Source organism: Argopecten irradians, chromosome 6, assembly GCF_041381155.1.
Source record: "Argopecten irradians isolate NY chromosome 6, Ai_NY, whole genome shotgun sequence".
In the NCBI taxonomy this organism is placed as follows: domain Eukaryota; kingdom Metazoa; phylum Mollusca; class Bivalvia; order Pectinida; family Pectinidae; genus Argopecten; species Argopecten irradians.
In genome coordinates, this window is record NC_091139.1 from 41881345 (window position 1) to 41951764 (window position 70420).

The window sequence follows — 70420 nt, forward strand, 5'->3', positions numbered from 1 at the left end:
ATTTAAGATAGTATCATTTTACCATGACTACCTTCACTAGTTGACATGTTCGATAGCATCAGTTTGTTTCTGGTGTGGCCAATTATTACACCCTTTTACGCTCCACTTTAAATCTACATCAAACGCTCACATCTCTCTGACCCAGGTGCAGATAATGATGATAGTTACGTCATAGCGCATCACGAGCAAACAAGGTCTAATTAAGACCAGTCTTCAAACTAACACGTAATTCCTCTGATTGCAATCAACTGTGTTACCTTGATCGAAACCATGGCAATGCAGGTGATTATTCAAATAGCGAAAACAATTTAAATAAATAGCGTGTGGCAGTGTTATCGATAAGTTGATGATCCTGTTAGAGTCATCAGTGTTTATTGGCGTTACCAAGGAAGGGTTGGTAAAAGCTCGATCCATTTTCAGACACTGTACTCATTTATACTCGTTATCAGGCGGAGCAATCTCTGTATGACGTAACATCCATTTATCTCCTTATAGGTTTCGATTCTATGATATGTAAAAATAAGACTTTGCCAAAATTTCAAGAAAATTTACATCACTTGGGAAACAATATATACAACAACGTTTGTAAGTTTACAAATTATAAAATGCATGCGATGTGAGACTATCTAATAAATCATTTCAAACTATTTTCAATCATATATTGCTTTGAGTAGACATTCGTGAAGAAGTATTTCATTACAATATTTCCTTTAATGTCGCCAACAATTGCTTTATTTCAGCTATTGTTACATCTTTTATACACCTACACTTTAGAATGTCAGAGTTGTCACCGTCGCAGTCTGATATACTTTTCATTGCTTTCATCTCGTCATATGTCTGTAAACTTGATACATATATTTCACTTTGCATTTCATAATACAGGGAATGAATTGATATTAAGGGAGTCAACTGATAAATTTCCTTATTTCTCGAGACATCAGAATTAATTATTCATAAATAAAGTAATTGAAAATTTAATGGCGACAATTTTGAATTATACACACAAGGTATACTATTAATAAGAAATGAATGTTTCAATTGCAATATTCAATTAAAATTTGTTTGATGTTTCGTAAAATTCAATCGAAGTCATATAAAACCTCATTGTTATAACGCTTTAGTTTGGCAGGTAATATGTTATTACCCTGTGTGATTATGTAGCTTTACCGGAGACAGAAACACATAAACATCTTTTGTTTCAGCTTGATGTCACTGAACAGATTTTCTCAACATTCTTAGCGAAGACATCAAAACAATGATTAGAATGTTACCCTTTTATTTTTAATGTCACTGCCGAGTCCTCGAAGAACAACAGAACTGGTGACAGTGAAAAAGACATCAAACTACATTTAATAATGGGACATAAAAACATACGAGTTATAAGTTCAGGAACACATATATTTAAATGAGACTTATAAAAAAATAAGTCAGAACCAGAAAACAATGTCGGTGTTTTTCCTACTCATTAGATTTAGGTTTTGGTGATTTGTAACACTAGGGTGTGAAAGAAGCAAATCGATGAAGACTATGAGAAAGCTTTATGGTTGACATTATTCTTATAGAAGAAAAAAATCAATACTGATTTTGAAGACACTTTTGATGGTATTTTTAAAACAAAAAACGCGAAGGCAATTTATCCATTGGTATGTTCATTGATTTCAAAAGTGTTGGTATTGCGTAGCTTTGAAATACAAAGGCAGATCCCGAAATCTAACATGTATTTTACCGCTAACAACTACTGTTGTCTTTGAGTTATCATATTTGAATGCTTTTTAATCATACACATGTTAGTGTAACGTTTATAAGGCACATGTGTGTGTCAGCCAATAACTGCTTCAAACAATCGTCCAAATTATACAATATTGATATCTTTGTCATACATCCTCTATTCATGTTGAATTGTTTAAAGAAGTTTAAGAAGGATTTTCTTTAAAAAAGTAAGCCATGGTTATTTAAGGTTTATACCTGTATGCAATGCGTTGCGTATGACATTTGCCTGAGTATTTTGAGTGTATTCGTTTTATGTCTCCTTGTAATGGTGAAAATACTTGTCCATTTGATAAAGTTATATTTCCAGTCATCCCATTCTTGATAAAGGTAACTAGAAAACATCCAAAACAAAAGTTAATATTTAACAGAAATATATATAAAGCATTAGAAAACGAGATTATTTGCTACCATAACTTCTCTATTCCCTTAGCGTCTGTCCGGCTGTACATCTAAAAGTCATTGTGAATAAAAGTATCTCTACGATCTCAATGATCAATGTAGTTTTATGTTAACTCACATGAAACAAGCTGATCTGTGTTTCATTGGATTTTATTAATTGATAGAAATGATCTGTGCTACTCGTGTCGCTTGTGTCCTGGAAAAACGATATGAGTAAACATGAACTTCCGGTGATCAAGGTCATAAAATGGAGAGGTTACTGTTTATCAATGAATCGTCAGAATGTCATAAAATAATTAAACCCCGACAGACCTATTCCCACCGGCGTATCCGTATTAGTGTTGTCAAAGTCGCTTATTAAATGGACTTTAGCGTAATGAGAATCAAACCCCTTTTACCTGATTCCTTAATTATTCATCATTTTAAATGACGTTTTAATACTGGTTGCTTACCTTTACATTTGATATCAACTGATCAGCTTGGGCGTTAGTAAAAGTAACCTATATTTATTATTGCTAATTATATTTTGAGTTTGAATTTTAATTATGTTAAAATTTGTAAATGTTTTTTTTATTGGATATCATGAACACGGCATTGTGTATTGTCTGTTATTGAACCTATATGGAATACATAATATTCCATATAAGGTTTAAATTATATTATCAGTCGCTGTGTTATTTTGCATGACCCTTTCCTTCATGTGAAAGTATATTGCATTCATATATCGTTCTGTATTTCCTCTGTGCACATGCAAATATAATGTCGTTTACCATTATTTTGCTCACTCAATGCACCAAAAAAGCATATTTTTATTCCGAAAACATAAACTGCATGGAGGTTTAGATATAGAATTACTCGATAACAACTTGTAAGTCATTGATATTTTCATATGATTACAATTGGGATGTTTTTGATGATGATATTTGTCTGTCTACCTACATGTACTCCTACGAGCTGGGATGTTATATAGTTTTACGTGATAATGTTTATAAAGCGAGATATTCATGGTGATGAAGTAGTTTGGGTATGACGTCGTTATCCACAAACTATCAAATAAATCATCGACCGAAGCAGGCAAAGCCAAAATAGACACTATGATAGATTACCTGAACACAAACCCGGAAAACACTGGCTTGTCATATATCTTTATATTGTTTACTATTCGGAGAATTGTATAGTAGTTAATCGGTTTCCTGTGTTGGAAAATCTTCTTCATTGTAAACACCAAACAGAAAAAATATTGCTTGTCTTAAGTAGAGTACAATCTGATAAAAAATATGCTTAATTATTTGCATATCTACAAGTAAAAGAAATTAACTGAAAAAATAATACGATATGCTCTCCCATTATACGATGATCAGTTTGGTTAAAAGGTAGTTTACTTCGGATATGTGTAACAATGGTTATTTTGTTGATTAAGTCTGTAAGATAAAAAAAATCGTGAAAGAAGCAAAATACATGATGTGACAAAACATAGCATTATAAGAAAAGAAAATATGGAAGGAAAAGCAATGCTGTAATAAAGGGAAAAAACAGAATGATAACTTACAGCAGGATACATGAACTAATGCAATAACACTAAATACATCAGACTAGTTCATGAAGTGTTCCAACAAAAGTAGTTTTCCATCTATGGGTAGTGATGTTTCCACCTATGGGTAGTGATGTTTCCACCTATGGGTAGTGATGTTTCCACCTATGGGTAGTGATGTTTCCACCTATGGGTAGTGATGTTTCCACCTATGGGTAGTGATGTTTCCACCTATGGGTAGTGATGTTTCCACCTATGGGTAGTGATGTTTCCACCTATTGGTAGTGATGTTTCCACCTATGGGTAGTGACGTTTCCACCTATGGGTAGTGAGTGACGTTTCCACCTATGGGTAGTGACGTTTCCACCTTGGGTAGTGATGTTTCCATCTATGGGTAGTGATGTTTCCATCTATGGGTAGTGATGTTTCCACCTATGGGTAGTGATGTTTCCACCTATGGGTAGTGATGTTTCCACCTATGGGTAGTGATGTTTCCACCTATGGGTAGTGATGTTTCCACCTATGGGTAGTGATGTTTCCACCTATGGGTAGTAGTTATGGTAGTGAGTTTCCACCTATGGGTAGTGATGTTTCCACCTATGGGTAGTGATGTTTCCACCTATGGGTAGTGAGTTCCACCTATGGGTAGTGATGTTTCCACCTATGGGTAGTGACGTTTCCACCTATGGGTAGTGACGTTTCCACCTATGGGTAGTGATGTTTCCACCTATGGGTAGTGATGTTTCCACCTATGGGTAGTGATGTTTCCACCTATGGGTAGTGTGTTTCACATGGAGTGAGTTTCCACCTATGGGGTAGTGATGTTTCCACCTATGGGAAGTGATGTTTCCACCTATGGGTAGTGATGTTTCCACCTATGGGTAGTGATGTTTCCACCTATGGGTAGTGATGTTTCCACCTATGGGTAGTGATGTTTCCACCTATGGGTAGTGATGTTTCCACCTATGGGTAGTGATGACGGTTTCCACCTATGGGTAGTGGTTTCCACCTATGGGTAGTGATGTTTCCACCTATGGGTAGTGATGTTTCCACCTATGGTAGTGACGTTTCCACCTATGGGTAGTGATGTTTCCACCTTGGGTAGTGATGGTTCCATCTATGGGTAGTGATGTTTCCACCTATGGGTAGTGATGTTTCCACCTATGGGTAGTGATGTTTCCACCTATGGGTAGTGATGTTCCCACCTATGGGTAGTGATGTTTCCACCTATGGGTAGTGATGTTTCCACCTATGGGTAGTGATGTTTCCACCTATGGGTAGTGATGTTTCCACCTATGGGTAGTGATGTTTCCACCTATGGGTAGTGATGTTTCCACCTATGGGTAGTGATGTTTCCACCTATGGGTAGTGATGTTTCCACCTATGGGTAGTGATGTTTCCACCTATGGGTAGTGACGTTTCCACCTATGGGTAGTGATGTTTCCACCTATGGGTAGTGATGTTTCCACCTATGGGAAGTGATGTTTCCACCTATGGGTAGTGATGTTTCCACCTATGGATCGGTGATGTTTCTTCGGGAACACCAGTATTCATGTACCCTAAACCATGTATAAGAAAAGCAAACTCTGTTTCACATCCGTTTGTCGTTCAAACTCAGTGTCAGAACAGAGAAGACTAAACTCGGGTGATCATGTTAATCGTTTGTGGAGTTACATTTGAGGTGCAATTTAATTCATTAAGTCAATCCGAGCTTTTATTTACAATACAGTAATTCCTGCCGTAGCAACCACCTCTGTATAATCACCGCCTACTTCATAAGACCATAAATCTAGGGTCCCCGAATGATCAATTTCAACACAATCCAACCTGTGTTTTAAGACTACCTGGCTATAAAGACCATTTTCCTCTGTCCCTTGGGTGGCCTTTAAGGCCAAGTTTAACGAACAGTCCTTAGATTTAAGGAGTTCCTTAACTTAATATTTTCCATAGGAAAGCATTAAATACGTATTCTAAGGAAGGCTTCTTAACTTAATGGTTTTAAAAATTGCATGAAACTGAGCCCAGCTATTACTTTATTCGTAGCGTTTAAACTTATATAAGTAATACCAATTACGTCGATAAATATTACATGAAAACCCAGTACATTAACTAGTATAAAGATAATTTAGTAATGTAAATCTGTATATCTGACCTTTGTATAATAATCATAATGTTACTTTAGTAATGTATATCTGACCTTTGTATAATAATCATAATGTTACTTTAGTAATGTATATCTGACCTTTGTATAATAATCATAATGTTACTTTAGTAATGTATATCTGACCTTTGTATAATAATCATAATGTTAATTTAGTAATGTATATCTGACCTTTGTATGATAATCATAATGTTACTTTAGTAATGTATATCTGACCTTTGTATAATAATCATAATGTTAATTTAGTAATGTATATCTGACCTTTGTATGATAATCATAATGTTACTTTAGTAATGTATATCTGACCTTTGTATAATAATCATAATGTTAATTTAGTAATGTATATCTGACCTTTGTATGATAACCATAATGTTACTTTAGTAATGTATATCTGACCTTTGTATGATAATCATAATGTCACTTTAGTAATGTATATCTGACCTTTGTAAGGTAATCATAATGTTACTTTAGTAATGTATATCTGACCTTTGTATGATAATCAAAATGTCACTTTAGTAATGTATATCTGACCTTTGTATAATAATCATAATGTTACTTTAGTAATGTATATCTGACCTTTGTATGATAATCATAATGTTACTTTAGTAATGTATATCTGACCTTTGTATGATAATCATAATGTCACTTTAGTAATGTATATCTGACCTTTGTAAGGTAATCATAATGTTACTTTAGTAATGTATATCTGACCTTTGTATAATAATGATAATGTTACTTTAGTAATGTATATCTGACCTTTGTATGATAATCATAATGTTAATTTAGTAATGTATATCTGACCTTTGTATGATAATCATAATGTTACTTTAGTAATGTATATTTGACCTTTGTATGATAATCATAATGTTACTTTAGTTATGTATATCTGACCTTTGTATACTAATCATAATGTTAATTTAGTAATGTATATCTGACCTTTGTAAAATAATCATAATGTTACTTTAATAATGTATATCTGACCTTTGTATGATAATCATAATGTCACTTTAGTAATGTATATCTGACCTTTGTAAGGTAATCATAATGTTACTTTAGTAATGTATATCTGACCTTTGTATAATAATGATAATGTTACTTTAGTAATGTATATCTGACCTTTGTATGATAACCATAATGTTACTTTAGTAATGTATATCTGACCTTTGTATGATAATCATAATGTTACTTTAGTAATGTATATCTGACCTTTGTATGATAATCATAATGTTACTTTAGTAATGTATATCTGACCTTTGTATGATAATCATAATGTTACTTTAGTAATGTATATCTGACCTTTGTAAAATAACCATAATGTTACTTTAGTAATGTATATCTGACCTTTGTATGATAATCATAATGTTACTTTAGTAATGTATATCTGACCTTTGTAAAATAACCATAATGTTACTTTAGTAATGTATATCTGACCTTTGTATGATAATCATAATGTTAATTTAGTAATGTATATCTGACCTTTGTATGATAATCATAATGTTTATTTAGTAATGTATATCTGACTTTTGTATGATACCATAATGTTACTTTAGTAATGTATATCTGACCTTTGTATGATAACCATAATGTTACTTTAGTAATGTATATCAGACATTTGTAAAATAACCATAATGTTACTTTAGTAATGTATATCTGACTTTTGTAAAATAACCATAATGTTACTTTAGTAATGTATATCTGACATTTGTATGATAATCATAATGTTACTTTAGTAATGTATATCTGACCTTTGTATGATAATCATAATGTTACTTTAGTAATGTATATCTGACCTTTGTATGATAATCATAATGTTAATTTAGTAATGTATATCTGACCTTTGTATGATAATCATAATGTTACTTTAGTAATGTATATCTGACATTTGTATGATAATCATAATGTTACTTTAGTAATGTATATCTGACCTTTGTATGATAATCATAATGTTACTTTAGTAATGTATATCTGACTTTTGTATGATAATCATAATGTTACTTTAGTAATGTATATCAGACATTTGTATGATAATCATAATGTTACTTTAGTAATGTATATCTGACTTTGTATGATAATCATAATGTTACTTTAGTAATGTATATCTGACCTTTGTATGATAACCATAATGTTACTTTAGTAATGTATATCTGACCTTTGTATGATAATCATAATGTTACTTTAGTAATGTATATCTGACCTTTGTATGATAACATAATGTTACTTTAGTAATGTATATCTGACCTTTGTATGTTAATCATAATGTTAATTTAGTAATGTATATCTGACCTTTGTATGATAATCATAATGTTACTTTAGTAATGTATATCTGACCTTTGTATGATAATCATAATGTTACTTTAGTAATGTATATCAGACATTTGTATGATAATCATAATGTTACTTTAGTAATGTATATCTGACCTTTGTATGATAATCTTAATGTTACTTTAGTAATGTATATCTGACCTTTGTATCTTAATCATAATGTTGCTTTAGTAATGTATATCAGACCTTTGTATGTTAATCATAATGTTACTTTAGTAATGTATATCTGACTTTTGTAAAATAACCATAATGTTACTTTAGTAATGTATATCTGACATTTGTATGATAATCATAATGTTACTTTAGTAATGAATATCTGACCTTTGTATGATAATCATAATGTTACTTTAGTAATGTATATCTGACCTTTGTATGATAATCATAATGTTACTTTAGTAATGTATATCTGACCTTTGTATGTTAATCATAATGTTACTTTAGTAATGTATATCTGACATTTGTATGTTAATCAAAATGTTAATTTAGTAATGTATATCTGACCTTTGTATGATAATCATAATGTTACTTTAGTAATGTATATCAGACATTTGTATGATAATCTTAATGTTACTTTAGTAATGTATATCTGACCTTTGTATGTTAATCATAATGTTACTTTAGTAATGTATATCTGACATTTGTATACTAATCATAATGTTAATTCCAATCTGACATCTAAACTTATTCTGAAGTACATGATGTAGCCTTCCTTCAACGAACTACCGTGCTGTAATTATTGATGTACTTTTATGGTATCATTGTGGTAAAACACGAACTACACATAATTAGTTTATGCTAATTCAACGAGTGATGTAGCAGATTTACGCTTCGTAAACATTTCTTATTTTATAAAATGTACTTTTGATCAGAATGACATTATATTTGAAGATGTTTTAAAAGCTCCAGCGTACAAACGATTTACACTCGGGGCCCATCCATCAAACTTAGTCAATGTGTACCACATAAAGCTATAGTTATCATATTAGGTTTATACATGATCCCCGTAATCGAGTTAGGATGTTACTTACTTAAGTAGGCTTCTAATTAAATATATCTTAGTGTCGTTTATGTCCGGATATTATCAACCTGTGTTCAGAAAGGTCGGGTCCTTTTAAGTATAGGTTGTGTATGACCAAGCAGTACTTCAAACTTACTTTATTTCGCATGCGAATTAATTCTGCGTATTTTACGGAGGTACGAATTCATGAAAATAAAGTTTTGACGTCAATACATAAACCTTTAAAGCCGCATAATCCGTATTTTTCAGGGTCCGTAAATCAACAAAAGAAAATTAGGGTACATTAATTATAAAAAAATTATTAACTTTCTCCTAATTACACACCAAAAGTCCCAGGTTCAAAAGAAATTAATGATTAAAAGTTTGATATCCAGAGAGTTTGAATATGCATACTGCATGCTTAGACGATCACGTGACCTTCCATACCAAACGAAATGGCGTGCCTAGTCAAAAGTGTGTCGTTCACGCGTACGTTAGTAGGGAATGTAAGCTGAAAAATTAAATCGCTATATTACGACGTAAGTCGCCGGATAAGTAAGTTGGTTTGTAGTATATGATCTGTATATCACAAAGCGCCATGCAGGTAAGGCGTTATAATTGTGTACCTTTTGCATGATCGTAAAAGGCGACTAAATTTAGAATATTATCTTTTCTCTACTTCCTAGCATACTTTCTTTTTTAACGTATTGTAACTTTGGTTTGGTTTGTTATACTGTATTATGTCATACAGTAGTGTATAATTCACTGAACATAATGTGTAATGTAGTCTATGAAACAAAGCTACGTTATTGGTGAATTGAGAACACTATTTAATCATCATTCATGATTCTGAATAGGACAACGACATTAGGAAAGATCAAACCGGTATTGGTTAAAGATGCATTATACAAAAACCGCTATAGCAAGTAAAGGCAATATCTTACATGAGATGATATACTAATACAATATCTTACATGAGATGATATACTAATACAATATCTTACATGAGATGATATACTAATACAATATCTTACATGAGATGATATACTAATACAATATTTTATTTTTAAGCGATCAGCACATAAAACGAGTTTACTAAATTTCATATAACATACCCAGTACTGAATAAGAAAACTACATTGTTTATATTAACATGAATGATTTCAATACTGTTAACAACATTTTTGGATGGCACTTCTGGTTGAAGATAGGAGACGCTGTTTCTCATGGTACATTACCTGTGACGGTAATCGACAGTTAGCAACACAAGGTTTATAATTTCCAACAAACAATACACAATTTTTTCTACATTTTAATAAACATATCAACATCCAGTACAAATAATCATACATACGACTCGCAAATGATACGCTACGGGCACATAATGGTAATGAGGCGAGAAGGGATCAATCACAAATTGATGGTAAATTTGTCTACTTTGGCAAACAATTACGCCAAAATAAATGTTTTTATCAGTTATTGTCCTTCTGAGACAGTAGGCTCTCTAAAATATGTCCATTTCAGTATAACATTGACATGTAATGTCACTGTATGTTTTGTTCCTAGCTGAATGTAAAGTATGAGTATAATGTTATATCTTCTTGTTATATAAAGCACGTGAAGTTAGTGACCATTTCATAAACGAGTCGGAACAGTTTCGAGGCGACTTTCATACATATCTCATATCAAATAAATATAAATTTTAGAAAACTTTTCCGCATATCTACAGCAACCGTTATTTCGAAACAGCACGACGGAATGGGTAAAACAATCCCAAGTGAGTTCGCCATTTATCGCGACGTCTTCGAATCGTGACGTCACGGTATTGTTTACTGACATCACTTGTAGACGTCACTATGAATGTCCAGCCTAGGAAAAGTACTGTAAGTTATATTACACAACTGACATATGGAAAACTATATCACGAGCAAAGTCACTGCATACCGGGCGGTTAGGTTGTGTAGGTTCAAATTATTTTCGAGCTGCAAAACAAATGAAAAAAATATTGATAGATCATCACAATTTTACCTTTTATGACATAAACTTCTTTAAAATTGTTTTAGTTCAACAAATCATACTAGCTTGGCGGATGCATGTAATTGAAGTTTTGTAAAGGAAGAAACCACTAATATTTAATATGTAATGTTGATATCTTTCTAATTTAACTGAAGCCGTAACTGATATAGTTCAGCAGTAGTCTTTACAAGGCAAATTAGATATGACGTCATCCGCGAGGACACATCATGTACAACAATGGTAAAGAAGAAAAAAAACTTTAAAATCCAAATCATGATTATTTAAATGTACTTCAAAAATATAATTTACAAATTGACTCTTTTTGAAACCTTGGATTTGTTAGTGAAAAAGATGAAATAGAACATGATATATCAAATATACATATCTATTAAATGTTTATTGTTCTTCGATAAATTATTCAGCCGATACGCTGGGTATGGATTGGATCTGTGTGTGCATGTACAAGTAAAGATATTTCCATTGAAATTGAGTAATTAATCCAAACAAAGTCACGTGAAAGATAAAATCCAGATCTGGTCCTAAGGATGATTATATAAGTAGTTTTATGTAACCTACGTCGCAGTGTCGCACCATCCCAATTTGATGATAGCAGCATTCGTTCGTTTGAGGACACATTAACAATCCATTGGTTTACAACCTTGTTGTGTTTAATCAGCAATGAAGGCTTTATTGTATAACTCGCCATTACTTTCGTTCTTCATGTTCTTACTGGCTACTGAGCTGGACTCATTAATTTGAACACTTATATCGTTACTGTCGATAGGATGTATACCGCCATTTGTAAATGACGTAGTTTCCGTTTCCGGTTTGATATTTGGGAGACTATCATCCCCACTGAGGGAAATCACGTTAGCAGCGCTATCGTCATTAGATTTGTTCCGACTTTCTAGTTGTTTTTGATGTTCCTCTGTTGTTCTCGTTTTTGGCATAGAAAGCGCCATTCTTTTCCAAAATGTATTTAGCTTCTTTTCCGTAGCATCAACTCCTGGATATTCAATGTAAGTGACGGACCTGATAATCTGTCGGAGATTCGGGTCCATGGAACTAACAGAGTCTGAAATATCTTCAAGCAATATCGGAATAATCCTATGTTTACGTTTTAACATTTCGTGTTGGGCGACTTGGTACTCAAAGCGAGTGAATTCACTTTGGATGTAGCGAGGAGTAAGGATTAGAATGGTTCTTCGGCTATTGTTGACGGCGTTAATTATATTGTTGGCAATCGCTGAAAGTTAAAAACAAATCCGTAAGTTAAACATTGTTGTATTTTATGTTATATAAATGTTATATAGGTGTTCTACACTTCTCAGTGGTTTTGACATCAAAATTATGTCATACTTTTTTCTATATAATAAGTACAAAAATAGCAATAGGTATTAACAAGCATAGGAATTTGAAAGAAGTTAAAAACTGAAAAAATCCATATCCTTAAGGAATATATATTGTCTTCATGTCACAAATATATCGGTTTATTGTATTAAATTATGCCGGTCAATTAATGCAAGTTATTATGTCACACTTTGTATTTAATTAGCATATGTTAATAACCTTTTTGTTTAATCTATGCCTAGTTTACACACGTGGCGCCCAAAGTACAATACAGTCGACACTTAAATCGTCATTTTAGTCATAGCAATTGATTTTTGACAGACACTGTAGTAAAAGTGGAAATACTTCTAGTATACGATCATATGCTGACTATCGTCATGCACTCGACATTTTTATTGCATAGGATTTATTCTTTGTTATCCTTATATAAATCTTGCATACATATTCCAATTATTTAGAAATATATTAAGACTATTGTTTCAACAATTGAAAGTTTTTAATATAACAATATAACAAAATGATACGCAATGTCTTTATCAGTATCTGAAAGGGCATTGATCTCAATGCATATTTAGGAATTTATCAATACTTTAAATATTGTCACCGACAGATTGATAAATTTAGTCTAAAGTTGTTTTTATTACTAAGGAAAGTTCTTCCCTTTTTACTCACTTTCACCTGGCATGAAGTCTCTGAAGTGTAGACAGAGCGTGAATCCGAGCTCTTTCTCCAGTTTTGGAAACAATGTATGCAGCACAAAGTTTTGATCCACATCATTAGATTTGTATGACACAAATGCGTCCCACGTTCTTTCATCTGGACAAAAAAAAAACCAAAAAAAAAACATAAGTAAATTTAATGATAATGTTATAATTTATACTAAATTGTTAAGTCAAGGCCACTTGAGAGATCATGAATTATTTTACATGTAATTGGCATTATAAAACTATTAAAAACTATTAGCATGTATCAATGTAGAAAGATACAACACACTGTGACATTTTAAGTAGCGTCGCGTGACCTCCGATTTTATACTCTGTTTATGTAACATTACTGAAATTGGTACAGTCTTGCCTTAGCGACCACCTCTGTATAAAGACTTACTGCTTAATAAGACCACGCCATTATAGTTCCAAATGGTCGATTTTAACATACTTTGACCAGACAACTTTCTTTAAAGAACTATTTCTGTCTTTGTTCCGTGGATGGTCGTTATAAACAGGTTGACTTTCTTAATAGTTTCGCTTCCGTTAATATTATGCTATCCAGAAAAAATTGTATTTACACCACCTGATTGTGGATTCTGCATTAAGTATATATTTAAAAAATACACAAGAAATTTCATGAATAGAGTCATTTAAGAACGTGTCAGATTTAGAAGACGAAGGAATGTCTGGGTAGCGAATAAAACCACCGCCCTATGATCAATACCAAGCATGTGAGATTCCAGCCCAAACCTCAGGTGTATTGTGGACCAGTCCACTTGATACGTGGAACACCTTAACCAACTTAACCCGTATGGTGTAAACCACATAATTTCAAATACATAGTAACTAGACATGTTTGAAGGCGATGCAAACTATACAAGAGTCGTTTACTTCTCCGAAAGTCACATAGTGCATTGAGCTAGGCGTATGTGTAATGGATAGCAGACACGATTGTCCGAGATCTAGAGATGGTACCCCATCACAGAAACATCAATTCGTGTGTGTATAACTGGGTGCGATTGTATGGCTTTGTAATAATTTCATACAGATAAAAGATGAATGTTGATGTGACATTTGATATAATTAGATTTAATAAAAGCACCCAAAGGAATTTAAAGTGAAATTAACTGATAGTTAACGATATATAACGTAGCTGACGAGATACTTTTTACTATTGACGTATGGTATACTTCTGTAAAATAATAATTGTTTTTACTTTTACCAATCTAAAATTTATAATAGTCAGTAAATTGCCAATAATATAATTTTGGTATCTTTGCTGCAGTCGAGATGTCAATTTCATTTTAATAACTTATTTCAAATAACTTTATACTCGAATATAGAAATAATGAAATGATAAAGTAATAATACATAATACCAAACAAATGATAGGTTTTTGAATGTGTATCCTTCTAAGTGTATGAGGACAGGTATTTAATATATTTCATTTGCCATAATCAATAAACATATTTTGATAGGAACAAATAAATCTGTAAGATGTCCAAAGTCTTACTTCGCTGCAAATACATTATTTTATGAAAGGTAAAGGACGTAGCGAAGGGGTCGATTAGTATCATAAGGTTTACTGTCCGAAATTCATGAAAAGTCATGGATTGAGGATATATTGAATATATGAAAATAACTTTCATGGATTGGAAGAGATCGTATTCAATGTATGACAATATGACAATGAAGGTCATACATGGGAAGATGTTTTTAAGATATGACAATAAAAGCCTTTTGATTTGATAAAATACAATATCAAATGATTCAGTTAAAGTATATTTACCGTCGTCCTCGTAAGGTTGGAAGTAGTGGACAATCTTCATGATGACCGTGACCCTGTTGTGCCACATCCAGTACGGTATGATCACCAGGGCCAGAATTAGGAGGCCCAGTACGCCTGCGCACACTCCCACCACCCACAGGTACCACGTGTCCTTCGTCGGACCTGTCATTACAGAAAAGGTGTGTGTAATAATGGTATTGTTTCTGCCATTAAAATAATTATCTACTTTACCTAGTGTACGAAATTTATATTAAGGATCAAAGAAGTACTATCAACAGGATTTTCTAGATGACACGAAATCCAATCAAACGTTAGTGTGTAGGATACGAATTACTTCAAATGGAAAATATGGGACAAGGAAGTAATTCCAACTGTGTGGACAAAACACAAGTTGTCAAATTTTCGAGACGATCTGCCCCTTTATCAAGACACACAAAACGAACACGATTACATAATATAATACGAACAGTAATGCGGGGAAAAGAAAGTAGACATTTATTTAGCTTAACAGTACAATGGAGCGCAATTTACCCTTCGGCAGGTGGCAGCATATGTAGTCTATATTATATATATGATATTTTTACGTAGAAAAAGTGGAAATATTGGTTCATGCATCATGTCATTCTTCCATTATGATCTGAAAAACATGTACCACTGTGAGAGGCTGGTCGTCGTAATTATTACCTACTATATAACTTATCTCGAAACATCTCTCCAGAATACACTGAATAACTAAAACCATTTATCGCTTTAAAAGCCGTCATATTAAATTATGATTTTTCAATATCAAAGTAAACACTATTGATAAGCATCATGTATCAGAAAATCTGTTTCAATATGTTCAGTGTTTCTTTGGTCGAAAATATCCTTCTTTCTAACGTTGTACCTACTATTACCACACAGGTCTGGTATACTGGTGAGAACACCGACACAAGCTGTTACAATAATCCAGTAGATCACACCATATTAGTGTAATGTTTCAAATTGCACATGACGTTACTTTAATGTAGCAGATTATTTGTATCACATTGCATATTGTCGATCAAACAATTATTTGATAAGCCTCCAAATCCAAGAAGTATATTTATGTCTGTCTGATACCATCCTGATATTCTTGACACGCTTTAGACTTATAACCTTCAAGTGTCATACATCAATAAAACAGCCCTTAACGTAAACGACAAATGTGTAAATAAATTTGAGTAAGATAAATAAATATTACGTTTTAAAAGTAAATAACAGCTATAATATGGGATATTGTGTACAACATATAGTCAAGATTAATATAGTAATAGTAATAAAAGAACTCATAAACGCATACTAGAGACGGGTAGAACAAAGTTCTTTTGACTTGATAAAAGGTTGACCACGCAGAGGGATTATAAATCTGATAAGAAGCCTTGGTTTACTCCAGACTTCCTTATATCCCATTCCAGTATCACTAACCTATCTCCTATATTAAGCAACTTTCATAACAGCAACAAATGTATAAATGTACATATGTATAAATATGGTGAGAGAGATCACATATAATGCATGATAATGAAATCCCATTTTACTATTTCCTTTAAAATGTATTAACATAATTATTATAATTATTTCCTAGAAATTCAACGAATGGAAACCGTCATACACGTTTGGTAGGAATAGTGCCCATTTTACCTGTCGTCGAGAGGACGTTTTCTTTGATGCGGTTTTCACACGCAGATCCGCTATAGCCTGCGTCACATTTACAGTAGACTGGACTGTCCTTTAACTGGACACAGTTCCCGTGCTCACAGTTCATACCACAGCACTGCTGGTCACATTCTGGTCCGTACGACCCTTTATCACATACACAACTGTGATGGAGGTTACCCTCCACTAAAGACTTCACACATACCCCGTACAGACATGTTAGTTTGTGTGGAATACACTCTCGTAGGTCAAGGGGGCGCAGAGAATAGTTTGCAGAACATGAATGATTCGCAGAGAGATTGCCATGTCTCTCTGTAAAGTTTGTAGGATTTTCACATGAATCCCCTTCATACCCGCTTATGCATTTGCAAAATACACCATCGCTACTGTTATTGTTTTCGCATCTGCCGTAAATGCAGTTCAATTTACAGCATTGATGTTCGCACTGTGGTCCATAGGCTCCCTCATCACAAACACAGTGGTGATACGTTATGTTATCCACATTGGTTATCTGACACACACCATATAAACAGGTTACTTTGTCCGACCCACAAAGTCGCTGTTCTACAGGCCTAAGTGTATAATCCACAGAACAAGAGTGATTTGACGAAACATTCGACGATGCCGACTTGACAGGTATGGCAGTCATATGCATTGTCTCCAATGCAGAGTCAATAGTATTCTCGCAGTGATTACCAATAAAGCCGACATGACACTGACAATACTCCGTTTTATTTGGAAACAAAGCACAAATGCCATGTATACAGTTCAGACAACACTTTGTCTCACAAAGATGACCAGATGAGCCGTTATCACACAAGCAGCTAAATTCAAGAAAATTTTCATTTTCATGTATTTCACAACGACCATAGACGCAGATATTTTGCGTATTGCATCGTCTCTCGCTAAATGCTCTCATAGTGTAATTAGTAGTGCAGACATTTTTGCCTGATAGAGGTATACTTGTAATCTCTGACTGAGCTTCGGTCGTTGTTTCTCTCCGTTTCTCGCAAAAATCGCCAAAGTATCCGGGACCGCATTTGCAATATTCAGTTCCATTTGGGTACTTTTTACATTGCCCACGTATGCAATCAAGACAACATTTTCTATTGCATTCGCGTCCGATTGCTCCAATGTCGCATATGCAGTGAAATTCAACAAAGCCTTCTTCATATATTGTTTCGCAAAATCCGAATTCGCAATTTAGATGTGGCATATCTTCACATTGTCTTTCTTCTTGTGATCGCGTGGTATACTCAGAAGAACAAACATTTCGATAACGATCTGAAGATGTTGTTACCTGACGCTTGGCCCTCTGGTGAGATTTTGTTGATGTTGAACTTAAAATTAGCATAAACGCGATCCAAACACACAAACACATGCACACACCAAGAGAACCTGACATGTTCTTTGCCATCATTCTAAAGTCAATATATGGTCGACCTGTGTCTGTTGTTCCTGGTCAAACAAAGACTCCGTTAAGACAGAGAAAATTTGTTATTCGAGCCGCAATCATCCTTCATCTGAGAATCTGTCATTATCTTAATTTTCACAAATTGAACAAACGCATCATCGTGTCGAAAACTACAAAAATGTCCACCAATTTGCTAGGACAAACCAGCGTCCATTTTCCTACCATTTACCGTACAGATAGTTTATGAATGTGAACATCAGTTTCAGAGTTGTGTACTGTGTCTGTTGATAGGTCAATCTCACACCTGACAGCCTCTGACTAGTTAAGTCAGGATTACATGCATTAATCTGGTCCTGTATTGGCTGGGATATCACGTGTTCCACCACTCGGCCATTAGACTATCAATGTGCCAGACTGATTAACACAGCTCATGCTTGGTCGTCTTTTCAGGAAAATATTTTCTCATTTAATGAGACATTTTGAGTTTAATCAAATACTTTAACGAAATGATGACGTAAAATTTTATTTGAGATATGACATCTATAGTCTTGAATAGATGTCCAAATAATATCCATTTACTGCATCAAACAATTAACCTAAAGGTAGCAATACATTTGAAAATGAACATCAAAACATCAATTTCCCTTGGCCTGTTAGCCTGTTGAGAAACATATCATGTATGAAACCATTAAACGTGATGGTTATCATTCAGCCTCTTTTGAAAAAGAGTTTCACTTTTGAATTAACCATAAATAAATTTAGCCATAGAAGCCATTTTCACCATCAGCTTTAGTGCAATGTCATTATAGTGTTCGTGAAGCGAGTAAATAACATAAAATTATATATAACTGGATTGTAAACATTTCTTTCTCCATAACGATCGGGCTCAGTTAACGACAGCAGTAGTAATGGCACTGTATCCTTCTGTCGCAGTATACAATTGGTTACGGACGCTATATTCAATCTTTGAACATTACAGTTATCTGATCTTGCTGGAAGTTATTGATCGTTACGTCATTAGTTTTTGTGCGCAAATCATGTCGTTTTCGATCAAAATATGACGTTAAGCTCACAAAGACATAACGATTACAGATTATTACATTCTCGTGCACCAGGGGTTACTATCACTTTCATAATAGTTACCCCTGGACAATATTATAGTGCAATTGAAGGAAGTCCAGGAGGAAAAACTGACCAATCATAGGTCTATACAGAGACTTTCTTTGAAGATTACAGAGAGGGATGCTCAAATTCAAAGCCAAACAACGTGCCAGTATTCGATTGTTTGATGTACATCAAAGGACCAAACTACCTGTCCTATCTGTTGTCACACATACAAACTTCAGTTTTCCTATGGCATATCTCAGCGCTGGATATAACGACAGTGATAGTAATCCCTATAGTATCAAGGACGAGTATATTAATGAACGATTTGTATCGTTATTTTTCAAAGCTCCATAGCCGTGAAACATTAAAATCCTTCTTACGATAAAATCGGCCAATCGGCAGTTTTACTCGCGTACTCAAAAAAACAAAAAAACAAAAAAACAAAACAAAAAACCATGAAGCTAAATGAGTAACGGAAACGAGAAAACGAATCTTAAACTGTGTATATGGTTTTTTAAAGCTTAGGATGTACATCTCTTGAAATTAAGATTTTAAACCGATTCTTTAAGTGTGGTCATCAGCACTGCGTACCTTACCTGCCACTCCTTCCACAGAAACTTTGTCTGTACAAAACTCGCCCTCATATCCGTAGTCGCACAGGCAGTACTCCGAACCATTTAGGTATTGTCTACATTGGCCGTGCTCCGTACACTGAAGACAGCACCGATCGTCACAGAACCCACCGACCCCACCATTGTCACAGGTACAGGCAAATATGATACCATGTTCCGTGATGTTTGGTCCCTCACATAAACCGTATACACAGACGAAATTTGTAGCACACTCCCGCAAGTGAAAAGGTCGCAAAGTGTAGTTTTTTGAGCATGCGTTCACCAAAGGAAGTTCAGAAGTGGACTTTCCATGAGTTGCTGTTTCGCAGAACACGCCTTGAAATCCCTCATCACATACACAGTACTCCTCGCTTGTCTCATCCTTCTGGCACACACCATATAGGGAACAATCCCGACAACATTTATTTTCACAAATCTCCTCTTTTGAGCCGTTGCAGTGACATTGGTTGAGACCACTTGGACGGACGGCCTGTGTTGCTAGAGCACTCACTTGCTGAATTTGTGTTTCTTGTTTATGACAGTAAAATATTCCATCCAATAATAGGCATTCTTCATCAACTTGACACTGAAGTGGACATCTTAAAATATCACAAAATGCCCCTGTCCATTCGGTATCGCATATACATTCGTGTTTGCCACGGTAACCATGGATACATTGAAATCCTGGGAAACATTCGCGTTCCTCTAGGGGTCGTAATGTTGTGCCAGCCTGGTTATGTGCGATAGTTTGAGTAGGTAGCAAGACCGGTTCAGTTGGTTGACGTGTGGTTCGGAAATAAGATGGTGATATGGATGCTGAGCTGGTAGTCATTAAACATGTGATTATCATTAATAAAGAGGGCAGGTTACACTGATAGCTTTTATGTGTCATTTTTCGTTAATGTATCCAGGCTGCAGAACACGTGGTATTCTCCGTTTTAATTACACAAAATTCGTTACAATCCTGTGTATGTAAAGATGCTCTTCAAGAATGCTTTAGTGATACATTCATCGACAGGGCTTCATTGATAAATTCACAAATCTTTCATTTAAGTCATAACAAAATGTTCCTTATCTTGTAATAGAACATCGGATTCGACTGTTATGTAGACTGGTTCATGGGTAGATCTGATCCGAGCGATTTCAGTATCACGACGGTAAATCCAATGCAGTATGGGCTTGGCTGCTGATTGCCTGGGTCATTTTATACCTTTTTTACAACACAGTTCAATAAAACACTTGACAATGCTACCGCATGTTATATATGGTATTTGTTTTTATTTGATAGCCCGAGGTCTCTCGGACAGGCACTAATGAAAACCAATGTCAAGTACAAATCGGGGAGCATCACATCGCCTGTAAATAACAACAGGGAATTACCGTCCCTAAATCTCGAGTTATAAATAACAACAAGGGATTACAATTACAAAATCCCCAGTTATAAATAACAACAAGGGATTACAATCACACAATCCCCAGTTATAAATAACAACAGGGGATTCAAGTCACAAAATCCACAGTTAGAAATAACAACACGGGATTACAGTCACAAAATCCCCAGTTATAAATAACAACAGGAAATTACAGTCACAAAATTCCCAGTTATAAATAACAACAGGGAATTACAGACACAAAATCCCCAGTTATAAATAACAACAGGGATAGTCACAAAATCCCCAGTTATAAATAACAACAAGGGATTACAGTCACAAAATCTCCAGTTGTAAATGACAACAGGGAATTTCAATCACAAAATCCTCCAGTTATAAATAACAAAAGGGAATTAGAGTAACAAAATTCCCAGTATTAGATAACAACAGGGAATTACAGTCACAAAATCCCAAGTTATAAATAACAACAGGGAATTTCAATCACAAAATCCTCAGTTGTAAATAACAACAGGGAATTACAGTAACAAAATTCCCAGTATTAAATAACAACAGGGAATTACAGTCACAAAATCCCCAGTTATAAATAACAACAGGGAATTACAGTCACAAAATCCCCAGTTATAAATAACAACAGGGAATTACAGTCACAAAATCCCCAGTTATAAATAACAACAGGGAATTACATCACAAAATCCCCAGTTAAATAATAACAGGGAATTACGGTCACATAATCCCGCGGCCGGCTTTGAATAACGACAAGGAATTACGGTCACATAATCCCGCGGCCGGCTTTGAATAACGACAAGGAATGGCGGTCACATAAGTTATGGAGATAAGCCGAAAACTGTACAATTTGTTGGAGAAAGAACTGTATCGAGGCCCGTAAGGGCCGAGATCTGTTCTCTCTCCAACATATTGTACAGTTTGAGGCTTATCTCTAACTTAAAACATAGCAAGTCTTTGTGTTAATAAAGTACACTTGTATTTCTAATATAAGCCAGTTTTTGCCTTTGTCTATGAGCTCAGGTAACTCTACCAATGTGCATTCAACCATGACAAATCCAATATAGACAATGGCAACATAGAATTACCTTTGCCTGTGTTCTATGTGATGAAAAGCATTCATGAACGGAATGCATGAAGCATGCTTTTGGGTTGGACAACTATAATCTGAAAATTCACTTTAACCATGTCCACCGACAGTGATGGAGGAATATTACTTTCTTATTTGTTTGAAAGCGTCTTGCTAAAATGATCGCATATAACAGTGATTTTCCAGGCTAGTTCAAAACAGTCGGTGCCCCAGAACTTACATTGAATTCAGAGGATTTAAAATTACGACCTCTCTAGGGACAATCTTGGATTTATCTATGCCATGTGCAATTTCATTCAACAAGCCAATGGGATTTAGGTGAAATTCTGAAATATTGTTGAAACAAAAGCAATATAAGTGTAAATCTGCAGTGTAGATGATTTGGAAATTTAAAATCAAAAGCGGTGTACAAATCCAAGGTTTACAGAAAGCAGAAATTTGAGATAATGCTGTAGTTAAGTGTTAAATGGTGAATTCATAATAAGGAGGAAAAGTCGATATGGGATATATACAGAAATTCTGTGGATGTGTTTCATTCTGCATCAAAAGAGGATTAAATTCTCTTCATATTCATTGTGTGGGATTTTATTCGTAATTTGGATTTAAAAATTATTGATTATTCCGGCAGGTTGTGTGTTGTGTGTTAACATAATTATGGGATTATGCCCGGAGACATATACTCACCCTCATTGCGTAACTCTCCCATAAGTTACCTTTTACTGTCTTATAAGTGACTATCTTATATTAGAGTCACATCTAGACAGTAAAAGGTAACATATAGGACAGTTACAGGTAATGGTCCCATAATCCTCACACTCACCAACACTCACACACATACCCCTGTGTCTTAAATGTGTAACTTGCACTTTTTCCGTGTATTTTGACATTTTGCTTTCATGTTTGGTTTGTCAACCAGCTTAACGGTAGGTTGCATTCCACCAAACATGAGAAATTGACATCTTGTGATACTTTGTTAATTGTTATAGGATGGTCGAAATTGATAAAGTCTTCGGTTCTGAAACCCATCTGAATTTACTTCATTATTAATCACCTGTCTTGTCACCAAAGACAATGAGGTGTAATGGAAAGCCGGAGATCTGCTAACTCTAGGTGGATGGGTTCATTCCCACCCTACTACAAACATTACTACGACCCACGTTATGTTTGGAGGGAGTGCATGTCGCTGTTTGGTTTACAATAAATAATATAGAGCAAACCAATGTTTCTCAGTGCGATGGAGTATCCATCAAAGAGATGGAAGACCTTATTATGTTACATCGTCCTCTGTCTTACAGTGTTAACACAATATAGTATGATAACTTGTCATACTACCTGGACCAGGGTTGGGCTACTTAACTTGAGGAATTCGACTGGTTACGTTACATTTTGGGCTTGTATTAAGTATCCTTACCATCAAACCTTACCATACTGATTAGGCAAGGTAGCGATCGGGGTAACTGACAAGACTAGTTAGCAAATATGTATATTAATCACCTCAATTTTAGGCAAAGGCTCTGAACTTAATTAACAAGACAGGCCAGGGTATGATTACTTAACAGATTAGGTTAAACTTTCCTCATTCTGATATCTGAACATGGAAGATACATTTGATATAAACAAAGATATATAGCAACCAGCGTCTAAGAGTTTGTAAATATATCACGTTAACAGAAGAGACTCAATATAATTCCTTATTATAAATATCTTACAAGATAACGGTAACTTACCTTCAATAACGATCTTGTTTTCACAGAACTCGCCCTCATAGTCGTATTCACAGTAACAGTATTCCGTGCCATTTAGGTACGTTTTACATTTGCCGTGTTCTGAACACGGGAGACAGCACTGATCCTGACACAGTCCCCCTATGGCACCCGCGTCACATTCACACTCCAGCTGGATACCGTTCTCTTGTCGCCGGAATTTCTTACACGAACCATAGACACAGACAAAGTTTGCCATGCACTCACGTGCCTTTATATCCCTCATGGTATAATTTGGCGAGCATGCATTCTCATTTGGAATTTCAAAACTGCTTTTTAAATCAATTTCACAAAATTTGCCCAAATATCCTATGTTACATTTACAAATTTCCTTGCCTTGAATAGTCTTCTGGCACACACCATTTGGGGAACATTTGTCCTCACAGAGTCCTCCATCGGGACCGACATCACAATGGCATTTAATGTCACTATCCGGAAGGTTACTTGAAGTCACTTCCGTTGTTGGTGAACTCGCCTTGTTTTCTAGTTTGTTACAGTAAAATGTGCCATTACTCAACAACAGACATTTTTCATCCATTTGACAGTTTAGTGGACATTGTAAAATATCACAGAACGCGCCTGTCCATCCATGATCACATGCACATTTGAAGCCGACCCTTTTGTCACAGTAACCATGGATACACTCGAATCCCTGAATACATTCCCGTTCGAGCAGGGGTCGTATCGTTGTACCATGTACGTTGTCCATAGTAACCACATGGTTCGAGGATGTTGTTGTAGGTAGGGTGGACGGAACAGACTGTGTGATGGACGGTATGTAGTAGGTACACTTTGGTCCTGTGTACTCTGGTTTACAGAAACATTTAAACATACACGTAGTGGTATTGAGGAAACACGTCCCTGAATTCTTACAATAATTATCTATATTTAAACATGGATCAAATAAGCAAGTGGCGCCCTCTGGCTTTGTACCTCCAAAGAAATCCTGTCTTTTCGCTCTTTGAAACAGTGATGCGTAAGTTCCCTTTTCGGCTAGAATGAAAAACAAAATTATTTTGGAAATAATAACTAATGAGGGCCAAAGCGGACCACACCAATATAACTTACAGCTCATAATTGTAGCTGGAATCTCACATTATCTAGTAGCAGTATCCTCGAAAATAAAATCCGTCAAAATAACAGCAACGTATTGTCCTTGAGATATATATCCACATAGCTTGCACATGATCTAGTTGCAGTATTCTCCAAATCATGTCGATATGTTTGTCGTTGAAGAGCTTGATTAAAATCCATCAAAACAACAGAGTAACGTATTGCCCTTGTATATCCATAAGACGTTTAGTTGCACATGTAAGTGTCATCCTTCAAAGCAACCCTGTCGCATAAAAGACAAGGTTTGAAGAGACGTGATACAACCATCCAAATGAGAGCACGTTGATATACATTGGTGAATACATTTCGGCAATACCAGCGATTTCCTTATCTTACCACCAACCATATAACCTGTCAGCGAGGCTGTATAATGTTGTCAGGCTCAGTGTGGTGAAGCCCGGCCGATCACAATGTTAATGCAATTACTACACACCTATCCCATTCATACTGAGAGACAAAGGCGGATGGGAGTAAGGCAATTTCCTTCAGAGGCACCAGGGATTGGATACTCAAAGTCATGTGTCACATTATGATGCAGGTCAATGAAACGCTTTGAAAATATAACAGTAATCTGTCCGATTTAAACGTGTTAATGACCGTTAATCATTTCCTTGTCGTGATGATGGATTGTGTGTGCGGAACCATCACGTACTGTACGTGGCGATCACAGTGTCAAAGTAAAGACAACACCTTCCAGGTGATGGTCTGGTCATTCCGCTATTATTGTTCACTGGTCATTCGGCTATAAATGACCAATGGCTACTACACATAAATGTCTCCATAAAGCAATATTCGTGTAGGTGGATGTCCACAGCTAAACCTGTAAACACAGCCAAGTCATATTTGGATCATAGCTAGTCCTCGGAATCGTTAAATACATACGATTGCCAAGTAAACATAGGCGATCATCTTCTATCATGGGAATCGAAAAAATATGTTTACTTAAGGCTTGTGGCATAACATATTACGACTGGCCATAAAGTCTCCATTATATGTAAAACACCGCTTTTACTGTCTATATGGACCAGGTGTAAAAGGATATGTAATGTTTTAATGACTCGCTTTATCAAATGATCCTATAGGTTTTTAAGTACACCATTACAATCAGCATGATCACATTTATGGGTTTTATTTTCCGTGACCACCAAACCAATGTAACATACCACGTTAACACGGTGATACTGACGTCATACCTATATCCAATACATAGGTGAGAAAAACTCACTACGGCACACTTCATTGAATACAAGGACACGCTCCATCAATTTTGCTAGCAATCCCGAAACTTGATTTATACAACTGAACTTTATCCAATAAACAACGTAACATTAGAAATGTTTATCATAAGGATATGTCGGTATGAAACATCAATATAACGGAAATATAATCATCCAGGTCGCTGTCTTGTTAGTTCTGTAGAGGAAGTTAACTACAAAAATAAATAGAACACTGTAAGTTTTGGTGACTCTGGCTTAGAGTATAGAGTAAGTAGATAATATAGCTTATCCTACAACTGACGCACATACTGCCGGATAACTACTGCCGGATAAACAAGCATTTAGTGTAAATTGATAACAAAGCTTATATAAACCAGAGTGAAAACATAACTGCTTATGTAAATTAAGATTGTAATATTAATTTTATTTAGACTATAAATAGATACGTCAGAGTTTGATCCATAGACGAAGACTCGAAGGTATCGCACGTTTCTAATCACAGAGAATAATATCAAGAGTTAAACATAATCAATGTAATTAATTAATTAATCACATTTCTACATCAGGACTCCGATTTTAGCACCAATTTGCGAACATTCAGTCACGATTTACTTAATTAAAATTTATATTGATGTGATGATTTAACTGATTTCGACATCATTATAAAAATGTGTAATAAGGAGATTCGTGTTGTTAAAATTAAAATGAAATGTGCTGATGCAGTCAAGCTTAATGAAATATTTACGTTTCCTGTCATATGGTATGTTTATGTTATTTGTGGTTTTAACATAATTCAATCTTTCTTGTGATGAAAATTGGGTGATATCAAATCACAATGCAGTTACAAATTTCTTAAGACATTATGTTCTCAAAAATCGTAATTGTATTGAAATATAAGAACAAACAATCGCATATTTGTTTATGCTATGTATTCGAATCATAAAACGCTATGTAATCTATCGATACATGGTTCCCAAACCTAATGGTACGTTCGGCCACATAATATTTGTATTGGCTCTAACGCTCACACTCATAAAATAGTAAGACATTTGTCGTTAGGAAAACACATATAACCACACGCCATGAACGAAATGAATCGTAACGAAATGAGCCTTAGTTGGTGGTGTCAAAGTAGAATACATTTACAAAATATCATTTTCACAAATCACAAACATATCACTATATTTCAATATTTATTTATTCACGAATGCATGCTTATATCTGATATTAGACTTATTGGATTTTTTCTCTTACCTGAATCTCCTGAATGAGCGTTTATTAATGACATTTCATTTCAGCTTCATTATTTTTAAAATACTACTTACCAGGGTTCTAAGCATATTAATGAAATCATTGTAATAAGCCTACATAGGCCATCAGATGGGGTCTGATCAATAGAGCGTGGTGGAATTTTGACTGGTTTCCAGGGATGGAAAGAAATATGAAGTGACAACCAATGAAAAAAAAGACTCTAAAACAAATGCTAAACGCCACCAAACCCTAATAACAAATCCATTAAATCAGGATTTTGTTTGTTTGTTTAATTAATTAACGTCCTATTAACAGCTATGGTCATGTAAGGACGGCCTCCCATGTATGCGGTGTGTTGCGTGTATGTTGTGCGAGGTGCGTGTTTTGGGAGACTGCGGTAAATTCATGTTATGTCTTCTTGTATAGTGGAACTATTGCCCTTTTTATAGTGCTATATCACTGAAGCATGCCGCCGAAGACACCAAGCAACACACCCCACCCGGTCACATTATATTGACAACGGGCGAACCAGTCGTCCCACTCCCCGTTTGCTGAGCGCTAAGCAGGAGCACAAACTACCACTTTTATAGACTTTGGTGACAGAACCCACAGGGGCGAACGCTCAACGCAAGGCCAAAAGTGAGGCGGTGTCAAGGAAGGCATTAGGAAAGATAAAGTCAGTTAGGAAGAAAAGAAAAGATAAGATCCTAAATTTAGTCGATCATGCAATAGGGGCAGCAGGTACAATTCTAAAACCAGGAAGATATGGTATAGCTTTGTATGGCTACCAATGGTTAGAGCTGGATCGTGGAACCTGGTGTTTCAGGTAGTCACGATACAAAAATAGGACAAAGCTTGGTCATGGCCACGGCATTCGGGTGGCTAAAATGCTTCCATATATCATCAATGTTATACACCAATGGAACGTGAGTTCGAAACCCATGAACAGTAAATGAAACAGTAGTTCTCGTGCACAGATAGGAGGTCCGGCTTTTCGCCATTCCTAAGCCTGGCATTAACTAAATGATAGGTCGTTAAACACAAAGCAAAACTCACACATCCGAGTTACAATGAATTGGGTGGTGGTTAGGTGATTTTTTTAAAAAAGAAATCGTATGATAAAGGAGAAAAAATGCATCAATAATTTGTGACCTTAGGTACAGCCCAAGAATGTTACAATATCCACGTTGTGGGATAACTGCCTATTGAGTTGTGAAAACAGATTTTATAGCATGGAAATGAATACAGATTGATCATGGTAAGGTGATGAAGAAATACCATTGCCTCAAATTAGAGGCAACTTGAATATATCTCGGTTTTCATTTGTTTAATCATCATTCATTTCGTATGCATGTTACATACAAAATATCAGTGAAACATAATAACATAAAAAACTGATCAGTCATGTTTTGCTACGTGGAATTTTCCCCATATAAATAATGTTTAGTGTGAGCAAGTACGCCCGGTATAATTTATAGGTTGAAGCGTACTCAAAAACCACAAAACACGGATGAATTTCTCTTTACAAACTAACCAGACGAATTTCACAAAAACTTTAAATAATTTGGTGCAAATTTCAGCGACAATAACGTGAAACAAGCCTCAATGCATATTAAATAAAGAAATAGCCATCTTCTCTTTAGGAACAATCCATTAATTTACTTTCCACGGCGCTGACAAAATAGACTTGTTCATAATAAAATAAATGTCCTTGACAGGGAAATATCTCATAAATGTTTCTTGAAATGTTTCTTTTTTTTAAATCTCAATTGTATGCTTTGTAACCTGCATTTTCAGCTTTAAATGAATGATAGTCAGGGAGCCAGTTTTGTGGAAACAAACTACAGAGTATAGAGCGGTAAGCAAAGGACATCTTTTTAAACTCCTCTTTTTAAAATACAACACACTGATACGAGTTCTTGCAATTTTAACATCAACAGACGCGGGATACAATGAACCTTATTTCCTGTGATTTCAGGTGTTACTGAAAAGGTAGCGTCTTTAGCTCCATCGACGGCGTACGTTAAGGTAAATTTGGTCAGATCCTTTAACACGACTACGGACAGATCAGGATTAAGTGTCGACGCTCTGCTGACAAGGAATTACAAGATATGATTCAGACATTTTTAATATCATAGCCATCAGTCTTGTCACATAAGTTGTGATGGATTACATGAAGATGAACCCAGGTTTAGGTCTGTGTAAATTCCTTGTCAGAGTATCTAAATCATTTATTATGTTTAATGTTCACTTTTGTTTACATTGTCATCAAGATCTTGCGTTTTCTAAATTAAAAATGTATGTTTTGAAATTCTGTAAAACTTTAATAACCTTTTAAAGTATTTAATAGAAATAAACTAAGCGATTTTCCACATTTGGTTGTCATGTTCATTTAATGCCAGACACCATCGTGATACACTGTCACATTTGGTCAGTTATTCTGAAGTTAAGTATAATTAAGTGTGAAAAAGCATAAAAATATAGCTGCACTGTTTAACCACAGTGCTGACAAAATAAGACATTTCTAAAAGTCGTTTTACATAATGTATGTAAACTAAGCTTTCATTTTATGTGGGTTCGAAGTATTCTCAGGTTTATTTTCATATTTAAATTCCTGGATAGTGTGATATATGGAAATAAAAGAGATGCTTTGTTTATCTGTTTACTCGTAAAATCGCCCTTTTCGTTTTGCTGAATTTTGATGAAGTTCTATGCTTGGATTATCATTCACCTGTATGTCTTCTTTTGAAACAATACATTTTTACCTCTTTTTCGTGTTCATGTGGAATGCAACTTTAAGCGTTATAACTATCATATCAAATACAGCATTTACTCAGTCAAAAGACGTTGACGAACCAATACAAACAGACTTCTATATCAGATCAAACTACAATCAGTGTTTACACTTTTATCATATTAATGATATATAAAATGCGCACATGCTGCCTGGTAGTCCGGAGAAGTTGCAGTATTTCTCCCGATATATAGGTAGATACCATGTAGCAATATGAATTACCATGTTTCCGCTTAGATATCATTATTTCACATAATAATTGCATATTTGACATCGACGAATGAAAGGGAAGTAACTCTAACATATCATAGACGTTCCATGACCATATTCAGCAAAGATATCAAAAATCAAATGGAAGAGGAAAGAAATTAATATGGACCTGAACTAAAGAAACACACTCACATGAGATGAAAACATTGAATACCAAGTAACCGGATGTTGGAAGGTATGGAGGCTGTGCATGGAACTGTAACTTCGCTAGCCAAGGGTATTCAGTACGATACAATCACTGAAACGTTCCAGGGAAAATATCGTACTGAATACCCTTGGCTAGCAAAGTTAGTTGAAATGTGGTTCAGCTTGTTTTAAGTGCATTAAAAAGATTTTTGGAAGATCATTGAATAGGGTTTCCCCTATTTTTATGTTACAATATTCTTATAACAACCTACAATTTGGTGAAAATATAAAGAAAATTCGCCGACAGGAAAGGATCCAACATAACTGGTAGAAATCAAACGACAAAGATTGGAATCAGCATTTAATTACATCGATTTGGATTTTACTTTCGCTTTATTTCGCTCCGACATCGATTAGGTTTGTGCATTTCATGTACTTTAAAAAGTCGGTAGTATCAAGTGACGCATCCAAACCCGAGTAAGAGAAGGTGTAGTTTTAAAAGGACCTTGTTTAAGAAAAAAAGTAATTTCACTGGGAACCAAGGATCTTTTGATACCAGTAAGATATACATTGGTAAGATTTATGACAAACAGATCGTGTCTTTACGTGAGGGGTGTGTGTTGCAGGATACGTAAACACACGCACACAGGTGCCTGTCTTTAAACTTCACTCGGCTAGCTCCATCTGTCTTCGGGAGAGTTTAACATCGTTATCGTTTAGAGTGTAAATGTCTTCTGTACATGTTATCGAGTATAGTTTACACAATCAAGTCGAATTCTTCTACTTTTGATGAACCCTTTTTAGGAGTGGTGCAGGTTGGGAAAGAGGATAATTTTCGGTTGGCAGAAAGGGAGAGAGAAACAGATAGAAGGAGATATAGTAGATGAAGATAATAATCACATACAAATGTTTTTGATAAAAACAATATATTGTTATTATAATGTAACATATCTGTTAGGTGATACAATTTTTAAAATTGTTATCAGTGAGCTTTATATGGAAACTGTTTATATAATCAAAGGCATAAAGAAGTTCATTTACTTCAGATTCTTTGATTTTATGATTGTGTTGGCATTTGTGAACAGACCTTGTTGTATATGAACATTTTTTGGACTGAGGAAGGCCCTGTAGTGGTTAAATATATATCTTATAGAAATGATTTTTGTTTTCACTTTGAATTTATTTTTCGCCTTTACATTTTTTGATTGTAAAAAAACCCAACTTTATACCGTTTTTACCTCATTATGATAATGAGCATCAGTTCATGTATATGGCCTCAGGCAACTCATGAACGTATCCTTTTTCTACTATTTGTATAATTCATATCACTATCAACACACGTCTTTTCATGATTCATTAATTGATTTAACTTTTATTATCAGTATCGAATTAACTGATGACAAATGTACTTTATCATCAGGTAATGTTGTGTAATTTGTACTTATATTTTGTTACTAAAAGTAATTTTTTATCTTGTACTCAAAAAAGTAATAAATAAATCATGATAATAATATTGGACTGGCGCCCAGATAGACGGACACGATATACAATGAAGACATTGATGTCTGAATTAGTACGTAGAGTTTGTATTAGTACCAGTTATTTTAGTTAACTTATAAGTAGGAATGATATTTTTTATAGTACTATTGGTACTTAGTTAAATGATATAATAGCATGTATTCATGTATTAAATATGTTGTATTATAAAACACGTTTTATATGTATTAATATTTGTAAAGATAAAATGATTTGTGTCGCATATATTATTGTTGTAATAACTATCCATATAGCATATACATTCTCCATTTATTATCCAATAGGATAAACAACCAAAACACATTAAATGTATTTTCACGGCGACAGAAGCACTGGCTTTATTACAAAACCACCATTATATTTATAAACATATATCTATAATAATGGAGAACACGTGTATAATGGAGAACACGTGTATATCCCGCTACCTGAATCGCCTGAATGACCAACACAGGTATACCGACACGTGTACGTTCCCGTTTTTGCACAAACTGCACGTGCAAATAGGCGCCACTTATTGGCGTAACATATCACGGAGAGAACAATTTCAACCTAATTCCCCAGTTATATGTACTTTGTGTGTATACATTATCGCTCTACCTGACATCATGAATAAACATGAGCTACACGCTATATTTATACACAGGCATGAAGCACTTAGGTAACTCTTAAGATATTGTTAACTACTAGTATGCAATCCTCGGTAGTATAGTGGTAAGTATCCCCGCCTGTCACGCGGGAGACCGGGGTTCAATTCCCCGCCGGGGAGGTTGCTATTTTGTCTTTTTTTTACTTTTTGATCAGTTTCTACTCTAGTAGGTTACTTCGTATTCATAATATTTTCATATATTTATAAGAGTGTGTTACGAGGTTCTCTTGTTACTTCAAAACAATTTGCCTTCCACCCCTGTATATACCGATTAAACAATACTTCAACCATCCATTCCTATCGACACATAGTCTCCAACCAAACGTCGCATGAGGAATCGACATTCATACTTACCAGTCAGTTGATAAATGATTTTGAAATAAATTTTTAGTATTTCTTACGAAAACGTAACAGTAGTACATTTTGAACGGTGTTTTTTGTTTGTTTCTTGTGTGTTTTTTTCTAAAGCCAACGGAATTCTGAAAATGTGTCGAGCGTGGCCCCAGATATACCGGCGGTTAATGTGCTTTATCAATAGGGTGTCTTCTGGTGTAGTATCTGGATTGTAATGAGATAGCATTTTATAACCCAGAAACTAACTCCATTATTATTCTCTTTGAAGGCGACGAAGAGAATAATACTAGATGACTGCATTGTGGTCCCATAACTTCTTAATACATACAGATATAAATGTGGATATTCTGTTTAAAAAAATTAAGTGTAGATATCTGTGTCTAAATAAAAGTGTTTAGCGAGCATATGGAATTACCAAACCTCGATGGTGGTACAGTTGTCAGACAATGGTTGTAAGTTATTTATTGACATCTCCTTTATCATGCACAAATAAGTATTTAAAAATGATTATACTTATAGGAAAGCGAAACATCCATTATATAATCAATAGGGCAAAAAAATTACAATAGAATGAATAAAAATAAATTACAAATGAAATATATTTTACAAAATTTTCTATATTTCCATTGCTCGTGGTCAGAATATAATTACGCTGAGGGCATTTCTTGCCAAAATGAGAACCTATTACCAGATGTAAACGTTATCATCCTATCTGTGTCAAAATGTAGTTACTTCATTGAAAACGATTACTAGAGACATAATCCATCAGTGGAGAGATGTTTACACAGCTCGGGTGGTTGGTACGGTCGGAGTATATACAAATAACGTCAGCACATGAATTGGAGATAAATTCAATGAGTTAAATACGTTATATATACCAGACATTGGAAACTCGGATACTATTGGGTAATGAGTACTTGTAAAAATGTTACATTTATACTCCAGTCGATGGCGTTGAAACATGTTTCCTGTGTAAGCATGCAGATACAGGTAATAACAGGAGCAGTCCTTTGTTTTGACGTCAGGGAAGCTTTAAAATCATAACAGTAAATGGAAACTAGAAAGTTGATTCCACGAGTTATTATGGTGACCGCCTTATATCCCTACAGCCCAATAGTCCGAAAGCCCGTTAGTCCGACGGGCCGTTAGTCTGAAGGCCCGTTAGTCCGAAGGCCCGATAGTCCGAAGGCCCGATATTCCGACAACAGATAATATAACTTGAATTTATATGCTAACAGTACCCGAAATGAAACATACATTTATTACAGTGTTCGATACAAAAGACCCTGTATGTGACTCTGAAAATGATAATTAAGAACGAAATGTAGCGTAAAAAAAGAATTGTCCGATTTATACATTATTCACAGGAAGAACGATGGCTACAGGACGTTACCCTGAAGAACTCAACGTTTGGGTAATGATGTCACAGACGTTATATCAATTAACTCGAAGTTTCTAAAAATGCAAAAACTTTGAGTCGATATGTTATAGTATATATCGATCCTCACCTGCCATATACTAACCAATGCATAAAAGTCATTTTTTGTCAGATTTGATGATTTATATACATCATTCATTCATTGAGTAATGTCTATCCTTATACAATCAAATAACATTGCACATAAGGTTTACTTTCGGACATCTTAAAGATTGTATGTAAGAAAATTCATTGAATGTATGCTTATGAGATATTTTATACAATGTGAGACATTTTCTTATCGAAAACATACCAAACTATGGAAGTAACAGCATAACTTGTAATATTTACTATATATTTTTTTCGGACTAACGGGCCTTCGGATTATACGGCCGTAGGGATATAAGGGTGTCACCGTTATTATGACTATCAGTAATAGATTGATTTTTTCATAATCAGTGATACCGCGTTTTGCTATAATAAATGTTGAGAACTAAATACTTATAATACTTTATAAGAAGAAAATGCATATATACTGTTTTCATCAGTTCTATTTCGGTACCTTTAAGGAATGTTCCATTAAAATTGCCGAATAAAGTCTAAATACCATCTGTTAATTTGTTGGCTGGTAATACTATACTTATAGGCTGTAGTGCTTATGATTTCTGAGCCGAAGGTTATTCTTGCTGTTTTTGATATCCGTTTTGATGTAATCGAGATAAATTTGATCGAAGATCTGATTTACACATTGACTTTGATTTTATATTAAAAAAGAAATGATTACCATGGTGTTTAATCCTTAGTTTGTATTTATTTTGATTAGCATTCTATATAAAGCTAGTGTAACAGCTATTCAATGATGAGGTTGAGGGAAGCTGGACTACCTACAGAGTTACATGGCTCTATATAGTCTTGTTGGCATACACACTACACAACTGATATCCACAATGGTACATGTTAAAGTAATAAAATTAGAGTTTGCGATTGGTAAAGATAGGAATGTATGCTGTAACGACTATTTTTTATATTCTTTGTAATGCATTACATGAAATTGATGCATGAGGTTTAATTGCATCTTCTTTGTATTTTTATGTCAAATAGTAGATGAACCACACCAATATCCAAACTGACAATAAGTTTCACTATGGTTACCTAATGTAACCGTATCGAATTTTGTTATAGTTACTTCATTTCTATTTCAGTGAGTGCACAAGTTTCCACACAGAAGAATCATGCAATATTACTATGGCAACAAAAATCAATCATAATAAGAACTTCTGTTCTGACGGAATCCTTAATCTAAGCTTGACTGGTCAAGGGTTCCTTTTTTACTCAATATGTCTATTTTCAATCTGTCATAACACCTAGGTAACAAATGTAAATATTCCTTTTCATTGCACACCATAGAAACCATACTAACATATTGGCTTCGATAAATAATGATAAGTGGAACATTTCAGCTCAAGGGGCCATAACTCGCACATCCATATTTCAGGTGTATTGTGAGGTTTGCTATCCGTGTATCCGCCTATATTTTGATAGCACTTTGATCACGTTTGACGCTGTGAAGTTACATTTAAACCACACGAATCACAGGAGTCAAATAGTACACAAATTCCAGTAGATATAAAGTTCAACTTGACTGGTTATAGCTAGCTACTGTTCTAATACATAATGACTTCGACACTTCCTTAAGTACAGAGGGTCGAGGACACATCCAGGCAATCATTTAAACATAGTTGCATGTTCTGTTTTTGTTTTCTAATTTTTTAGTTTTCTGTATTCTGGTATTCTGAGAGAGACAATAAAGTATTGTGGTATACTACTAGTAGCATTTTGATACGAAAGAAATATTCTTTTTCGTAACACATTAAATAATTAAAAGCTTCGTTTAAAATAATAAACTTGTAGCGAAGTGTAAAACGACATAGTTTGATGTCCCTAATTACTGATGACATCTTTGATCAAGTGTCACGTTCAGAAGCTACAGTGACACCATATGAGTCAGAGGAAATATCCCCCATTATGAATCACCGATTTCAATTCCTTTTATCCGATTTAAGCTAAGCTCAGTCATAACTTTGACAAGATGAGTTCATCCAATCTAATTGGTCATAACAATAGTAAAGAATGCCTTTAATATATATATATTATCTTTATACATAAGGATCAAACAGTTGTGTTTCATAGACAACATATTTAATTAAGAGTTAAGTCATAAAGTTCATGTTTAAGGTGAATCAAGTGATATCGTGCAAGCCAATAATTCTACACTGGTGAAGTAGAATAGTATACATCATGTCTATGTATAGGTATTGCTATTGAGACCCTATTAGTTGAGCTGCTTGTGTATTTGTCAAAATATGTGAAGATTGTTTCAGGAGAACAAATAAAGTGAGTGGACATAATAAAATACACAACAGAAAGAAATGCTGTATAATCTTCGTAATCTAACATGTTTGTAATTGTTATTTTTCTGACATCATTTTCCAAAACATTTAATCAATATAAAATTTAATTTAATACGCTACATTCGTTACGTACGTTATTTATATTGGTTAGAAGTTTTAGGTTAATTTTGCGTTAATTGTACGTCGAGCATTATGACGTCAATCACGACGAGCGTTTTCGTGAGAATTTCTATAAGCGGCACAGTCATTGGCCAAACTATACTTTTCTATAGAATATCAATGCGCCACAACTTAATTGACATTATTGTATTAATAAGTTTGTTTGTTTGATTAATTAACGTCCGAATAACAGCTATGGCCTTGTAAGGACGGCCTCCCATGTATGTTGTGTGTTGCGTGTATGTTGTGCGAGGTGCGTGTTTTGGGAGACTGCGGTATATTCATGTAGTGTCTTCTTGTATAGTGGAACTGTTGTTCTTTTTATAGTGCTATATCACTGAAGCATGCCGCCGAAGACACCAAGCAACACACCCCACCCGGTCACATTATACTGACAACGGGCCAACCAGTAAAATCTTACACTAGCTATCATAATAACAAAAACAAACAAAATTATAACAAATAAGATTCTTTGGTGTGTCTCGGCCAGGGGACAGAGCCCAGAGCCTTCCTCACAGGGGCGAACGCTCAACTCAAGACCAAAAATGAGGCAGTGCCAAGGAAGGCATTAGGAAGGATAAAGTCAGTTAGTAAGAAGAGAAAAGATAAGATCCTAAATGTAGTCGCCTCTTACGATCATGCAATAGGGGCAGCAGGTACAATTCTAACGCCCTACCTGTAAATATACAATTAATGTCTGATAAGAACCTCACTGAAATATACAAATTAAATTATAAAAAAAATCTCAATATCTTTTAGGTTTATTGAGTCATAGACAATAAAAAAAAACGACATTTGCGTCTATCAAGAATGTTCTTTTTCCCGTTTTTGTCCATGTCTTCATAAACCCACAGGATAATGAGCGATTCTGAAATATTAAAAAATGTAATCGCTAGATAATTAGCTTTTATGTTGTCAAATGTTTTTTTACGTTAATAATTGATTTTTGGAAAAGATTTTTTAAATGTAAAACAAGAGGCCCATGAGCCTTAACGGTCATCTGACTCATGGCACAAAATAACAAAGTCACAGTATAAAGTATTGGTTAATGATTAATATAAACAATACAAGGAACACCATAGCTTAGCTGAATATGTAAGTTTCTGAAATAGGTAAATGTCATTTGCTGAACAAACTTGGTAGTCGTTCATCCATATATAGTTGTAACCCATTCAAGGGTTAATATAAGGAGGAGTCAGATGTTAAAGCCAAATTTTAGCAAAGCTCCCATTTTTGACCTCCACTGTACTATCCCCATGGGTCTTAGGTCGGTCCTTTATAAAATATAATTTTCCTCACCTTAAGTTCACCCTTCTGAATCAATTAAAACCCCTATAGACCAATTTTCATTGAGATCGGAGACTGAAACCCTTAAAACAGGAACTGGGCCAGCGGTCATCTTGAAATACTAAAATCTTTACGAAAATGTTTGCATGTTGTTTGGCATCAATTAAAACCCCTATAGACCAATTTTCATTGAGATCGGAGACCGAAACCTGAAAACAGGACGTGGGCCAGCTAAAATTAAGACAAGAGGCCCAGAGGGCCTGTATCGCTCACCTGGTTTGTAATGCCAAGTAATGTTCTGAATACAGCTTCATTGTTTCTTTTCTGAAGGAATTTTAATATTTACCTCTAAATCCCCTATTGGGCCCCACCCCTCCCGCCCCCAGGGGGTCAGAGCCAAAATTTATACAAGTTCTGTTCCCCTTCCCCCAAGGATGTTTGTGGCCAAATTTAGTTACATTCCATTCAGAACTCTATGACTAGTAGCGATTTAAAGGATTTACCTCTATTTCCCATATTGGGCCCCGCCCCTCCTACCCCCGGGGGACCAGAGCCAAATTTTATACAAGTTCTGTTCCCCTTCCCCTAAGGATGTTTGTGGCCAAATTTGGTTACAATTCATGTAGAACTCTATGACTAGTAGCGATTTAAAGGATTTACCTCTATTTCCCCTATTGGGCCCCGCCCCTTCTGCCCCCGGGGGACCAGAGCCAAATTTTATACAGATTCTGTTCCCCTTCCCCCAAGGATGTTTGTGGCCAAATTTGGTTACATTCCATTCAGAACTCTATGACTAGTAGCGATTTAAAGGATTTACCTCTGTTTCCCCTATTGGGCCCCGCCCCTCCTGCCCCCGGGGGGTCAGAGCCAAAATTTATACAAGTTCTGTTCCCCTTCCCCCAAGGATGTTTGTGGCTAATTTTGGTTACAATCCATGCAGAACTCTAGGACAAGTAGCGATTTAAAGGATTTACCTCTATTTCCCCTATTGGGCCCCGCCCCTCCTGCCCCCTGGGGGACAGAGCCAAAATTTATACAAGTTCTGTTCCCCCTCCCCCAAGGATGTTTGTGGCCAAATTTGGTTACAATCCATGCAGAACTCTAGGACAAGTAGCGATTTATAGGATTTACCTCTATTTCCACTATTGGGCCCCGCCCCTCCTGCCCCGGGGGGGACAGAGCCAAAATTTATACAAGTTCTGTTCCCCCTCCCCCAAGGATGTTTGTGGCCAAATTTGGTTACAATCCATGCAGAACTCTATGACTAGTAGCGATTTAAAGGAAATGTTGACGGACGGACGGACGGACGGACGGACGACGGACGCCGCGCCATGACATAAGCTCACCGGCCCTTCGGGCCAAGTGAGCTAAAAATTAGCCCTTTTGGGGCCCCACCCCTCAGCCCCTAGAGGTCGGACCAGGCTCATTTATATAAAATATGATTTTCCTTCCCCAATGATGTTTCACACCAAATATAGATGAAATCCATCCAGGGGTGAAGGAGGAGTAGGATTTTAAAGCTAAAATTAAGAAAATTTGCGCTTTTGGGACCCCACCCCTCAGCCCCTAGGAATCGGACCAGGCTCATTTATATAAAAATGAATATCTTTCCTAAATGATGTTGTATACAAAATATGGATGAAATTCATCCAAGGATGAAAGAGGAGTAGGATTTTAAAGCTTAAATTAAGAAAATTTGCCCTTTTGTCGCCCCAACCCTCAGCCCCTAGGGGTTGGACCTATCTCATTTATACAAAAAAAAAATTGTCCTTCCCCAATGGAATACTATATCACACTAAATATGGATGAAATCCATCTAAGGATGAAGGTGGAGTAGGATTTTAAAGCTAAAATAAGAAATTTGCCCTTTTGGGGGCCCACCCCTCAGCCCCTAGGAGTCGGACCAGGCTCATTTATATAAACTATGATTGCCCTTCCCCAATAATGTTTCACACCAAATATGGATGAAATCCATCCAAGGATGAAGGAGGAGTAGGCTTTTGTATAAATAGTCTTACGCACGACGCACGACGCACGACGCACGGCGGACGGCGCACGGCGCACGACGACGGACAAAACACGATGACAATAGGTCATCCTGACCTTCGGTCAAATGACCTAATAATGTATAGTAAACAATCATAATAAACTGTATTATTGTCAGTGACTCGGCGACTGTAAATATGACATATAAGAAAGCATGTCAATAATAAACAACGCTCTTCTTACACACTATCAGGAACTCCCTGAACATGAAAAGAAGATTGTTTTTGAAAAAGTAGTTATACAACTGCATTTCTGGCTAAGCATGTATGTTTCTGAAAAAGTTAAGTTGAACAATTTGTGTTGCGAGTATTTTTCTTACAAAGATCAGATGCCTTGTTAGAACTGAATAGGTTTATTAATGTCAATTGAAATATCCTCCATATATAATATGACTGAAGGCAAGGCCTTAAAGGGCGCAGCCAGATGTTTGAGTACAAATTGACAGAATTTATACAATAAGACACAAGTGAATATTGTCATAGTATGAAGTCCCCAACCTGATGACAGAAAACTTGACAGAATGTTTTCTCTTGAAATTTACAATAAATTTCAAAATGTACAAAATGATATTCATTGAAAAAAGTGAAAGCTTATATACAGTACATATCTACAAACTTTGACATATGTTTACTTTTCAATGACGCTGTCAATAGAATGGGATTCAATTTCCATTAACAAGTAATGGAAAGCTTCCTGAGAAAACAATTTTCATAATTTTGATTCCTGGTTTCTTTTTTTCACACATCCTTTGAAAACGTTGAATATCCTGAGACCCAGCCCTTGTAAGAGTTGAATTAACCCTATGACACAATCTATATTGGTTTACCAAGTGCTTGGATGGATTATGTGTTTTTAACCATAGTATATCTTCGTGCATTAAACTATTTACTGGTGTCGTTAGTTACCCACCAACACTTGTTTATTATTGCAGTCCGCTATGTTTCTTGTGTGTGTATGTCATGGTGAAGAGAAAAATAATCCTTAAAGAAATCCTAGTTGTTATATATATGTTCACAAATCAAGAGCCTAAGGTCATTTGAGTGATTGAAATTTTCATGCATTAATAACTGACACACGAAAAGAAACAATTCCCATCATTTGGTACATCAACTACGCGATGAGTTGGTTGACATGGTTTGTGATTCGCCAGATTAACATCTTCTTTTGAATAAACATTACCAACTACGCGATGAGGTGGTTTACATGGTTTGTGATTTGTCAGAATAACATCAACCTCTTTGGAATAAACATGATCATGATTGACGATTAATTGACTTCCTATTAACAGCCAGGGTCATGTAAGGACGGCCTCCCATGTATGACGTATGTTGCGTGTATGTGTGCGAGGTGCATGTTTTGGGAGACTGTGGTATATTCGTGTTGTGTCTTCTTGTATAGTGGAACTATTGCCCTTATTATAGAGCTATATATATATTACTGAAGTATACCGCCAAAGACACCAAGCAACACACCCCACCCGGTCACATTATACTGACAACGGGCGAACCAGTCGTCCAACTCCCGTTATACTGAGCAGTAAGCTGGAGCAGAAACTACCACTTTTATAGACTTTGGTGTGTCTCGGCCAGGGGACAGAACCCAGAGTCTTCCTCACTGCGGCGAGCGCTCAACCAAAGGCCATAATTGAGGTGGTGTCAAGGGAGACGTTAGGAAGAGAAAAAGTAAGTTAGGATTTGTTTGTTTTAGTTTTACGTCCTATTAACAGCCAGGGTCATGTAAGGACGTGCCAGGTTTGTTGGTGGAGGAAAGCCGGAGTACCCGGAGAAAAACCACCGGCCAGCGGTCAGTACCTGGCAACTGCCCCACATGGGATTCGAACCCGCATCCCAGAGGTGGAGGGCTTGTGGTAATATGTCGGAACATCTTAACCACTCGGCCACCGCGGCCCCCAGTAAGTTAGGAAGAAAGATTCAGGTAGGGCGTTAGAATGGTACTTGCTGCCCCAATTGCATGATAGTTAAAGGCGACTAAATTTAGGATCTTATCTTTTCTTTCTTTTTTTTTTCGTAAGTTAGGAAGAAAGAAAAGATAAGATCCTAAATTTAGTCGCCTTTAACTATCATGCAATTGGGGCAGCAAGTACCATTCTAACGCCCTACCTGAAGGGTGGATAAATTTGATTTGTTTGTATTCAGCGCTTCAGCGAAGGATTTTTGACCAATGGTACACTAAGAGTGCAAAAAATTTATAAGATCAGATGGGTATCTGTTACGATTAACTGTTCTAGAATTAGCCAAATAGCTATTTTTTTTAAAAATGGTTAAAAAAATAATCAGATCATGGTTAATAAAGTTTCCAGTGGGCAATGATGAACGTTTTGGAGATAAATTCTCTAACCACAAACTTGTGTTTAGGCCTAGTCTACAGTACTCAAAATCTTGATTACAAGCTGAATAGCGTATAGCGCAAGACTGATGTAGCACACGACATGAATGTCAGACGTTTCGCCACAAAATTGTCCGTTGAGTCGACATGTCCCAGACGTTTCGCCCCATAGCTAATTGATATTCTACATTTAAAATTAAGTTTGATTCAAATTTTATTAGCGATTCATTTTGTTATTTAAATTATACAAAGTATTCATTAAAATCACACTGTATTATATTTTTGAACAATTTTGATGTAAGTCCGAAATGTCTATGTTTTTACTGTTTTGGACTTTCAATTCACCCCTATGCTTTTTGAACATTAAACATTCAACATTTTATTTGATTCAAATTTTGTTAAATTATTTATTTTATTATTGTAAAAATACAAATATATTCATTAAAATTAATATACTGTAGTTTACTATTCACAATTTTGGTATTAGGTCGAAACGTCAAGTTTATTTTTATGTTGGGGACCAAGTGTCTTTAGTGGGGCGAAAGTCTGTGTTTCTTCCAAATCACTTGAACGCTTGCAAATAAAGAGCGATTGTACCGAGTTTCTGCCGGATGAAGATTACGTTTGTCTGATCATAAAAGCGTTTAAACCGCTCGATTATATAATGAGCTGACTTCAAAGTATAGCAATCACGCTGATGGGATTTTTTACACTGGGTAAATAATGGCGGCCGCAAACTGCAGCTGTCAGTGTGTAGGATTAATTTGGAAGATTGTGTTTTTTCTTTTATTTTCATTTATGTGTTACCTTAGAAGTGCTTCGCACTTTTTGCCCTTCAAGCACGAAGGACTGAGCCCTTTTTATATTAATATGATATTATTTAAAAGCCGCCATTTTCGTTCTACTGTATAAAGAACTCAATGTTTGATTTTGATTTTTAAACTCTATCTCTCAGACAAATTGTAGCGATTTCTGTTGTAAACACCATTACCCATAATACATTGACTATCTGATTAAAAATATAGAATCCGAACTAGTAATATTTTGCCCTGAAACATCCACATTGTTTCGCATATTTTGTCAATATTTACAAGCGACTCAACAAAACGTGCGTCAATCTGCCGTACATGTATAAACTCTTTTGAGTGAGTTGTGTTTAAGGACATCAGAGAAAAGATTTTAGAGACTAGATTTACATTGGATATGAACCTTAAATACCCTTCAGTCAAATTCGGACATCACTATTTTTAATCGACGACTTATACAACGTGACTTCATGCAGCTTGTGTAATATTGGGTCTGTAACTCAACTATAGCCATTTTATACCACGTTATATCACATTCGCACGATATTTAGTCTCGAAGTTTAAATCTGATAGCAGAGGCTCGCAAAAATCAAAATGATAAAAAAAACTTCTTCAGACTCGTTCCATCAAATCTCCTTTGAAATTATCACTATTTTAAAATCCTTTATTTATCACATACCTTGTCCGTTCAGCTATGCCATACAGCTATGCCATACAGCCATGTCCTAAGTGTTGTTATGTTAGCATAATCAATAAATGACGTCGCATGATTGTCATATTAGACGGAGACGTCACCTCTTAGTGGGATTTCGCCTATATTATATAGAAACGTTGAAGACTTTTTCATAAATGCTAGTTATGGGATAAATATAATCATAAACACCTGGCTATATTCCATGGAACTGGTTGAATAATTTGACATGCCAAATGTCTAAAGACTCGTGGCTGTAAAATTATTAAATGCCTTCATATTACATGCACACATACATATACAAGATTCGTTTAAAAACTCCCAGAAATCAATTATTTTAAGTAATAACTTTAAAAACATAACCTTATGATTCATTACTGGATATCATTTTTATAAAATTGCATGTTCTTTTTCATAAAGGCCAAAATGATATATTTGGTAAATGTAATTTTCATTTGTAGTTCTTTATTGTTTTATTACAATTATATTATACACTTGCCTCCAACACATTCATCGCTCAATCTGATGTTATATTGAGAGGTCCAGTTCATTTATCAGTATCTATAACTACCAAACACCAATACAACAATGGTACATATTATTCCATGTAGCTATTGCGAAAACCTTAAAAAATTGGTTATTGGCTTAACGGTTTCCCGCTTTTCATAACTAACACATGTTGCGTTTAATATCTATTATTATTTAACTATTTTGGAGACATATATTTAGTTAACGATGCACGACCTTATGTCACATATTATTTCATCATATAAAACAGTTCAAGTTAATTCTTAAATAACTGATCATGAGGACTATTGCGTAGATAACCTGGTATACCTGTAAGATCGATTGTGTCGTTGGACATTCGGAATGTCTACCTTACCTATAAATACATTTAAACAAGGGATCTTGTTGGATTGTTCTTCCTGTTGTGACGACAATACAAACATTAACGTTTGTAATGGTAGGTAATTGCCTAGATAACGGACTGTGATGTCACGTGACCGTTTATGGTAATAATGTGGTGTTTGTCAACCTTGCCGCTAGCTATCATTGATTGATACACCAGGAAACTAGAGCTACACCTAACTACACATAACTTCACTTCGTACTATCTAATTCTAAATTCGTTTCAGTGAAAAGAATTGTTTTGGAACTTTTTATTCATTGGTATTTGGTTTTTTTATTAATAGATATAATCAAGATACGTGGTATTTTACAAAATACTTCAAAGCACTTTTGAAAACTAAACTGTACTAACCAATTGTTTTGCACCTCAAAATGATGACTTGGACAATTGTCTTTTAATTAGAATATTAAGATTAAACAAAAGAAAAATGATTTGGATGGGTATGTGCCAAAACATTTTTTAAAAATATATTTGATAATGTCCTCTTAAGAATTGTTGCACGCTTACTATTAAAATATGACTATTTCCAAGTTTTGTTCATTCTCCAAGTAATATCGTTATGCTAGTAATAACATGATCTTTGAAATGCAACATCCTAATTTTAGATAGATTTTAGAACTTTAATTGAAAAGTAGTTAAATGATTGATATCATATTCGTGTTAGCCTTTTGTGTACAGTGTCCCTTACGAGGCATATATGGACATACTAGCTGTAGATGGGCATACTAGCGGTAGATTGACATACTAGCTGTAGATTGACATTATAGCTGTAGATCGATATACTAGCTGTAGATTGACATAATAACTGCAGATCGACATACTATCTGTAGATTGACATAATAGCTGTAGATTGACATACTAGCTGTAGATTGACATACTAGATGTAGATTGACACAATAGCTGTAGATCGATATACTAGATGTAGATTGACATAATAGCTGTAGATCGATATACTAGTTGTAGATTGACATCATAGCTGTAGATCGACACACTAGCTGTAGATCGACATACTAATTATAGATCGACATACTAACTGTAGATCGACACACCAGCTGTAGATCGACATACTAATTATAGATCGACATACTAACTGTAGATCGACACACCAGCTGCAGATCGACACACTAGCTGTAGATCGACATACTAATTATAGATCGACATGCTAACTGTAGATCGACACACCAGCTGCAGATCGACACACTAGCTGTAGATCGACATACTAATTATAGATCGACATGCTAACTGTAGATCGACACACCAGCTGCAGATCGACACACTAGCTGTAGATCGACAAACTAATTATAGATCGACATACTAACTGTAGATCGACACACCAGCTGCAGATCGACACACTAGCTGTAGATCGACATACTAACACTAGCTGCAGATCGACACACTAGCTACAGATCGACACACTAGCTGTAGATCGACACACTAGCTGTAGATCGACATACTAACACTAGCTGCAGATCGACACACTAGCTACAGATCGACATACTGGCTGTACTTTATCAATTATCCACTGGTAAGTCATTTACTTGAGAGATCAATCGCTGTGTACTTTATAAAAGTCTTTTGTGTCCACTTTTGCGATACTCTAATGTCAATGGCATTGATAAAACAAATTAAGAGAGAATTAAACCGAGTGTTCTGCGTATAAGTATGAAACAGAATAAGTTTTCTTATATAAAAATGGCAAGTAATCGCCAGTACAATCAACAGTACAAAATGGGCCATCAATCAAATAGTTAAACAAAAACTACAGCCGTTGGTTGGTCATGTGTGTCTAGTGGATCATTTTTATTTACAAAATGTTATGATTTTGTGACTTTATTAATACATTATGAAATATGACTGACTTTGTGAACTTTTGAACTTTGAACATAGTTAAATGCCTGACACTACCTCCAGCCATTTATAAGCGATTACAGTCAGCTGCCGTAGCAACACGACTGCCTGATTAATACTAGCCTTTAGTGATAGTCCAGGTGAGTGTGATAGGTAGTGGATACTCATTCTATTTCCTCAAGTGTTAATATAGCTAATACACTAATGACCTAATTATTTATACCTTCAGGGCTTTAACTACAAACCTTGACAACAACTCAACAAAATCAATTAAACAATATCTGACCTGATTCCGTAAAATATTCCATCTAGAAATGTTATTTATAAGATATATAAATCTTGTGTGTCAAAAACTTTAGCTGTGATGTTAGTTCACTTGTTCTAATATCTGTTATTCATACATGGTCTATCCACATAAATAACTCGGCGCGCTGTGATAATATTAAATTATGCATTATGCATGTGTGATATTCAATGCAGCGTGCAAAAAGGGGACAGTCAGAGTATACACTGCATAAATATATAAATGAATTGTGTAGAATGTATTCTAAAAACAAAGACCGCAAACATATTTTTCATATTTAATTTTAATCGATGTTAATCACAGTGTCACATATTGTATAATGAAAGTCTTTAACATGAATAAAACAAACATAAACACACGTACGTACATCATCATGGCAGTAAGGTCTGGTGATTATACAATGTTATTGATTAAGTTCATACATATTGAGCTCCATTTTCCTTTTGGATACTTCTTCACCAAAAATACAAACTAACGGATTTCTCTGACAATATAAAGAGCTTGTCTTAGCTATTTGACAGACAAGCATTATTTCGATCGAATACGTTTTCTTATGATAATAAATAAAAACCCGTATCATTCCGTTTCTTTAATTTTTGTGATTTTCAGAGGATGAACATTTCTACTCACATTTTACATTTCAAAAGCAACACAGCATTTAAAGCAATAACATAATTGTAATCTTGACAAATAACGGAAACTTTCAGTAGTTTGATGTGATTTATATTAGCAGATACAAGATTTTCATATTATACCCAATCATGATATTTAAACCCGAGACAATCGACATTTCTGATGAAAAACGAGAGATATTGTAGATGAGAGTTTACAATTACATGCATTATAAATGGATAAATTATGGATTTCGTCTGGGACTACTATAAGAAAGTCTATTTTGTACGTTCTTCTATGCTCCAGTTACCATTTTACGTGACGTCATTTCGGGCCATAACGGGTATCGAACACTGCCACAGTCTGGTCCAGAGTATGGCCACGGACATCCACATAACATTTTACCAAGTCTCCTTTCCACTAGACACGAACCACCATTCTTACATTGTTTGTCACATCTAACTTCACAGAAGTCTCCTATGAATCCAGGTTTGCACTTACAACTAAACCTCAGTCTTCCTTCGCTGGAGATGCTGTGATCACACTCCGAATCGTTGTAGCATCGGAAACCAAATCCGCAGGAGGTGTAACTCCCGTAAGTTTTAAATGGATTGGGTAATACGGTTCCCATTCGGACCTTCCTCCTGGCAATGGAGATAAATCCAGCCCCTTTACCGTCTGCCACCTCGTTTGGTTTGATTTGTTGTCGGTTATTCCCACAGTTTTTCTCACATTTAATGTTACAGTTAGCTCCAGTATAGTTCTGATCACAGACACAGATGACAGAGCTGGACCGCTCCTCACAATGACCGTGTTCACAGGTCAGGGCGGCACATATCGTCTGTCTCCTCATCCTACTGAGCAGATCAGCCACACGACCTTCACCAATGTGTACGCTGATAAGGAAGAACATTCCTAGCACCAAAGAGATACTACTTTTAGCCATGTCAATATTTACACTCAACGTCAATTAGCTGAATAGGAAGTCTCTTCTCCGATGGATATGAAGTCTTGATAATCTTTTATATTGTTCACATTTAGGAGTTTGCAAATTGTTTTTCACTTTTTTATCTTCTTTACATATAGTATCTGTATAGTCACAGATAGTAACATACGAACGAGTCAGAGACAAGAGTGTTAATAGATGTATGTACTTTCTTTTCCTCTTTTATTCGATTTCGGATATAGCGCTCAACCAATCAGAACTCGTGTGTATGTTTTCGAACGCCGATTACCCATACATCGTTTGTAGGAGTATGTCTCCGGGCGAGGTATGACCCGCAGGTATTCATGCGACGTGTGTACTCTATGTCAGCCTGACTAGTCACGTGGCTGCCTACAATTCAATTTGTGTGGTAGACAGGCAGCTCGCGACGAGCGATACATTACGCCATCTTTACACACCAATGGTGGTTGACGTAGGGAAGACATCAAAGACGTTGGTTAACAGGTGATTACTCCGGCGCTTTGTTGACATACCTGTTGTACCTGTCATACCTGTACTCTGTGTCCAGGTAGGGCTGTGTGGTGGTAGTGGCGCTGTGATTAATATCATTGCAGGAAGCAAATAAACAAAACATATCGGTGTAGTGTAAGATGAATGAGAAGAAGGAAATATGTTGAAGATTGAATACTCTGTAGTACATCAGTCTTATAGAACATCGACTCGCTACATTAATAATCTGATTTTACATCACATTATGTGCTTAACTAAGTCACATTTACATGTATATATCAAGATAAAAACATTACAGATATATATTTGTATTATAAAAAAACTCGTACAAGGAAACAAAGGTGCATTAACCCCAGAAAAAAGCCAATACATTATCGTTATAAAACAAACGAAAACAGTTTTATTTTTACTATGAAATATTTAAAGATTTAACGACAGGCGTCAATATAATTTTATCCTAACTAATAGAATCATAAGTATTTTAAGTAAATTGTATTTATCTTTGAGTTCATTGTGTATTATAAATATTCTAGGCTAAATAGTAAGAAACATGTTTTATAAATCTAATTCTACTTCTTAGTCAACAAACTTCATTGAATAAACTTAATGTTTTTCCTGATCATAAAGTAATTTAAAAATGCATTTTAAAAGATACATTATAGTAATAATTGTTTTTGTTTATTTTTTAAGAAATAACCCACAATGTTGTCATGCTATTCTGTTATGCATTGTTTGGATATCAATTACACAATAATTTCAAAATAAAGCAGAAATTTCTAAATTTTTAAGTAAGATTTGAAATAGGTCTTTTATGAATTCATATTTTGAATGCGGTATATAACATTCAAACATCTGTGGAGTATACCCTATTTTTTCTGTATAATTTACAGTCTTAACTAGATGTTAAGAATGATTAAGAAAAAGTTGATAAGGGGTGACCTTACCGCGACTAACATAGGCTCCGAAGGTCACTCTATCAGGAAATGAAATATCTTCTCGTTATTTACGAAATGCATTTGTAACACAGTAAAGTCGACATTTTAATGTCGGCTGTCATCACAGGTGTACCAGTAGGGTCAAAGGTTACTTGGTATTCTTTATTAAAGTTAATTTTTCTTAACTAAATGTGAATGTTTATATTTCCAATGTTCCCGTAAAAATGTCATCATTATTTAAATAACCTCCCATTTTGCTTGTCATATTATTTCTAACGGAGAACACGAGTGGCATCGAAAATGTAAATATATATATGTAACGTCACTATGAAGACAATTTTAGACATTTGTGAATATCTTTGCTCCTCAAAAAGGAATATATTCATAGCTTAGATTTCTATATAAATCTAACTTTTACGACTTAGCGACGCCAATTTTAATAGACTGTCCGTAAGTAATAAAATTCCTTTTAGTGACACGTAATCCATTTTCTTGTTAGATTTAGCGTCAAAATTTCAAGTAGTTTTTTAATATGAGGCAATAATTTTTCAGCTCCCACTTCCCCATAGTCGGTAGGCAAGACAGTGTATATCATAATTGTACAATCTGTAATAGGTCATTGAGTTCCTAGACATAGCAGAGTATTCTAATGGTTCATAGGAAAATATTGGTATTTCAAAGTCAATGGTGTGAGTCACTTAAAACCATGAATATCATTACATGAAAAGGTTTAAAATATATTCTATGAACCTATGTCAGTACGTTTAAACTATATCATTAATGTTTGCAATAAAAGATATTCTATGAACCTGTGTCAGTACATTAAAACTTTGTCATTAATGTTTGAAATAAAATAAATTATATGAATCTGTCTCAGAACGTATCAGCTATATAAATGTTTGCATTAAAATGTTTCGGTAAATAAGAGAATTTCTATCTATAAAATATTTCGGTTAGTAAAACTTTTCAGTCAACCAAATATTTCGGTTACCAAAATGTTTCGATTAATTAAATAATTCGGTTAATAAAATATTTTGGTTGAAAGCTAACTGTGATGATGAAACAGAAGCATACTTTCAACAAGGAACAACGTTCTACTCCGTTAACACCATCTTCGTTAATACTTCAGAATTTTATAACAGTAATTTATATTGGCCAATACAACAGTAATATCAAATTGTGCCTGAAATTGGATTTTCAGTAAAACCTGCCGTAAATCACCTCTGAATGAAAAACATGTTTTTATCAGTGAAAAAAGAACAAATGGCGTCACTACCAATTTCATGGCAATTCGATGTGTAGACCATTTGGTTAAACGGTCAATGTTTATGCGCCCCTAGGGGGTCTCTATAGACAGGTTTGACTGTTAAACAGCTGAGGACATGTTATGTGGTCTCTATAGACAGGTTTGACTGTTAAACATCTGAGGACATGATTTCACCACAGTGTTGGTCAGCTACAATGTTTGTGCGCCCCTTGGAGGGTCTCTGTAGACAGGATTGACTGTTAAACATCTCAGAACATGCTTTCACCATAGTGTTGGTCAGCTACAATATTTGTCTGATAAATGTCACTCACCTATCAACACTAATCAGACATTGTGTGTCCTTAACGACCTAAACAATCGATACTCCTCGCTGACGTCACGACCCTGACGGATGGCGGTCAAATCATCATTACTAAGCCTTAGGTTTCGTATTTGTCCTGTGTCTGTCTGGCCGTTTACCCATTCATTGTGTCGGTTTGTGAATTGTTTTCCTCTTTGTATCCATCTAAAAGCGGTTCTCACATTGCCATGACCAAAACAAAACAAATGAATGCTCAAACCACACATACCAAAATATCTAATGATCAACATAATGATATTGCAGTGGTTTTATTTAATTCTATGTAATAGTATGAAAAATGTTTGCTGTAAGTATTAAACGGTGTATTGTACCTAACTTTGGGCTTTGTTACGACATTTTGTAAAAATTATCCTAAATGTTAAATCGTCATAGATGTTTTAATCGATGAAATGTAGCTGCAGATATCACAGATAATATCCCCATCTTTTCTTGTTCACTAGTCTAAATAAGTATATTCATTAGCACGATGCCAAGGTTACATGTCTAGTGTTTTAATATCGACACTTTCTACGGGCATTTGTTACGTCATAGACGTGGGTAGATGTACCCTCGTTCAATTCATTGTCCAGTATATTTACCTGTGATGATAACCCTTTCTTTAACCCATCTTATTACATCCAGCTTACCTGTGAAATTTGACAATGGTCATTCCTGTTTTAAGAATTCGTAATCATGTGACTTGGAGCAGTTGGATTGCCAATGATCAAATGGACAGGACGTCCATCATCGGACATTCATTATATATTTCAAGATTGGATTTCCAAATAGTGAACAACAAATGTGAAACTGCGGACATATCGATGGCTTGCCATTTACGGACATAATATATCGTCCATATTAGACTACCAATACCAGTGAACTTAAATTGACTTTATAAGCCATGTGCAACTATTTTGTTTATTCATAATATGAAAACTAAATTCAAATGAACAATACAAGAAACGAGTACAAGTCAACCGAACTCTTTTGTTTTGTGTCATTCTAATTAAACCCAATATCAGCGGTCCGAAGACAAACAATAAACAATTCACACCACAAATATTCTAAAGATATACACATAAGATACATTTACAATTATTCAGGTAAACCTAATGTATTCTAAAACCTATTATTATTAACTCATATACAAAAAATAGAATTATAAATATATGCACACACCTGTGCTCAGATATTTCCTTATGTCTATAAATAGTCTCCATTCGTATACCATTTCATAATTAATTTCTGCAAGAAATGAACCAATGAGCGCAAGGCTTTATTTAAAGCTCTTTGAAAATTCTTCACGTTGCTTGATAAAATTTAATTAAAGTTTTGTTGCATCATTGAAGTACTTATATATTATATAATAAAACGATTTATTATCCGAATTGAATTTAAGTGTGATTGTAATATACCAGTCAAATGTGTATGAGGACTTGTTTATAACCCGTTATCTTCTTCAGTTAAAGATATGGTATGGCTCAATGGGCATTTCAGGACACACCAGGCGTAAGATTTGGAAGAAAGCTGGATTATCCAGGAAAAAATCTTAGCAAATGTCTGACAGAAGTTTATGAACCGTAGAAGAAAAATGGAGGACTAGTGGTAGAATGTTATGAAATATTTTAAAAAATTGCAAAGATATACGTCATATAGTGACAAAAACAAACAAAATCCTAATTCCTTAAAATATGTTAATTTAATTAGCACGAATAAATTAATTAAATTGTTGACAAGATAACATTTATGTTTTCGTGTTTTCTTTAGGATGGCATGCAGTTGGGGTGATGCGTGACTGCCTAATGCACTACTATTATTATAGTGCTTGCCAAGACACAAAAATATTGGAAACCTTTAAATACAAAATGACCAAATGTCTATATAAACCTTTTACGCGTCCTGTTCATCAAATCTTGGTCGAAGTGTATTTTCTTTGAATAAAGCTTTGGAGAAGATCCTACACTACGTATAATGATAAACAATAACAAACAAAATTATAACAAATAAGATTCTACACTAGGTATCATAATAACAAAAACAAACAAAATTATAACAAATAAGATCCTACACTAGGTATAATAATAAAAAATTACAAACAAAATTATAACAAATAAGATTCTACACTAGGTTTAATAAACAATAACAAACAAAATTATAACAAATAAGATCCTACACTAGGTATAATAATAACAAAAACAAACAAAATTATAACAAATAAGATTCTACACTAGGTTTAATAAACAATAACAAACAAAATTATAACAAATAAGATTCTACACTAGGTATAATAAACAATAACAAACAAAATTATAACAAATAAGATCCTACACTAGGTATAATAATAACAAAAACAAACAAAATTATAACAAATATGATCTGTATTAATATGAAATAAAATATATTCATCATAAATAATAAACCTGGATAATTCGTATGCTTTCTGGTTCTTTTAGTTGTTAAAATGTTTGAGACAGAGGTATGATAACAATGGATCAATGAAACTCGCTATTTTTTTGCACATTTCACCATCCTAACGCCACATGGACTATAATATTCACTGTTTCTGGTGTTTGTTACAAGGAAGCAGATTATCAGACATATATATAGGCTACGTGACAGCTGATAGACATCTGATCGATGACAATGGGTTTGTGTATTGTATCTATACAGAAGGGGAAAAATGTATAATTGTCTATAACGACCTTCGACGACCATACCAAAACATGGCATTTAAGATTTTAGATTAACGTTTGAAAGGGACAATTGAGTCTAAGAGTATATGAAAACTTGCACATATTTCAGAAACAAACCAGTTCTAATGGAAATTAGATAAGTTGGTTTTACTGTGATATGTCAGAAAAGCCCACTGTAATGAAATGTATGTGAAATGTTCAATCGCCATTACACATAGTCTTGTTTGCCGAACCTTGACCCTTTCCTGTGTAGTAAAGTTTTTTGTCTAGAATTACTGAAATCGTTCTTACTGTTGTGTTAACATTATAAGATGCATGTTCTTGTCTAAGAATATTTTCATCAACTCCTCAGTGGTTACGTATTGCATTTGTTTAACGTGCGTGACTTTGACTCGGGTAAGGGTACAGCGTACATGTTGTACCTGCTTAATCGTATTGATCAACGATTTGGAATTTCAATGGTGTTAATCAAAATACTTAACAATGTTGTGGGATTTGTCAATATTTCTTGTCATATCTTTCATAAGGAATGTAGAACAATACATATATGTCATATTTTGCTTTGTGGTTATGTAACGAATTAGCCTCACTGAATTGTCCCTTTAACTTGCTGAAATTGTATGTTATAACCTTGTTATACTATGCCGACATTACCACCCCCCCCCCCTTTTTTTTTTTACTTTACTGGTTGCATAATGAAAAATTACTACAAATCATAATCATTAGGTAGAAGACATTCCGAACATACAACCGTAAACTGGCTGGATTATTATTAATTGTGTACGTGTGGTTGTTTGAGTGTCGGAAGATGAGTACAGAGAAACGTGTAATAAACAATACTATCATAACCACGCTCTATAGGATGTTATTAGTCAATGTGCCACTCATAACTGGGTCAGGGCAGAGGGTAAACCTATCCTTTCATTAAGGAATGGCGACTTTTAAGGAATGGTGACTGATTAACAAATGTTGACCGCATTTACTACTCTCCATTACGCTGGTTATGACGTACGATAAAAAAGGAATTGACCCATCACCAGCCATACCGACCCATGATTAAGTCTAGTAACAGTAGTGACTTACAATAAGTATGAGCAATATATAAAAAATGATGAACTATTTAATGATTTGTTTAAATATGTCAAAGTACATGATTTTGTTTCTAATGTTTTTAATATTTTACATATAGAAGCCTAGTAAATACTTGTGTGTATTTTTTTTCTGGCTGTGGGTTCACAGACACACTGATATATCTACAACAAACGTAAAACGTGACTTTACCGATAATTTACGTCGTTACAATATTTAAAACGGTATATGGCTGTCTGCTTTATGCTTTTTATAATGAGATTGCTGAAATTGAAATGAAGATATTGATGTTTTGTTATGCTATTTTTTTGGTAGTTTGCAGTAAACATTGTATTACTATCACATAATCCATTGTATTCCAAAGAGGTAGCTTGAACCTTAATTGAATTTCTCATTGGTCCGTTCGGTACTCAGATTTTTAACGTGGTCTTGGACACAGGATTGTTTGCGATATTATTTGTCCATGTCATATTAATAATGGAAATGATTGTACTGTTCCCTATATGCTTGTTATGCATTTAGATGAAATAAATACTTTAAATTTGTTTTCGACCTCCGGTAGTCTTTGTCAGTGTTCGCGCACGCAGTCACTATATATGCGGTCACTCATAACTGACCACGATGATAATTTATATAAACCCGTATCAGGAGGCCGGGGAACACCTTTCCGGATAAACACAGTCATTCTCCTCTTCATATCAGCTGTGTTATTTGTGTGATTAATGTGTGTTTATATCAACATACAGGTTTCTCCGTTATGTGTGTTATTTATTAATTTTAATTGGTTGCGTTGCATGCTTAATGCAGATTCTGATTGGTCAAGTTACGACATAAATTGTGCAAAAACGTGACTTCATAATGTGAAGAATGACTTTGCGTAATTATTAAAAGCTCATTATCATCCCTCATCGTCTCAATACTCATCATTTTTGTATGCATGTATCTTTTGACGAGCAATAACAACGATATAATTTTTTCCTTATTTGACCTTCGGAAGGAAAGTAATATACTTCAACTTGCCCAAATTTTGCTATCCGAGTATATACAGTTAACAATTTTCAAAAATTGGCAAATGAAAAAATATTGCCATCATTGTTTTCATTTTTAGGTTTTTTCTAAAAATTCAAGGAACGTTTTCGTCTACTTATAATCATGTTATGAAGAAAAATTCCCAGAAAGGCCTGAAACCCCAACATTATCATGACGTCACTATAGAGACATTGACGTTGCACATTGATTTGGAAAAAAATCCCTTGAAAAATCAATGGAATCTTGTGTTTAATCGTATTCTTTTTTATCAAATAATCTAAAAAAAATTATTATAAGCAATTGGTGTCATACACGAATTCTAGAAACATTGGCAAACACAATGTTTTATAACTTAATACTTTATTTCGATATTTAAAAGAAAATAGATAAATGTTTTCTGTTTCACCGAAGGTTTGTTACAAAATAAAAAAAGTCTTCTAATATCATTATTGATCTCACGAACTGTAGCCTAAAACATTTATTGACAGAACTTGTTTCACTTTCATGCATATGCAAATGTATGTATACTTCCACTATACAATAAGACAACACGAACATACCGCAATCACCCAAAACAAGCATCTCGCACTTCACACACGCTACACACTGAATACATGGGAGGTCGTCCTTACATGATCCTGGCTGTTAATAGGACGTTAAAATAATCAAACAAGCCTCTCTTTTTAAGGTCACAGAAATTTCTCCTTTAGATACAGCAAATAGTTTATCTGAGGACCTTGAAAATATTGATAAATGGTCTAAAAATGGGATATTAAATTCAACCCAGATAAAACAGAATCGCTTACTTTCAGTCGCAAAAGAAACATTATATGTCCAGATGTCTTGTTCCAAAATGAGGTTATCAAAAATGTAAAAAACCGCAAACATCTGGGCTTATTTCTTTCTGAGGATGGTAAATAGAACCACCATATTCACTACATCTACAAAAGCTTGTAATCGTATAAACCTTTTAAAAACTGTTAAATATAAATTGAGTCGAAAATCTCTAAATAATATTTATGTTTCATATATTAGACCAATATTAGAATATGGTGATATCTTGTTTGATAATTGTACACAACAGGAAGCATTACTTCTTGAATCTATTCAATTAGAGGCTGCCCGATTTATCACTGGACTGCGTAAGGGAACATCTCATTATAAACTTTACTCAGAACTTGGCTGGGATGCACTTGCCACAAGGCGCAAAAAACATAGACTTGTCCTTCTTTATAAAATTTTATCAGGAACTGCTCCCTCCTATCTAAACGAATTAATTGAACAATACTAAAATAATGAAACCCATATTTGTTAAGAAATGAAAGATTGTTTGCAATTCCTTTTAGTAGATCTACCATTTATACTAATTGTTTTATTCCAAAAACTCTGAAAAAATATAATGAACTTGCACTTAGATTTGATTTAACCAATATCACCTCTATTAACCAATTTAAAAAAAACTTATTAGTGATATCACACCCACAGATGATTCTAAGTACAAAACTTCTTAAAATTCGGGCAAAAGGAAAGGTAATATTCTGATATGTCAATTACGGAACTGCTGTAGTACCTTAAACTTTGATCTTTATAATGATCACTTAGCAGAATCCCCATTGTGCGAGTGTGGTAATGCATATGAAACCACTGAACATTACTTGTAGTAAATACAATGAACAACGCAGAACTCTCCAAAATAAGTTAATAAAATTTACTCATAACCACTTTGACCTTCAAATACTTTTGTCTGGCTGTAATGATTGTAATAATGAAACAAACTTGAATATCTTTCAGTGTACACTAGAGTTTGTAAGGGCTACTAATAGATTTCATAACATATAAACACCATCATAATTGTTTTACTTATTGATTCTTCCTTTTCTACTTCTAATTGTATGATTCATCAATAACATTAAAGAATTGATTAACTAATCGTAGTTAAAGATACCATAACTTAATTAATAAGATTATTGTTCTGAAAAACACTTCTATAATAGCATCTGTTCCGATGTGCATTTATCATTTATTAGTTGTAAATTTTACGTATTATTATATAAATTGTCATACTACTTAGAATACATGATTAATACATTTATCTTAGCTACATATCTGTTTAGGTAATTGTTAAAATTAATGCATGTGTCTTGACAAGTATAAATTTAGACCAAACTTTATCTCAATATTATGCAACATTTTATCTTTTAAATCATATACATGAATGCAGCAGCCATGGTAGAATTTATGAATCCCATTTGTGGATGACCATCGGCTTATTAGCCACATGGACTCTCTGGTCTGTATCTGGTGGGTGAAGGTAATTTCCTCATTGCTGCTGCATTCTCATTTCTTAATTATTATTCTTTTTGAAAAACAAAATTACTATCTATAATCTCATTAATATTATCTCATATACTGTTATGACTTCTGAAACATATACTTTCAAATGCTTTCAAATACTCTTTCATGTCATTTGTATACATTTTGTTACCAGGGAGAGAACTTAAATAGGCACTGCCTGGTGTTTGATCTCATTTCAATTTATTTGAAATAAAATTTTGTTGAAATTGAAGTATATCAACATTATGGATATTTAGTTGAAATTGAAATCTATACAATTTCGTCATCAAACGCACTCAAATTCAAGAGTGTGTTTCTTGATTTTCTGCGAAGAAAACAATTCCAAGAATTCACAATAAACATGTTGATACCTAGACATGAAAACGTCGTGTGTAGGAGTAAAGAGACTGTAAAATGTAACCCCAACTCCCTCCTATCTGACAAATGACAATACACGGAAGTAAGTGTTGTATTAATGTCCACAAACTGTACGTGAGAACATCCTAAATTTATGTGGTATCTACAAATTATTCTCCTTTCTGTCCCAGAAAGCACGCGTCTATTCTATCTTGGTCTAAACCTGTTGGTAGCATGACATGACCATTGCTTATATCAGACGGTTCATTCCATTTATTAAACATTAATTATTATTACCATGAGGAAATTTCCGCGTATCAATTAAAACTTAGCTACCACGAGACATTATGTCAAAACTAAAACATTTGCAGACGGAATAGCATTTATCTTGTTAAAGGAAAAGATTCAGTCCCGAAGGACATATGCATTAATCCAAGCAAACATGTTAATCATCGTATAATTCAAACTGCACGTGCATGCACACGCCCACGCTCTTATCAGTAACAACTAATAAGGAAACACTATTTATTATTTTTATGTTATTATTTCAATTGCTTTATTTTCTATGGCCTTTATTTCTTTATCTTTTTAAATTTTAATTCAATTCTTATAACACACTCGTATAAATTGCAATGGTGTCCATTCTTCATTGTTTCTACAAAACTAACCGTGTAATTTTAAAAGAAAATCATATACTCCTGTGTTTTAAAACCAATTTTCTTAACTGTGAACAAATCTTGAATCCTAATCCCACTTAACATATCGCTCTGCATTTGAAACTAAAAATGATGTCATTATTTTTAGCAGAGAGTAGGCGGTTTAATGTGTCTATTCCCATCAGGCTGACGTGTCAAATGCTAAACCAAATCATGATTTTTATTCATTTGATCATAAACGCCTAGTAATAATTACAGAGACTTAGATTGCTACTTCTTCCTTATTTCATTTAAATTGAACAAGCAATAAAATGAAAAAGTTTCAAAACAGTCTGCACTCCGTTCCAGCTACGCATATGAATTATGATTTCGCCTTGAAAGTAACCACATCAAATATTTGCGCGTATCGGTTTGTATTTTAAAGTTAGTTCCTGATAATAAAATAGTAATTTTGCGATAAAGACAGAAGTAGCATTGTCTTTTTATCACCAGCGATACAGCTCGTGCAACTCTAGGCCGTACATTTATTAATATCTTTGGTAATTATCAAGCCTATCCTTCTGGCATAGTAAAAAGAAATGAGTCTTTTTAAATCATCTTCCTTATCAGATGACAAATCGATAATGACAAAGCATGGGCCGATATCAGGAAAGTTGGAGAATATATTTCCTTGTCTAATTATTAATTATGATATTTTTGACAAGTCTGGTTAATATGAATTTGTCGTAACCCAGCTCTCTTCTTTACCAAGAGGACCGGGTTTTAATCGTGACTTACGAACGTCGTCATAAAAATAATTAATGAACTGATTTATTTTAGATATTGAATGCTAGTGTTACCGACAGGTTAATTATGACTCATTATAAAAATTGTAAGTCTTCATTTAATTACCTATTATTTATTTGATTACATTTGATCACCTGTACACACGCATATGCAAGAATACCTTATTAAGTTTATGTATGTTTTAATTTTGTAAGATATTCAAAAAATATTTTAGATTTTATAAAAAATGTTTTTTCAAGATAGTCAATAATTTGTTATGCCAGGATATGTATTTGTGAAATTATATTGAATGTTATACAATATTTCATTTCTATTTGAGGTTACAAGCTGTTCTACAAAACATCATGGATAATCGGGTGATGTAGTCGTTAAGCCACTCTCCTTTCAACTAGCCGGCCGGGATTTGGTCCCCGGCATAGACGTGAAAAGGTTAGGGGTCACCTGCTCGACCACGTGGGTTTTCTCCGGGCACTCCGGTTTCCTCCAAAAATCAATGGAATCGTACGTTTAAATGCATTTTATTAAATCAAGTAGTCTTAAAAATTAATTATAAGCATTGATGTCACTATTTTTAACTCATCGGGTTGTTGTAAACTTTTGTGAGAATCCTCTACGCGGATTCACACAGTTTCTTTCACACCCCGATAGAGTTAAAAACTAGTTGCATCAATGCTCAAATAAGAGTGACGAACTTCAATCTCGGATTTAACAATTTCGTAACCATATGGCGCCCTTTTTTATTATGACGGGTATCTTATGATATTAATGACATTGCTGGATGGGTCACTGATGTAATAAATGTTTTTCCGTAACAGTTCTCTCTCTTTTTAGTTTGTCAGGGTGGTTTTGACTGTGAATACCGATTTCTCTTTTTATATTTCTGATATTCATCAGATAACAATCGTTCATTTCGCATCTTTAATATTTGAAAGACCATGAAGTTCGTAGTCAATGTCATATACATATTCTATGGATGGATAGATTAACGCCCTTTTAACAACCAGGGTCATTTTAAGACGTCCTCCCATGGATGCAACGTGCTGCGTGTGTGAAGTGCCTGTGTGTTTGGGAGACTGCGGTATGTTGTTGTTGTGCTCTTTTGTAATAGTGAAAATGCTACCCATTTTGAGCTCGAGGTATATTTATATAAAATAAAAAAATAAACAACTGCTACAAAGTACAAGATATACTTTAAACTGTCATATTTATATATAGTCAGCATAAAATGTACATTATTGTAATAAGTGATATAAATGAGAGTTAATTGTATATCATTATTCTACTATCAGTGCTAAATAAAGCCACAGAGTGGCGCTATAAATCACATAAGGTATTAATAATATCATCATAATAAAACCACACAGCATTAACGAGGAAATACATGTGATATAGAACATCGTGTTCCGTACGGTTACCATATTGAGGCGAATATGTTAAAGAGCTGTTGATATTCATACGGCAAACTTTCCTAGAGCAGCCGCACATGACATAAAACTGTAGAATTACACAGGTAATCAAATCATTTTGCACTTTAACAAAGACCTGCTACCTGGTGATACATAGAATTAAATCAGGTCTCACTTTTTGGCCTGCAAGTAAAGTTGTTATAGAGCTTTGTTCCTGTGACATTAACCTTTCATCCCAATATGTCTTATGTCGAATAGTAATAAGATCAAGATAGAGTCATTTCAGACAGTGTTCATTTGCAAAATTGTAATTTATACAGCCCTGTTTCCAGAATGCCACATACAAATCTCTGACTACGGACCCACTGGTGAGCAACCAGATGCGGGACTTTGTTTTTTTCTGAATAAGTTTTAACTAAGGAAAATGCACTAGTATTGAATCGCATCCATATTGCATCATAGAGATGCAAAATATATAGATATATAGATACTATGGTTGTCATGATATAGATGCAATATGGTTGCCATCATAAAGATGCAATATGGTTGCAAACAAAATCAAGTTACCCGATTTAAGCATAATGAATAGCATCAAAATATGCACAAGGTTTCAAGACAAGTTATACTGCTTATGTTAAGCCCTTCCCCAAACGAATGACTTTATTAAATGCTCGCTGCATTTGTTAATAACCGTTCAGAAACAACTTCATTGTTATGTTTTTTTCGCCCATCAACTTGTTTGTTTTCTAAATCTAATTAAACAAAAAGAGCTATTGATTGTTTCCATAATATGACCAACAAATACTACTATGTTTGGGAATCTCTCTCTGATCGGCGTCAAAAACACAAACTTATTCTTATGTTTAAGATACTCCGTGGATTTGCTCCACAGCATTTGATTGAAAATGTACAACCATTTTTATATCAGCCTGAAAATGAGAGATATCCACTAAGGATGACAAGATATTTTAATATTCCTATGTGCAGAACTACAAGTTACTATACTAGTTTTTTTCCAAGTACCTTTAGAGAATTTAATTCTTTCGCTTTAAACTTTGACTTATCGAATGTTAATACTGTTGCACAATTTAAAACACTCCTTTTTAACATTAATACAATGGAACCTAATATAACAAATACCTTTATAAAAAAAGGTTCTCGAATTATAAATATTACTCTGTGCCAGCTCAGAAATTCCTCTAGCAATCTAAATTCTGACCTATTTCGCGATCATCTGAGAGATTCTCCAATTTGTTCTTGTGGCCTTGGTAATGAAACAGCCGAACATTATCTTTTCATATGTCCTTTATTTAATGAACAAAGATCATCACTCAGAACCAACATACATAATTCTAATATCCCCCACTCGCATTTTAACACAAAAAATCTACTGCATGGTTGTGACAATTGTGATGAAGAAAAAAATACATATTTATTGCAATGCATATCAGAATATATATCTGAAACTAAAAGATTTTTTTAGATTTTTCTACTATGATAGGTTGGGGAGATACACTAATAACAATATTCATTTATAATGTAATGTTAAATGTTAAAATATTTTGTTGATAATTGTACTATACCGGATTTGTTTGGAGATGGCTAATATAGGCTTTGCCTGTTGCCAAATCCATTTGCATATTTTTTTTTTTGCAATAAATTTGTTGAAATAACCGTTCAGAAACAACTTCATTGTTATGTTTTTTTCGCCCATCAACTTGTTTGTTTTCTAAATCTAATTAAACAAAAAGAGCTATTGATCGTTTCCATAATATGACCAACAAATACTACTATGTTTGACATTTTTTAAACTTACGTCACCATATCTTCATTCCTCAAATGATTTGTTATGATTGACCACTTGACCTAATATTCTCTGCAACGAAAGTGTCATGAAGCTCAATTTTAAATGTCATTACTAGACCAATAAAAAGTTATATCGAAGAGAAAAGGTACATAGTAACTACCAACGCAAAATGATACAGAAATAAATGTTTTTCCTTTCTGTATTTTTCAAAAGAAAAAACATCGAATAGATCAGTAAGAAATATCTTGCTAAACCTAGATACAATCACACAGACAAATGTACTTAATTAAATCACAGGTAAGTAATTATTTATATCACAAAAGGTAATATAACATTAAATTTTCCATTATTTTTATATTAAATCTAACTTTCTGATTGGTCAATAATATTTTTCATACCACTATGGAAAAGCATCCGAGAATGATGCTAAAACCCGATATTGACGTTGCGTATTAATTTGGAAACAGAATCCATAGTAAAAAATGGAATCGTACTTTAAAACGTATTTCATTTTTATTAAATATCTGAGAAATTATTATTAGCAATGGTGTTCATATTTTTCTTATTTCAAAGCGCTATGAAAAAACACTGTTTGCAAAACGTGTGAATGCTTTTTAATTGAAATTGCCTTTTACTCTCTCATCAGTGTCTAATGGTTAGTTAGTTACCCGTTTACCGCTCCGCACACTACTAGCTATATCTCGGCGACTAAAGTTTAAGTTTTGTTAAGCCGGAATAACCGAAAAAAAACGACTATCGGTGCTTACCTAGCAACTGTCGCACATGAGATTCCAACTCGAATCCCAGAGGGTTTGTGGTAATATGTGGGGACATACTCGGTCATCGCAGCCCTAAGCGACTAAAGTAAATGTTCTGTTGGCGTTATCAGTACCTATATTCTGGCATAAACTATAGAGGTCGGGAACTTGGTAATCAAAGACCAGGTTATGTAACGACTTATGGAAATAGACATTAGGGGTCCCTACACAAGAGGTCATTGCTGTCATATTAGAATTAAATCATTTAATATAAGTGACATCAGTGGCATTCCGTATACAGATGGAGCTATTATCAGGCTTAATTAGATGGAGATTCATGGATATTTGTTTGAAAGCAAAGTCACTAACGCTGTGATTTCCTGAAAAAACTAGACGACCTTCGCCTTAACGTAATGGAATTATTATCCAAGCTCGAGTTATGGTGACTAAGTGTAACGCTGACAAGGTTTGCTATACTTTATCAACTAAATGTTAATCCCTAACATCTTTTATAGAGAAGGAAAATGATTTTGAACAAAACTGAACAGTATTGTTGCAACAGTAGTTTTATTCATGTGAAAATTTTGTGACAAAAATGGAGAAAAAAAACACATAATATTTTAAATTGTTGAAACCTGAAGTTTCAAAATAATTACTCGAATAATAACAGGATCCTTTGAGATAATATATCTAATATTGTTTTAATTTCAGGAAAATAGGCAACTTATTTCGAAGAGCTGATCAAAATAGGTCGACGCGAAAATGTCGTTTGGTATAAAATACACAATAACTTGGTTATAGTTTAAGAGAGAGACTTGGAAAAAGCTGTAAGGAAAATACAACCAGTATCATAAATGTAATGTAAGTTTGCTCGGCTTTAACCGTAATACAAGATTATTTACACTGTTTTAATCGTTATAAGCGGGAGAGGAGGAGGAGGGGAGTAATGATTTAGATATTAACTGGTAAATATCTGTATTATAATGGCCTTGTTTTTAACCTAAATCAACTATAAACTAATTAATCAGCGCCATATTTGAGAAAGTTATTTTTTAACAAGTGGCGTTCTTTTGACCTTGGTAGTTCATTTCTACAAAAACAAATTAAACAAGATAGTGTCATAGCGTACATTCGCGGGAACTTTCCTGGAAATTTACAGGACGATGTGACAAACAAATAGCAAACGTGACGTCCTTTCAATAGTATGATTTAAGGATGGTTTGTAAAAGTTAGTTTATTGGCAGTAAAATATGCTGTATTATCATTATTTTTCTTGTATATGATACAATAGTTACTGAAGTAGGAAACACTATAGTAAAAAGAGGTCAGTCTTCACTTTAATAGATTTATTTTTATCGGAAGGAACAACATTTATCTTCATGATAAATATTGTAGTGATATAATTGTTTTAATTGTGGCTTATTACCACACAGTGCAAAATATTTTTGCAAATACATCAATAAAAATCATATTTTTAATGTAGCGAATATGCAATTATGATATTAACACTATTTTTCAAACTGATAGAATTGTTAAGTTGACCTCGTTTTGGAAAATGTTTATATTCCTAATTCCACATTAATTAAATTAAATTATTTGAATTAATTATCATGTATTCTTAAGCTTAAAAACGCCAAATTTTCTATTTTGATATTAGCATAAAGATATCAAAAATAGATAAATAAATATATATATATATATAAATAAATAAATAAAAGTATGTAGAATATGATTATGTTTAACGTAACAGCCAAATTTTATTTCGTCAAATTAAAATTTCTCGTTTTAAATCAAAACCATTTATAATTTACCCACGCCAAAATACCCTATTCATACGGTATATGAGTTATCATTTCAAGTTAGGTTTTATTAAATCAATGTTGGTGACGTCATTAACAAATGGCCAGTTCCGTACCAAAGTAGCGTTATCTATTACCGGTTCTCGATATTATCGTCAGATCGTCTACATAGATAACAGTGTCGGTTTCCTTTTATTTTGTGAGTAAATCATCGTTTCGTCGCCGCATCTCTGTGTTACAGATACGAAATAATATTTCATTGATAAAACTCGATAATAAACTAAAGTGCACTCTTTTTTTATAAACCAATACGCCTTTTTTCATTGTAAACTTTATTTTTAGGTCTAAGCATTGATAGACCAAATTAATATATAGTTTAATTATTTATCTGTTATATTGCTGTATAAGTTTCATTTTAACATCTAATGACATTCTCAATACCATGGGGCCATAATCCAGTTCAGTTAGCCAATGAAAATGCTCCAATGTAATAATTACTCCATCAAGTGAGTCTAATGGAAACAGAAGGACTATCTGATGTCATTATGCATATACTCTACACACGTGTAGTTTAAAATTTAAATCTCCTAACATATTTACGGAAACATAATTGTATTCTCCCTATGAATAATGAAGATGTGTCCCTTTTGTGATGAGCGTGAGAAATGACACATATTTGACATTCTTTTGACTATAGTTGGTGCTAAATATACGCATGAGTTAGTATTTGAATTATGATGATACCTCTCTTAGAGAGCAAAGCAACCTCTGTAAAATTTGATTGTGGCAAAAGGCCATTAAACAAAAGAAAGTGAGCTATCAATAAAGCAGGCCAAAACTCGCACATTTTAAAGTTTCTCATTTCTTCATTTCACACTCTGATGAAATAAAAAAAATAATGACATAAATGCTTATTATTATTTAGACTACTTGATCAATTAAATACATTTTATTGTACCATTCCATTTTAAAGGGATTATTTTCCAAATACATACGCAACGTCAATATCTCTATTATGACGTTACAATAACATCGGGTTTTCGCAGCATTCTCTGTTTGTTTTTATTGAAGTATAAAAAGAGAAGCAGTCAATCTTAAAGTCAGATTTAGAATAAAATCAAAGAACAAATATTTCTTACAAAAACCAGAAATGCAAGAGTCTGATTATCTTGAGAATGGCTCTTTATCAAATAAACTTGTATTGACATTGACTAGGACTATGTTGACTGTATATGACATACACTGCCTTCCAAAAGTTGTGCTACACATGCAATTTTACAAATATACATAATATACAGAAATTGATTAACCTGGTTAATACTGGCATCGGCATACATTGTATTATTTATCAACTTATTTTCTCTAAATCTTAAATTGCTTTTTTTGATAGTGATAAATTGTCAGCAAAATTTAACATATATAACATGATTTATGGAGGACAGTGTGTATGTTTTGCCTGTACTTGCCAAAAGCCACAGTGCCTTTATTATCAGTGACCGTTTCATGTTAGCATTGCACGATGTTTTACTACACTGTACATTTTAATTGTAATTAGTATTTCTGGTGTTACAATGTTTACCTCTATTACCTATATTTAGGCTGCACTGTTTTATTGCTGTGGTTTCACCTTGAATTTCTACTATGAAGTTCGAATATTTACATTTCTTTTAATGCGATGTCGAAAGCTTGATAAAAGAGGTTTGAAATAGTTTGAGCAAAAATTGTTAATTATGCAATAGAATCTTCTGTAAGCATATTGCATGTATATGTGTGAATTATGAACCTTTTCTCATGTTAATACCGTCTAAGTAGAAAAAGATAACGACCGAGGGCCTAGTCCGAGGTCATTTTTATATATTCAAGGGCCTTTTTAATTTTAGATATCAGATATAGCAATTGCTTAAATAAACTCGACTTCTGTTTGAATTTTGTCGCTCCGTCAAAATGCTTCTATTGCTATCTTTGGATTTGGATCTCAAACAAGGATTCTGTTTATCCCGATGACTTTAAACAAATATTTTAGTGACGTCCTGATGGCAATAAATCAATCGATTGTTGCTATAAAATATCGACGCATCAGTGTCAGTCAATCAAACATTATCATTGGGTATAAATACACTTAAAGTGATAGGGGGAATCTATAACTAGTGTGCAGATGAAATATACAGAGAATCAGCCTAGGATTTCCGTATAGCTGTCATTGGTTTGTATGGACCTAGCCAAGCGGCGTGTCAGCTACGATATGCATGAATGATTCACAATTGGAAGACAAGTGACATCCCAATTAACACTTAATAAACTTTGATCAAATCAGACTTGACATTAATTAGCACGATCTGAAACCGCAGATGTCTCCTTACAATCAAACACATGATTTAGTTATGCGGAAGGGAATTTACGATGCGGTCACACGAGTGTTAAGCGAGAATAGATTTTTTAAGTAAACACTAAGAAATTGGATTGTGTATTTGCTAACATAAGGATGTTAATTTCTGATGGATAAGTAGGTTACATCAGCTGTCATTATTGTCTTATAACAAATCAACACAAACCAATATCGTGATACACTATCAATATGAATGCCAAGTGGAACAAAGGACCCCCCGTGTTGGCTGTTTAATTCTTCCAAAAAAATCACAGAATTCAATTTAACAGCTTTAACAGCTTCCTGCTTTTACTTCTTGGTTATTTCAGGTATGCATACCAAAATAAATATTTAAGATGAAATGCGGCTGTTTTTTGTTCTTCCATTAAATAATACATGGCGTGTTGAAGAAAATAACTCATGACAGTGACAATAATAGATTTTTGAAATTCTGCAATGTAACCTTGCAAAAAGTATAACCTCCGAAATCAGAGGCACAGGGAAATGAACACTGTCCTTGAATGTGTACTTCTGTCACATTAATATTTTTTAACCTTACTTGTAAGAAGCTTTGGATTAAGCATTTACCTTATAATCCCATAACGAAAAGAATGGCGCCGCCATTTATAATGTCGCCTGTAAATTAACACATTTTATTATGTAGTCATAATCTAGCAATTAGCACTATTTTATTTTAGAGAGCACTATGGTTTATGTATTACATCTACAAATTACAAAAAAGTATAATAAAGCATGTCATGAACCAAAAGGTGCCTAGTTGACTGCTGTTGCAATATGTGCGTCATGTCGTTAGAGCCATTGTATCACGAACATTCGTGATTATCACAATGGTGGTTCATCTCATATTCTTGATGGATCCATGTAATTAGCAAATATATGTATAAAGATGCATTGTAGTAATCATTAAATGACACACAGGTTTTATGGGTACTTTATCAAATACTTTCATTATGTATCACAGATTTTATAATGATTGTTTCGGTAATCAATGACAGAGAAAATCAAAAGGGTACAAAGGGTATTTTAACAATGAGACGAAAGCTTGTCTCAGTGAAAGATCATCAAATAGAATTGAGC

The 70420-nt window shown here is 34.2% G+C and overlaps 2 protein-coding genes and 1 non-coding gene across 4 annotated transcripts; 1 reads left to right on the top strand and 2 right to left on the bottom strand.

Annotated features, from left to right (window-relative positions):
• Window positions 1–10476: 10476 nt before the first annotated feature.
• Window positions 10477–25649, bottom strand: LOC138325931 (uncharacterized). 2 transcript variants are annotated; one of them, XR_011208841.1, is made up of 5 exons: window positions 24063–25649; window positions 15043–15204; window positions 13219–13362; window positions 11773–12442; window positions 10477–11162 (listed from the first exon to the last, which is right to left on the bottom strand). XR_011208841.1 is itself a non-coding variant. In XM_069271954.1 (4 exons), the coding sequence occupies exons 1-4, from the start codon at window positions 25171–25173 to the stop codon at window positions 11865–11867; spliced, it is 1995 nt and encodes a 664-aa protein (XP_069128055.1). In that variant the 5' UTR covers window positions 25174–25649; the 3' UTR covers window positions 10477–11864. The 2 variants fall into 2 exon arrangements, 1 of the variants encoding a protein (XP_069128055.1); XM_069271954.1 differs by having other exon boundaries at window positions 10477–12442.
• Window positions 25650–33102: 7453 nt separating this feature from the next.
• Window positions 33103–33174, top strand: Trnad-guc (transfer RNA aspartic acid (anticodon GUC)). The gene has a single exon. It is a non-coding gene; the product is annotated as a tRNA-Asp (tRNA).
• Window positions 33175–47898: 14724 nt separating this feature from the next.
• LOC138326362 (adhesive plaque matrix protein 2-like) lies at window positions 47899–49366 on the bottom strand. The gene has a single exon (XM_069272476.1). The coding sequence runs from the start codon at window positions 49189–49191 to the stop codon at window positions 48541–48543; it is 651 nt and encodes a 216-aa protein (XP_069128577.1). The 5' UTR covers window positions 49192–49366; the 3' UTR covers window positions 47899–48540.
• Between the last annotated feature and the right edge of the window lie 21054 nt (window positions 49367–70420).

Excerpts from the sequence above, each read along its gene's own strand:
- LOC138326362 (XM_069272476.1), bottom strand. The coding sequence starts at position 49,191 with ATGGCTAAAAGTAGTATCTCTTTGGTGCTAGGAATGTTCTTCCTTATC.
- LOC138325931 (XM_069271954.1), bottom strand. The coding sequence starts at position 25,173 with ATGAGCTGTAAGTTATATTGGTGTGGTCCGCTTTGGCCCTCATTAGTT. Across the intron at positions 15,205-24,062 it reads AAACAAGATCGTTATTGAAG|GTCCGACGAAGGACACGTGG; the intron begins GTAAGTTACCGT and ends CTGTAATGACAG. Across the intron at positions 12,443-13,218 it reads AGACTTCATGCCAGGTGAAA|CGATTGCCAACAATATAATT; the intron begins GTGAGTAAAAAG and ends TTTAACTTTCAG.